Below are 52,331 nucleotides of genomic sequence, written 5' to 3'. Positions count from 1 at the left end.
TGTCCAGCGAACCCCGCCCCCACAGGCTCCGCAGGTGTGGAGAGGTTACCTGCAGAAGTTGCTGGGACCACTTCTACAGGTTTGCCAGATTAGGTTAGACAGATAACCACCACCCTTAACTATAAGACATTGCCCTGTCAAGGTCAACAGCTTTAACACACTTCATTGGTGCTCCTCTCCAAAAGAGCAACGCCATATATTTGGCTGCAATCAGTGATGTTCAAATGCACAAGCTAGTGGTAAGAGCAAGAGAACGGCAGTCAGGACTCCTGGGCAACTGATTCCCTGTATGATCTTGAGAAGTCACTCAACCTCCCTGTGTCACAGTTTATCATAATAATACATGCCCAAACCAAAAGGTTATTATTTAGATTACTGTAAGTATAATATCATTATTACATGTCTACCAAATAGCAGTCAGTAGACAGTGTCAGACATGGTATTTCTCGTGAAAATTTTCAAAGGCAGTTAAAATTTTATTTCAGTTTGTTTCACAGAAATGTTGTGGGTTTTTTTTTAACGAAAACCAGGGTTCTTTTCATTCTTTTCATCAAAAATAGAAAATTTTGAAAGAAACTACAATTTGCCATGAACATTTTAATGTAGAAAAAAGGTCATTTTTTGCTGGGAAGCATTTTTGAATGAAAGTTTTCCTCCAGCTCTAGCGGCTAGACATTAAAGAGCACAGAACCAAATGACTGACCTTAATGTCTTTGAGAGAACTTGAAATGAGTTAACATGAATCACACTGGCAAAAAGGAGTAAAAATAACTCTCAGTGAGTGTCCCAACTGCATGCTCATTACGGTAAAGCTTGTTCGTGGAAATCAGTATTCTCAAAACAGAACCAAAACACGCCCTTTGTGGAAAACAGTGACGCTAGAACCTTGATCTCTCTTCTGTGCAACTTTCATGAATTAAACTTCACAACACCCCATGAAGAAAGACACTAACTATTTTTATCTCCCTTTTACATATGGGGAAATGAAGGCACAGTGGGGTTAAGAGACTTGCCCAAGTTCACGCAGTGAATCAGTGGTACAGCAGGTTATAGACCCCAAATCTTCTGACTCCCACATACCTGTTTCCACAATTTCCACTCATGCAGGGCTGGTTCCTGTTCCTATTGAAGGCTACGTGGTAGGATCAGGCTGTCGCTCCCCAATCACAAAAAGAACAATCCTTTCTAGCCATCACATGGCACAACAAGGATGAAGTTCATCCCTCCCTACACAAAGTCCAAGTGATCGAACATTGTGTGGTTGGAGGGAATTGGAAAGAAAAGCCACCCCCTAGCCACCAAAATACAGGCAGGGTGCAGCACCCTTTCTAGCTGCTATCCCAGCCTATCTACTGAAAACCCATCTCCTCTCTGCTGGGCTTTTTGGACACTGGAGCCATTTAATCATGAATTCCATGTCCCCTGCCCTGGCCCACCAAATTCAGGGCCAGCACAGAGACCCCCTGAACTTCATGACATACAGAGACCCTTCTGCATGGCCATCCCACCCACACTTTCCCCTCTGCAACATTACCACAGTGTGAAGAGACTTACACAGACACCCAATAGGTGAGTGAACCTTACCCATGAGAATAGCACACAGAAAGGTCCCGAGGGACTAGAAACAGAAGAAGAGCCAGCTATCCTATTGAAGGTAGCAGCTATACTAATTTGTCTGCTCTGAGTCCTGTTATCAAGTGGTATCTGTACTTAGACGTTTGGGTGAAATCCCAGCCTGTGGAAGACAGTGGGAGTTTTACCATTAACTTCAGTGGGGCCAGGATTTCACCCCTTTCATTTTCATGATCCCGTGGGGTTAATGACAGGACACAGATATCACATTAGTTTATTCTTCCTAGACAATGGCCACAGAATTGGTTTGTTTGAAACTAACATGTTAGGACATGAAGTAATGGCCTTAATCAGCAGCAAGGGAGATTTAGGCTAGATATTAGGGAAAACGTTAGAACTATGAGGATAGTTACGCACTGGCCTAGGCTTCTAAAGAAGGCTGTGGAACCTCCATCCTTGGAAGTTAAGAACAGGTGAGACAAACACCTGTCAGGGATGGTCTAAATTTATTCGGTTCTGCCTCAGCACTCGGAGCTGGACTAGATGATCTCTCGAGGGCCCTTCCAGACCTACCTTTCCGTGATTCTATGTAACAGTGTAATAACTGCATGCTCCTGAAGATTCCTCTCCATTAAAAACTCTGTTGTGAAATCCTTTACAAGCCCAAGATTAAATGAATTTTCAGGACTTCTGTGGTTTTGTGCAGGACTCCAGGGCCTGGAGCCCTGGAAGAATTTGAATGAAACTGGCACTTTTACAATTGCTCTCTGTAGCTCCAAAAAAATTACTATGGCATGCGATGTGTACTCTGATTTAGAAGATAGCAATGTCTGTGTTTGCTTTCCCTGGTTCCCTAAGTCATCAAATAGCTGGCATTTACCATGGACGAATCATCATATGCCATTTCTGCCAGGCTGAAAAGACATGTTGCAGAGAGCTTTACAGTGAATCTGGTGCTAGTGAGAGATGCTAAACTGACAGCCCTGAAAACTGAATTTCTCCAGGTAGCCTTTCAGAAGTCAGGAATAATAACGATTTTTAAAGAGGTCATCTTTCTGAGAAACAGCATGGCCCAGTGTGTAGGGCACTAGACTGGGAATCAGGAGACCCTGTTTCTGTCCTACTGTGTCACCTTAGGCAAGTCACAGCACTGCTCTGTGCCTCAGTTTTCCCATCTGTAAAGTGAGGATAATGGGCACTTCCTCGCCAAAGCATTTTTTTATCTAGGATGGAAGAGTGTTACGTGCACCTGATCCAAAGTCCACTGAAGTCAATGAGTCTCTCCATTAACTTCAGTAGACTTTTGGACACAGCCTTATAAAAGCCAGGTGTTATGATCTTGAGGATTACCAATACTCAGCCTACTTATTTCTCTCTCTGTCTTTTCCTTTTTCAGCTTCATCATAACTAGACAGACAGATCAATGGATCGATAGATTGCATTTTTCTTCCTCCTAGGTTAAATAAATACAGTAAATATCTCCACTAGGAACACAGAATTTATTCCTCAAAGCAATATGTGTGAGTATAGGAGCATGAGTTGCTCTGGGTAATCTGAACAAATATGAATTCTCCTCTCCTTGAGGAAAAGCAGACTTTTCCCACCAAACAGATGAACAACACAGTCTGTCTCCCACAATCAGCTAAACCTTACATCTGAATCACTTCTCTGGGGTCAGTCAAATGGAAAGCTGAAAAGAGTTTAGGATTCTCAGCTTTCTTGTTGACTAAAAACACAACTAGGAAAACTGGGTATTAGTCCAACCAGCCCTCTTTTGGCTTTCCAGCAGCTGTTGAAGAAATGTCCAGAGTACCCGCAGTCATGGACTAGCTGGAGATTTTTTGATCCCTTACAGCCAAAATCTTCAAACCTAGATGCCTCAGGATAGGCTCCTAAATCTATATTTAAGCATCTAAATAGAAGGGGTTTGATTTTCAGAGAAGCTGAGCACCCACAAATCCCATTAAAGTTAATAATTTTAGAAAGGTTCCAGAGGCCATCCTGGCAATCACAGGCTGGGGAGCCTAACTTCAGCACCAGGCAATTTGGTTGAAACTATAGTAAAGCACAAAAGTGTCAGACACATTGATAAACATGATATGTTAAGGAAGCCTCAACAAGTCTTTTGTAAAGGAAAATGATGCCTCACCAATCTGTTTGAATTATTTGAGGGTGTCAACAAGCATTTACACAAGGGTGATCCAGTGGACAGAGTGTACTTGGACTTTCAGAAATTTTTTGACAAGGTCCCTCACCAAAAGCTCTTAAGCAAAGTCAGCAGTCATGGGATAAGAAGGAAGGTCCTCTCATGGATCAGTAACCGGTTTAAAGATTGGAAACAAAGGGTAAGAATAAATGGTTGGTTTACACATGGAGAGAGTCCCAAATAAATAGCGGGGTCCCACAAGGATCTGTATTAGGACCCGTGCTGTTCCATATGTTCATAAATGATATGGAAAAGAGAGTAAACAATGAGATGGCAAAATTTGCAAAAAATATCGAAGTACTCCAGACTGTAAAGTTCAAAGCAGACTGCGAAGAGTTACAAAGGGATCTCACAAAACTGGGTGACTGGGCAACAAAATGGCAGACCCTTTTAATCACAAGGAGACAACATCATGATGGGTATGGGAATAACTTAACGGTGGAAACTAAAGAGAATTTTTTCTGCCGAGCTAGAAGTCTTGTCTCAGGAATCCTGTTTATGCCCTAAATAGTTTAGTCTTTTCTAGGAAAAATCTAAGCTGGCCAGAACCTCAGAGGAAACAACCTTAGAGTACGTTCTCTAAGACTGTAGAATAATCCCCAAAGTACATGATGGAAACTCCATTGTTTGAGTCAGTTAAAACTAAAGTGGATAAAAGCACTGGCAAATATCTTACAGCGACAGAAGAATGGACAAAATAATCTAATAATCCTTTTCCCTCTCTAATGTCTATGGGCCCAATTCTGATACTGTTGGTCATATTACATGGTTAATTTAATGTGGGCACTCCTGAAGATACTATGTAGTGTAAGGGCATCAGAATGTGGCTCTAAGGTAGTAACATGGGCAATGCAATCCTAAGAAGCCAAGCCCAAGAACTGCTGTGCTAAAACACAAAAGCATTTTCAGAAATATACATGTTTAAAACCTACATATGTCTCCCCATGTAACACAGCAGATACAGCCCTGGGGCCTTCAAAAAAATGTCCACCTGAGCTGCGAGAAAGAGGTGTTGGGTTTTTAGGAACTCAAAGTGAATTCCATTGAATTGCCCTTGCAGGACAGCTGGAATATTAAGGCGCCAGGACTGTATTTGATATGAGTTCAATTAAAATACGTGGCAAAACGCTCCTGGTGCCTCCCAGCTGCACTGTGCTGATGAGCCACGGCAAGTAGACAACACTGAGAGTAAGGAGCCTTTCTTTTTGTTTAACGGCACTTTCAAACTGAAAACATTTTCTGTTGTTGAATGTTTCATGGTGACTTGCTTTAAAAGCTATAAAAAGCAACCAGAGCTGTAAAGGGAGAGCCCCATCAACCAATATAGGTGTTGCCAAGGCAACAGTATCAGGCCAGGCTGCATTTTTGAGGAACTGAAAACAAAACCTGCCCTGCACCTGCAGGTCTCTTAAGTATCAAACACGTCTGCTAACCTCGTACCCTGAATAGTTTCCATCTTAGGAGAGAAAGAGACTGCAGCTTAGCTACTGAGATTCAACTTCCCAGAATTGCTAGTCAAATCAAGATGGGGAGATCAGCACTGGAAACCAGTCCCTGGAATGCAATAAACAGAGGAGGATAAAGCTTAGTCTTTAAAATATTCATAGCAATATTTTATACCCTAGGGAAAAGGGAGGCTGGGGGGAAACAGAGGAAATAGGCCCAGTGGCCACTGAGTAGAAACTCACATGGTGAACTTATGGCCACACTGAAGTGAATGACAAAACTCCGTGAGTGAATGATTTCAATGGGGCCAGGATTTCACCCCAGGTCACTTCCAGAGGGATTGTATACCAGACAGAACTGAGAGGAGAATGAATCAAACAGCAATTGGTAACAGAAAGAGAGGGAAAGAATTTGAGGCACCTACTTAATCAAAGCCACCATTTATATTCAAGTTAAAAAACAAACTTTAGTTGAAAGAACAGGAGTACTTGTGGCACCTAAAAGATGAACAAATTTATTAGAGCATAAGCTTTTGTGGTCTACAGCCCACTTCATTGGATGCATAGAATGGAACATATAGTAAGAAGAGATATATATATACACATGCATACAGAGAAGGTGGAAGTTGCCATACAAACTGTAAGAGGCTAATTAATTGATCTAAACTTCAGTTGGTAAATAACCAACTATCCATCCATGTGAAAAGACCGTCTCCCCAGGATTCATACAGATACTCAGGAAGTATGGCTAAACTAAGGAAAGATTCACCAGCCTTGCCAAATGACATTTAAAACCAGGATAGATTTTTAAAACATCTTTTACACTGACACTATTGCTTGGCTTTCACATAGACTGTCTAACATGAGACAAGTAATATGAGCTAAATTCCACTCTCAGCTGTACTGGAGTCATTCCAGAATAACACTATTATCTGCCTACTCCCTACTAAAGTGATCAGTATCCTGCTCCAAGCATAGGATACAGATACTGAGATTCCTGAAATACCCTAATTCTTGGCAAACAACATGACCAAACTCTGGCTTCTTCTGTCACGTGTCTCAAAGACAGGGGAATAAGATTCTCCTCTCACACTGACAGAGATACATCATTGGCTTCAGTTGAGTTACGCTGGATGTACATGGATGTGAGATCAGAATCTGATCATGTTCTTGTTTCCCCACTGGACCCATTGTGGGGCTAAAGGATAAAATTAGTTAGTCTTTGCTCTGCATTGCAGAGGTAGGCTTCCTAGGCAAGGAATGTTTGGAGCTATGTACATAAATCCACGATTCATTCACAGTCAATCCTAGTAGCTGTTGTGGACATTAACTCATGTTATTTCCAATCAGAGAATCACAGGAGTCACACAAATGAGGGTCATTCTTGTCAGTTGCCAGCTTGTGCAGATCAAGGAGTGACTGGTTCACATTCTTTTCCAGGTGCAAGGCACACTCCATTGCTGTCTACCCATTCTCCCAATCATCACAATCTGGTTTCTTGATGTCCACAGGGTTGGAAGGGACCTCAGGAGGCCATCTAGTCCAAGCCCCTGCTCAAAGCAGGTGATTAAGACTATTCCAAAGACCTGATGTCTACCCGGGATCAATGAGTGTTTGCATTCATGGATTAGACTCTGAAATGCATGCTCCAGCCCCTGCTGGGGAGAAACTTCACCAGGCTCTATCTGGCCATTCTTCACTGTTGCAGAAATGTGTTGCAGTCTCTGACTTTTTTCAGCTGATAAAAAAGGCCTGTTAAAAAAGTGTAGTCGAAAGGCCTCGCAACTCCGTCAACTAGATCCCCATTCGGTCCCCGAGACAACCACAGTTTGACACGTGGTGTCGTGTCTATCCCACAAGAGGAAGATTTAAAACCATGCAGCCACATAGCATCAAGTTGCAGTGGGGGAGGTTTAGATTGGATATTAGGAAAAACTTTTTCACTAAGAGGGTGGTGAAACACTGGAATGCGTTACCTAGGGAGGTGGTAGAATCTCCTTCCTTAGAGGTTTTTAAGGTCAGGCTTGACAAAGCCCTGGCTGGGATGATTTAACTGGGAATTGGTCCTGCTTTGAGCAGGGGGTTGGACTAGATGACCTTCTGGGGTCCCTTCCAACCCTGATATTCTATGATTCTATGATCCTACCATTCCAGCAGCAATCATGCATTCCCTGTCCTCCATTGTTTATACTCTTTCAAGAACCAAACTGGAAAATCTGCCTAGTCACTGCAAAAGTGATCAGCAGCCTGTCCCAGGCATAGGCCACAGAGACTGAAATCCCCACAGTTTCACCATAGCATTTGCAATTGCTGCAGTACAATCTGGCATGGTGTTGAAAAATGGATAACGTTAGATTCCCAGCTCCTATTAGCAGTAGATACAGGTTTTAGACAGAGGTAAAAGGGATTTCCATGCAGGCAGGCAAACAAATGCAGGGAACGGTCCCATTGCACTGTGATGTGAAACCAGCCTTATGAAAATAAATTAGGAACATTTAATCATGGTAATATTTATTGTCTAGCCAACCCCCTCCATCCACCAACAGTACTTTAAGCTCTGGAGTCTAACAGGTGTGTCTCCTGCCTCAAAGAACAAGGTTTTCTCACATAGAACCACACACAGCGTTACACAGAGTTCTCCCCAGGTCATTACATTGGAGAATGGGAGGGGGCAATCCACAAAAGACATAGGGCCATGTGCAATAAGACTTTGCAACACCCAGACTGACTCCGTGGCCCCCTACACCACCTTCCAGCAGGATAGTGGCACAGGTCTTAAGGAAATGCACTGCCAGAGACCCTCCTACCCCAGACATCCCCGTAAAGCACACAGCAGAGAGTGGGAAATTACTGCAGCCTAAGATGCAAGCTGTTGACTCCCACATTCTACACAGGCAGCTCTGTACAAAGAGCTCAGCCTTAGTACATGGGACTATAGAGTCAAACCAGTCCCACCTGTTTATGGTTCACAATGGCCGTTAGCTGATCAAATCCAGTTTGTGAAATAATCAAAAGAACAAGTTTCAGAGTAGCAGCCATGTTAGTCTGTATTCGCAAAAAGAAAAGGAGGACTAGTGGCGCCTCAGAGACTAACCAATTTATTTGAGCATAAGATTTCGTGAGGTACAGCTCACTTCATGGTATTTTCCACTGAATGCATCCGATGAAGTGAGCTGTAGCTCACGGAAGCTTATGCTCAAATAAATTGGTTAGTCTCTAAGATGCCACTAGTCTTCCTTTTCTTTTTTCAAAAGAACAAGAATTTCCTCTTTGATTGTCCCCTTAATTTGAGGATCTCAAAGTGCTGTTCAACCAGTTAATGAAGCCTCACAAGTGTAATTGTATGCATTTTGCTAGCAGGCAGATAGATATAGAGGGCAAGGCTCAAATTTCAAACATGGATGCCTAAAAGTAGGCACATAACTCCTCCTTTTCAAAAGTGCTGAGCCCTCAGCCCTTCTCAGTGGGTCCATCCTCAGCACCCCTGGAAACCAGAGCATTTATTCAGTTGCTTTTAAATGGATTTAGGTGCCTCACTGTCACCACATACATATGAAAAAGTTGGCCCAAATGACTTGTTCAAGATCAAACTGTCAGGCAGCCAGCCTCCATACACAGACTCCGTACTGTAAGCATAATAGCCAGGTTAATGCTTAGATACCAGAGAGATTGAGTGCTTTAGAAGCACATAGACAGAGTTCTGCATACCGATAAACACACAGAAAATGTAGAAAATCTTGGCAAAAACATTCAGCGTAGAGAGCAAAACCCCGACAATAATAAATGTGCCTACTGGGTGCTTTAGAAACACATAGCCAGAGTTCTGCATACCGATAAACACAAAGAAAATGTAGAGTCTTGGCAAAAACATTCAGTGTAGATGGCAAAACCCTGACAATAATAAATGTGTGTATTGCTTGAGCTCCCAAGCAAGGAGAGAGAAGTTTTCAGGAAATCCCATGACCCCACAGTGTAACTGCGATGCACACATGCCACCACAGGATAAGATTGCAAGTGACAATGGTCAAATGTAAGTGGATCTTGCAGCAACGAAAACAAGATCAAGACCTTTGCACAACATGGAGTAAAGAGGAGTTAGCTACAATGTGCTGCCATTGACCTATGGCCTTATCAGATGTGGTTCCCAAGGCACTGCTATGGAAATAGGCAGAATTAAGAGACAGGAAGCTAAACAACCAATGTGGAATACAAATTGTGTGCCATGGAACTTTGAACTTAATTTTAAAAATGAACACGTTGTCTGTTTATTGCAGGGGGTTTACTCTTAGTGCTGCTCGAAGATCTACAGCATGATGCAAGAACAAGATGCATTCTAAACATAGATGAGACCCTGCAGTTTCACAAGGCTTAAAGTTTAATTGCATCACCCCACAAAGGTCATGCATGCAGCTGTCAACCCATTGCTCACTGTACCAGCAAGCTTCACCCCAAAAGAGGCTGTTTAGGTTTAGAAGAAGCAGCTTCCCACCAGCCACAGAGAGAAAGACAATTTATTAGTATATCGTATCAGCTTAATATCTCAGTTGTGCATAGGATAGCACAATTCCATACACGGGTAAATGGGTGGAATTCTATGGCCTGTGATGTACAGAAGGTCAGGCTAGACGATCTAATACAGTGGTTCTCAACCAGGAGTCCAGGGGACCCCTGGGAGACCGCGAGCAGGTTTCAGGGGGTCCTCCAAGCATGGTCAGTGTTAGACTCGCTGGGGCCCAGGGCAGAAAGTCAAAGCCTCACCGCACGGGGCTGAAGCTCGGGGCCCTGAGCCCCATCACTCGGGGCTGAAGCTGAAGCCTGAGCAATGTAGCTTCGCAGGGGGGGACCTGTGGTGTGGGGCCCTAGGCAACTGCCCTGCTTGCTAACCCCTAACGCTGGCCCTCGCTTTTATATGCAGAAAACCAGTTATTGGGGCACAGGTGGCACAATATAGCATGTTGGGGGGGGGGCTCAGAAAGAAAAAGGTAGAGAACCCGTGATCTAATAGATCCTTCTGGACTTAAAATCTATGAATCTGTCAAAGATTTGCCTTCTATTACCTGGATCATTTTTTGTACAGAGCCTACCACAATGGGGTCCTGGTCCATGACTGGGGTTGTTGAGTGCTACAATAATACAGCTGAATAATATGTTGGTACATTGATAGTACATCGTCATAACAAAAGGTACAGCATATCAAAGAATTTAGGGACTGAGCCAAAGCCCATTAAAGTCAATGAGAATCTGACAGTCTCTTAATCCCCGACATTAATTGGGATGTATTTCACAGTCTTAGTAATGAATAATAATATGAAAGGAGAAAAAAAACCAATCAAAAATGAAAGCCAAATAGCTGCTCGGCTCTGAGTGTTAGATTAAAAGCTGATCATACGTTAACAGAATAGCATCAAAAGAAACAATGTGATCGCTGCCATGAATCAGCTAGTTTTAATTGACTGACTTTCAGGTGAGAGGTTTTTCGCAGGAGTGGCTGGGTGAGATTCTGTGGCCTGCGTTGTGCAGGAGGTCAGACTAGATGATCATAATGATCCCTTCTGACCTTAGTATCTATGAATCTATTTCATGAGTGCGAGTCTTTTAAATGAACATAAAAATAAAGACAATTTTGGATAGCCTCTTATCCTGCATAAAGTTAACCTTGAATCTACTCAGATACTGTATGTATAAGAGAGCCCAGACTAGTTTGGCTGTCCTTCAGTCTTTTTTCATTGGCTATGAAATTGATTTTAATTTTATGTTCATTTTGAGATTTGGAACCAACATTCTTGTTCTTTAGATCAATAAACCTGGAATGTTCATCAGTGTATATCCCTCTACATAGATTTCTTCATAAGATTCCATGCCAAGATCAGAGTTTAGCCTACTCTTCTTAGACGTGTTTTATTTGTAATGGGACGTGTCTGTTATTAAAATGAGGCATTTACTGTAATAAGGAAATTCAGCTTTATAGCTCTCAACGCTTTTGCTACCACACAACCAGGAATTAAAGAATGAAGAACAAAGCAGAGTTTCTGAGAAGGGAACTCTGAGAGTTGCAATGGGGTGCTCTGTGCTTCTACAAAAAATAAATTTTAAGTAATATTATTTATCTGCTCTGTGGCTGCCAACACTGAAATGTGGATGATGCAGATCCCCTGTAGATATCAACATCTATTATCGATCTGGAGGGTTGGGAGAGGAATGTTAGTCTGTAGAGTTAAAACAGCCCAACATTATTCAGTGTTGTAAAGAATTTGAATGATTAAAAGTTAACTATTGTGTTTTAGCCTCTTTGTTGAGATGATACAATTCTCATTAAACTACACAGGAAAATACAAAAAGAAAATCAAAATGTTGTGTCCCAAGCATCTGAGAAAAAGGCAGCTTACATAAGAATTAGGGGAAAGAGCACCACAGCCTATCTGCACCAAGGAATTAAGATGGTGAGAAAGGTAACTGGCATCTAATCTGTTTGAAAATTGTGCTGCCTAAATAGACAGAAAGGCTTTGAAAATGAATCTGTCACAGTCAAATGCTTTAAAATGGGATTGAAATGTACAGGTTACAAGTAACTGGTTACAGAGTGATGCTGTCAAAAGTAAATCAGTTACATGCTGCTAGAACTTAGTGTCAGGCTTTGAAAATGAGGAGAATTAAAGTTTCATTCGTGATTTATATTTTCTAAAAAGAAAAGGAGGACTTGTGGCACCTTACGGACTAACAAATTGGTTAGTCTCTAAGGTGCCACAAGTACTCCTTTTCTTTTTGCGAATACAGACTAACACGGCTGTTACTCTGAAACCTATATTTTCTGAGGACTCTCTTATGGTCTTGTTTAGAGATTATTAGAAAATATTTGCAATATATGTTCATAAGCATAAAGATGTTTTGATCTTAGCAAATATTTGATTTGGTTTGATTTTTTTAAAGCATAGTTTAGCACTGGAAGATTTCATCGCAATACGAAGTTTTAAGTTCACAGCTACATTAAAAAGGGCATCTCTGACTAATAAACACAGTTTAGCTATAGTGATATTTTTGCACAATATTGAGCAAATTAATTCATATATATATTAACACTGTTAGCAGTGTTTAAACCCAGAATTATCTGGAATTATGTAAGCTTCATATTAGTGACTAAACAGAATTCCTGGTGCAATACCAAAAACTAGTCCAGATATTAAAGTGCAAGAGTGCTTAGATAATTACTCTTTTAAAGTCAATCAACGCTATTAGCTGCTACTTCATACTATCGTCATTAAAGGCTCATTTCTGTAAGGTGCTGAGTGCCTTCCATGCCCACTGACTTCAATGGGAGTTGAAGGTGCTCAGTACCTGGTAGGATCAGATCCTGATTAAATACTGTACTAGTTAATGTGCTATCACGTTGAGATTGTCAGAAGTGACTTCAGAGTTACCGTGTCTCATTGTGGAGGGCCCAACATGAAACACGTTAAAAGGGCCAGATTTTCACAAAAGTGCTGAGCACCCCCCGTAAATCCAGTCTCTTTACAGTGTCTTGGGTGCATACCCAAAATTACTAATCATTTTGCTTTAGGTCACATACGGAATTCCATAATTTATATGAATCATCATCTTGTAATTTTGTAAGTGAGGAGCTTGGTGTGAAATGAATAGATGGGGATTCAGCTGTATTTCATAAAGCATGCAACATCTCTAGAAAGAAAACATTTTTGTGAAGGGTTGGGTTTTACACATAAAAAATAGTAATTTAACCTGATTTCTTACAACAAAAACGACCCGGTGAGTCACTGATCAGTACGACAGTTTGTTCATTTCATTTACTTTGATGTTCTGAAAATGTTTAAGCGTGGTTATAAGTATAAATTGAGGAAGTTTGAGAGATGCCTGTGCTTGTACTTGCACAGATATGAAGAAAAATGTCGCTTGAATTGCAAGCAAATTAAACATTTCCTAATTAATTCATTATAGAGCTGATATTATTATAAAGGCAGTCTGACAGAAAGATCTCCAGCGTTTTACATTAATTTAATTAAAATGTTGTGTTGGGAGATAATCCATTATAGGAGTCAAGATGTCTGTAAGAAGTTACCAGTGAAGTTTTATAATAAAGCAGTGGTCACTTATTAACTGTTTGATCTTGACACGTTAATGAGATACAGGCCTGATCCAAAGCCCATTGAAGTCAATGGAAAGACTCTCATTAACTTCTGTGGGCTTTGGGTCAGGCCCTATGAGAAGATGTATAATAGATTTGGTAGTTTTATGCACACAATAGTGACAATTAAATACCAGCACAAATTCATTTTTAATCTGATTTGTTTTAAATATAAAAGCATACAAGAGTCCACACTAAGGGTAATATTTGTAAGAGTCCATGGGCTATAACAGATTACCCCATACACTGAGTCTCAGTGAAATACTAGATCACCAGAATTGAGCTATTCTGCTATGCAAGACAAATCACTCTATTCAGCCTGCAAGTGTAGATTCTTCTTTTATTCTACAGTTCAAATGTAGATTCTTTTAGTACAGATAGAGTGGGTAAAACACAAGACTCAAGAAGCCCTAGAAGGATGCTTGCTAAATAACATTTGGGAAAAGTCACCTAGAAAAAGGAGGATTTCTTTGTTTTTCCTCAGAATCACTGACAATTCTACAATGTACGATCCTTCGCAAACTCTTGTAAAGAAAATGCTGGGGTCAAATGCTCAGTTTCAACTGGTGCAAATCTGAAGCAAGTCCCGTGACTTCATCCTTGACTCCCGTTGGAGTCCATTGTATACTCCAGATTTATACAGGTGGTTACTGAGAGCACAATTTGACCGTCCACATTGGCCTGATTCCACTCCCATTAAAGTCCATGGAAAGGCTTTCACTGAGGAGAACAGAAGTTGAATCAGAGCCTGTGTTTTCAAGACATGATTCTCATTCCAGCTGATTTCTCTAGTCAAGATGTTTTTTTCACTATGTAATTAAATTGTGCTGATTTTCTTCTCATTATTTTGATTACTCTAAATTACCTAATATACAGGTTATGGATCAGCTCTGCTGTTTAGTTACTTTCATCCTTTTTTATGCCAAGTTTCTCAGAAGTGCTATCAGATCATAAAATGAGTGCTATAATGAAAAGAATATGAAAGCTATGGTAAAATAGATAGTTATACACACACACACTTTAGAATAGGAGCTCAAGGAATTATTTATTTTACTTTACTTAATTTAATTTAAATTAAATAATTTAATTTATTAATGCGAACATTTGGCTTATTAATGAATTTTTCATTTATTTTATTGAAAGTAATTTCCTGACTTTATTTTATTGGGTTAAGAGAGAGGGATTTTATTTTATTGTTCCTGCTTGTTCATTTCAGTGCAATTATTGACCTTTCTTGAAATGTTTACATTTACGCCAAAATAAAGTCAATCTGCAATTCAGTGTTAATCACCTGAATTACCCACTATGTTATGGGCAAGATTTTTTTTTAAAAAAAAAGCTACCCAGGAGTTTATGTGCAGGTGGCGGATGATCATTGCTCACTGTGGTAAATGTCCGGTAACAGGAACCTAATGGACTAGAAAATTCTGAACGCTGCACTCAGTGCGCCATATTAGAAAACCCTACATACTAACAAAAACAAACAAAAACCCCACAATACTCTACTCCACTATTTAGCTGGGCTTTTCCTTCCAGTTCTTCAGAATACCATCCTTCTAACAGTGTGTCCAGGGACTTACCTCCATGCTGTAATGGGGGACAGTGGAACAGAAACAGAAGCACCATTTCTGAAGGTGTTTTGAAGAGTTCCCTTCTAGAGGAAGACAACGTAACCCAAGCTGGCCAGGCTGTTATGATCAGAAGATGTTACGAAACACCAAGAACCAAGGATAGTAATCCAGAGAAGTGAAATCAAGTCCCAAAGCCACTGAGAGAAGACTATTGGGGTGGATGGCACATGGTAAATTATGGACAAAATCTCCTGAGATAATGGCAAATAGAAATATTTGTAGTATATGCTCCTACTTGAAGTGTAGCTATGGTGTGCTTTGCTGTAGAGAGTAATGCCTCTGAAAGGTATATCCTGTAATCAGAGTGTTCGCCATAGTAAATTGGGACTGACGTTACAAGGGGTTATAAATACTCATATAAAGAGTTGGAGCCTGTTACTCTTTGCTAGATCAATGTAGTTGGATTTGGATCAATGTAGTTAAATCACCTCTCTCTAAAACATGGCAAAATTGTATTCTTTCTGGTGCAATAAAATCTGAGTCACTCTGCATTGGAGTTAACAACTTCGTCACTACTATGGAGAAGGAACTATAAAGAACAGATTCTTTCCAGCTGCTGGTTTTGATTTCACACACACGTTGCTTTTCAGTAACAACATACACGTGTTGGACTCTCAGCTGCTTTTCCCTCCTTCCCCTTAGACACGTATGAAGTTGAGAAGCAGGATGAGGTCAGTAACGGAAGAGAAGCCCTTTCAGGGTGGCCCAGCAACACCACTGCAGTAAGGGGTCTGCCATGAAGAATCAACCCATGAACTCCCAGACTATGAGCTGGTGGGGGCTGCATGGGTGGGGGCTGCATGTGCAGACTCTAGTGACCAAGTTATGCTATTTTGGAGCACCCCCTGCTGGCCTCTGCAAAAACAGGCAGCAGTTAAGAGGGAGCTGCTAATGGATGCATGGAAACAAATTCTGATCATGGTTACAAGGGTTCAAAACCAGAGTAACTCCATTGAAATCTGCCCTGAATTTACGCCAAGGTTAATGAGAGCAGAATTTGGCATACTTAGACTTTTGGGCCCCGGGCCAAAGGTGCTGCTTTCTGGCTCTGTGGGAACAAACCCATCTCTGTTTAATAAAATTAAAATTTAAAAAACACTATAAACATAATATACACCATCTGATCCCTCCTCTTTACCAGAGGTGAAGGTAGACACGGCACCTGCCCCTGAATGCTTGCACAGAAATATCAAAAGGGATAGGAGAGAAGACCATCTAAAAACATTAATGATGGTCAGGACACAGAGCAGTAAAACACTCTGGAACATGGCTCTGTCTCTTCCAGTGGGTATTTATAGCAAGGCTCGCACAGTCTCCTGCTTGGACAGTTTACCCAGATTTCATCCCAGTGTTGATTGGAGCTTTTCTATATAGTCCAACTTTTGAAGCCAGGTTCTGAGCAGCAATAGTAATCCACAATTCTAAGCAAAAGGTCACCTGGAGGAGCCACACCACACATCCCCTTCCCACACCCACTGGAAGAGAGTACGAGCTCCGCCCAGAGCTGCCAGGAGAACTACAAGGGGAGAACGTCTGTGAGTGGGATGGGACAGGGGGCAATGAGCTCAGTTTCCGAGGGAGGGAAGTTCAGTCATGCAACAGTGACTCTTCAAGATGTCATTTAGGAGGGGCACTTGGTTGAAGCATCAAAGGCCCCGGCAGCCTTCGCCTCCCAGTTAAACTAGCGACTGCGTGACAGCCAGCAAAAGGGAAGGGAGTGGGGAGACCCTCTGGTTTCCCCGACAAGTTGTGCGAAGATTCTGAACTGAACTACAAAGATCACTTGATCTGTGGTACGTACATGGCCCCCAGGGTCCTAGCATCTGAGCACCTCCCAATCCTTAACAAATCTATCCTCACCACATGCTTATGAGGTGCTATTGTCCCCATATTAGGGTGGAGAACTGAGGCAGAGAAGTTATGACTTGCCCAAGGTCACACAGGAACATCTGCAGCAGAACTGGGAATTGAACCCAGCCCACCAGAATCCCAAGCTGGCACCCTAACCCTGGACCATCCTTCCTTGCGAACAGCTGAAGCTTCTCACAAACCCAGAACATCAAGGCATGGGCAGCTGGGTTAGGTCTAACTCCTACTAAGGCGACTGTGCTTTATATTTTCTGGATAGTAGTGTCAGCGTGGCCATGCAGAGTGGTTAAATACAAACAGCAGCAGGCATGTGGTGATGCTTTTCTCTGACAACTGTACTGACCAAGCAGGTTAAACCCAGAAGCAGAGCGTATCCATTTTCACCTGTGTGCCGTCTGAGCCAGACCAGATCTCCCATCTGTCTGAGCAGAGCCTGAGCATGCACTGCTCGGGTCCCATTATGAGGGACAGACAAGTTATCCCCCACAAAAAAAAGAAAGATAGGGGGAGGGAGAAAGATATCTGTGCTTAGCCCAAAATTTCCTTTCTTCTGCAGGAAGGTGCCACAGATCCATTGCATTGATCTACAGCCTGTTTGCAGCTCCAATGACAGAACAAAACTAGAAAGGACCCATGAACCTTCCTACACAGAAGAATGTGTTAGACATTTTGGATATTAGGACTCTTCTCAAGGAAGAGCAATATGTTCTGCAGACTCCCCTGGCTCACAAGCTACCTATCATATCAGGCCTTCTTCAAAGGGCTTCTAGAACTTGGCTAGAAAGCCCCCTCTCCAGAAAACTTTCTAGAGACTCAGTATCACAGCTTGAATTTCCTCTGTTACAATGGCCTGATCTATAGACCTTCTAGCCTGATGAGAATGGCAAGGGAGGCAGCTCCCTGTTTTCCTTAGTCTATCCCCTACTCAGCAGTGTATAGTTTAAAGAGTTCTGGAATGCTTTGACTAATGCTGTTGGACTTTTTAAGGAAGAATTCTTCTTAGTTAATTGCACACTTGCTGTTGCCTTGTTTGAACAAGGAATGCTCACTCAAAAGATAACAGCCAGCACATTTATAAGCTAGTACATAAAAAGGAAGTCCTTCAGACCCTGTGGATTCCATTGTTGCAAGAGGTCAGAGTCCAATTTTAAAAAGGGCTGGATAATTTTAACAACAGCTGCATGGTCACTGAGCTCATATCACTATGTGTACACTGATAGGAACAATTGAATCTCAAAATTTTAGGGTGTCAAAGGATTGCTGTGGGAGCCAGGGAGATTTTTCCACCGCCATGGAGAGCATTGTGCAAGTACCCAAGGACTTCAACCCTACAAGCTCTCAACACCCACTCATACCAGCCCCAGTTCAGCAGGACACTTGAGACTGCTCCTGAATTCCAGCACATGACAAGTCCCATGGAAGGCACTGGGAGGAATCATGTAATGAAAGTTAGGTATGTGTTTAAATATCGTGTAGTAATGGGGACTTCAATGAAAGCTGACAGTGCTTAGTGCTTGGGAAGTGAGAGGCCCAGATGCATGGGAAGGAAACAGCTGAGGTCTGAAGTATCACTGATCTGTTTTAAATCTATGAAGTGTCAGGGGTTATTTACTGGACGTGGTGGACCACTGCTCTGCCTTTCTCTGGCAAATCCCTAGTAGTGTCTCATGCATTTACAGTCTGGGAATTGGTGGCTCTGCATTTTGAGCTTCATCCATAGAAAGTGTCCAAGTGTGTAAACTAAAACAAACCCCATTACTACAGCACAGAGACGGTAAACACAAGAAACACTGAATACAGCCAGTTACCTTACCACAGCAAGGGGAGTCAGAGTTATGTCTATAACATTGTCTCCTTAATCCAGTAGGGCCTGCTGGTAATGAGATATGCGGTATCATGGCTTATTCCACACCCAGACAGTAACCGTGGACACAGGGTCAGGCGGAGGACATCCTCAGTTGTAATGTGCTATATAATTATAATAAAGTGTTATTACACTTGCTTCCACCACCTGCTCCCCTCCCCACCCCCACACACAAAAAGAAAATATCCAGGTAATATTATAAATGTGAGGGTGAACAAGCACATGATGCCTGCTACTGCATCCTCCCATTGGACTCATTGATCAAGCTCACGGTGAAATACGAGGGCCCAATGATTTATTTTGGTGACATGGCCATTTGTTTTAGGGAAATCAAAATATGCAGAAAACAGGAATTGTCCCTCCCTGCCCAAAAAAACGCCTCTTTTTGGAAAGCACAGTGTGCAACAAGACAGAATCCTGTGTGGGAATTAAATTAGTTTTGCTTTATTGTTCATTCTACTATGATGTTATAGAAAATAAAGGGATGAAGAGTCTGAAAATTTCACTCGATCAATCTGAAACAATGTCTCTCTGGCTCCATGTTCCTAATCTAGGCTGCTGTGATAGTATCTTACAAACTGTTTCTTACCATAATGTTCCATCATAATCACTCTATTGGAAATGCTCTATCGCAGGCCATCTTGGTATAAAACTATGGGGCAGTTTTAGACCTGACAGGACACGTCTGCAGGGAGGAGGAGGTTTCAGATAATCAAAATAACCTTTTTTGCAAAAAGGGAATAACATCTTACTCACACGTGCCGTTTTTAGACACAGATGCAAATTCTCACTCAGTTTCATAGAATTTGCATGCAAGTGCTGCAGTTTAACAGGTGTTGTTCAGACACTTGGGTGACAGCAAAACAAAATATTTTGATAAGATCAAAGAGGAAATCAAATGTGAACTGGTGCATTCAGTGTGGGTGAAATTCACCCTTGTAGAGAGAGCCAGCACAAAGCCTAAGCCCCATTTAAATCCCACATAAGGCCTTAAGCTACCCAAATCGGGGCAGATCCTTGGCAAGTGGAAAGAGTCATAGCTCTAGCGAAGATGATTTACACCAACTGAGGTTCTGTCTCATCAGGTATTAAATATTTCATCGTAAAAGAGAATCAGAACAGTCAAAAACCTGGCATTACAGTTCTTTATTTCAGTGCCCATAACATACAAAGTGATGACTCATGTTTTTGACACTATAACATGCAAAGCACCTATAGGAGGAATAGGATACATCAGATGATTGCCTTGTTCTCTTGCTACATTTGTATCCAGTCCAGGCAGGAAGACTCAATATTCCTTTGCTTTCCGATCTATCCTCCCATGAATCAACCCAGCTGTGAGGTGTGATAAATTGTCTTCATTCCTAACCGAATGATTTGCCGCTAAGGTACTAGACATTGTTGAAAGCTTCTTCAATACACTTCTGTAAACTTGATCCAGGCCCCAATTCTGCTCTTGTTTACAAGGATGTCAATCTGGAGTAACTTCACTGATTGAAATTAACCTTGATGGGAGTTACTGTGGATTGACACTGGTTTAACAGAGCAGCATTTGGCCCAAAGGATGAAATTCACTCCTATGCAAAGCGCCAGAAAAAGCCCATGCAACACTTCTGTCATGACCCTCTGCACAGTGGGTAAATTTTACCCATGCAGAATAACTAGGCATTCTGTACTATTAAAAACCATGATGTAAAAAAACCAAAGGGGAGAAAATACAGAACCAAAAGGTTCCAATAAGGCATCAGCAGGTCCCAACTGGATATGCCCTGGTTTTACATGCTGCATCTTTAATTTTTCCTCCCAGAAAACTAAATAAAAATAATACATTTTGATCACCTTTCTCCCCGCAACAAGACGCTGTCAGAGCAACCAGAGGGTTCAAGTTCTGTAAGATGTGTCTTTTTTGGTAAATGCTTCTTATAAAACAAAATAAAAATGTTAAAAGCAACTTCTATTCAAGTGACTCTTTTTTTTAAAAAAAAATGACAAGCGTTCCTGAACAATAAAAAATAGAGAATATAGTTTTTAAAAAAGACATTCAGTAGCACGTCAGCGGATCCCGAAAGACCTTCTGCCCCAACCTCTGCGACTGACCAGCTGCTCGTTAAGGCAATGTGTCAGGTTGGCACCATTACGACCGCTGTTTGGAAGGCAGAGAGCATCATGTGGCTGGACTGTGTCAGAGGGCCAGTTTCTCACGGGCGCTGACAGAACCATCTTCCATGCCAAAGTAAACCACGTCGGCCATGTTGATGAAGAGACCTGTCTCCACCACTCCTGGGAAGAGAACATTCACACACAGGTTAGGGCTCGAACCATCTCTTATCTGCCAGGCTTACCCCGGCTGCTCTAATCCTCTAGAATTAGGGACTGTATTACTGATCAGGCATTCAGGCCAGACGCTCAGAAGGTATTTAGGCATCTAACTCCAATTGATTTCAAAGGGACTTAGGCATCTAAATACATTTGAGGACCTGGGCCTCAAAGTCCACTATGGCTTTACAAAATCAGCTTCTGTCCTGACAAGCTTATGACATTTATGCTTCCGGACATAAGCCAACCTAGAATTTGATGGGGGGAAGAAAGGGTTAAGAAAAGTTTCTCTATAGGCAGATTTCCCAGAATTCCCCACTACAGGATTTCTTACACCACCCGCTGGAGCAGCGGTACTGGCCACTGTTAAGGAGGGATGCTGGACTATATAGACCACTGAGCTGATCTGGAATGATTGTTCTTATGGGTATGAACAGAACATAGAGTGAAGTGCTTGCTAACACCCTGACTTTGCAACCAGCTCAGTGCAAGAGGACATCTGCACCCATGGAGAGCCCCACAAAGCCAGTGGGTCTCCGTACTGGTACAGGAATCCAGCTCTGTGGCCTTCAGAAGGTGGCAGAGTAGTGCAGGGCACTGAAGCAAGGACAACAGTCTTAAGCTTAAGGCAGAAGTGGAGAAGCCAATGGAGATATTCTTGGAGGCCGGGAGGTGGAGGAAGGACGTCACACAAAGTCCAAGCAGTAGAGGGAGGCTATTTAAGCTGCAGGGGTTTGGGCAGACTGCAGGGGTGGGTCAGATGTTACAATGTGAAGCTCCTCCACGCAAAGCTGGGCTAGGAACCAGATTAGCAAAAAGCCATTTTGGTACGACAGGCGTAATCACTAGGAGACGAAGGATTAGGCCCTCAGACTGTGATTCCTGCAAACACTAAAAGGGGCCAGGTTTCATCATTGCTTTCTGCTCCAGGCCTCACAGCAGAGGCAGGTTTCTGCACCAGCAGGTGGCCCCTGATGCTTTCATAATCCAGTGCTAGCCTGGGTCTCACACCATCTATGGAGCAGCAAATGGCCAAACTCACCTGGAATACACTGGAATTGGAAAAGGTTCAGAAAAGGGCAACAAAAATGATTAGGGGTATGGAACAGCTTCCATATGCGGCGAGATTAATAAGATTGGCACTTTTCAGCTTGGAAAAAAGACAACTAAAGAGGGGATATGATAGAGATCTACAAAATCATGACTCGTGTGGAGAAAGTAAATAAGGAAGTGTTTACTGCTTCTCAGAAACACAAGAACTAGGGGCCACCAAATGAAATTAATAGGCAGCAGATTTAAAACAAACAAAAGGAAGTATTTCTTCACACAACACATAGTCAACCTGTGGATTGCCAGAGGATGTTGTGAAGGCCAAGACCATAACAAGGTTAAAAAAAGAACTAGATAAATTCATGGAGGATAGGTCCATCAATGGCTATTAGCCAGGATGGGCAGGGATGGTGTCCCTAGCCTCTGTTTGCCAGAAGCTGGGAATGGGAGACAGGGAATTGATCACACTGTTCATTCCCTCTGGGGCACCTGGCATTAGCCACTGTCAGAAGACAGGATACTGGGCTAGATGGACCTTTGGTCTGACCCAGTATTGCCGTTCTTATGCTCCAGAGCCAATTACTTCAGGGGGAAGGGGAGTCTGGGGTTTTCCCCACAAGGCTGCCACAACAAGGTGCGAGACTCTTAGGAGGCGTGAGATCAGATCATTTATAATGGTTCAGAGCACGAAAAATAAACCGGTAAGTGGCCCCTTTACAGAGATCACCCCCTCCCTCAACAGAACCGCTACTGAGTCCACCAGCAGCAACCAAGGATTCTCACCACCACCACCTCTGATGTAGATATGTCCATAGTTCCTGAGTCAGCAAAGTACATAAGCACAAGCCTCACTTTTAGCGTGAGTAAGATCACTGACGGCAACAGGACTGCTCGTACCCTTAAAATTAGAGCCATGCTAAGTACCCTGCTGAATCAGGGCTTTAGGGAGGAAATCACAATAGAGAAAATTGTGCAGAGTGGTACACAGGATTTAAACTATATGACCAAGATTTAATTTCCCCCTCCTTGATTTAAAAGGCAAGTTACTGGGCGCAATACAGGAGGAGCTAGATGAAATTCCCTGGCCTGTGGCATGCAAGAAATCAGACTAGATGATTTAATGGTCTCTTCTGGCGTTAAATATGGAAAAGTATCTGAAACAAAGTCACCTGGCGACCAGTTGCATTATGCAGCGAAATAGCGAAAGCTGTATTTGTTACAACAGGCCTCCAGACTCCTGTTCCTGAACGACACTGCTGTGCTCATCCCGACATGAAACGAAATGAGCGGCATGTATTTAAATGGTCTCCGAACAGAGTCATGTTCACTTGCGGCACTGAAAGTCAGATGCATTCTTTATGGCTGGAGAAGTGTTAACACTGATACCGTGACCAAATGCCAGTAATCTACAATAGAAATTCCCCTGTAGCGCCCTTTTCATCTCCTCCCTTACATTGTTTAACAGCACCCAGCAATGCTATGTACAACAGCTGACACACCTTCCCCTCGAGCGGGCTCCATTCAGTGGCCCGTGGAAGTGATGCCGTAATTTGTACACCACTTTAATTTTGCTTTGGGAAGAAAAAGGGTTACGAAATGCAAGGCACCATGATTTTGTTGCCATTAAGGGTTTCAACAGCAAACATCAATTAGGATCCGAGTAACCTCATACCTCTTCCAGAACACACCATTTCAGGACCACACGCTTCCTGGGTAAGGCCCCAAGGCTACAATACAGGGCCAGCAGGCAGGTTGTTACACTGGCCCATGCACAACACACTGCAAGACTGTGGACACTGTTTAACGTGGAGAAAAACACCCATGTGGTGAAGAATTGCACCCAAGCGTACTTAGTATTTTCTTTTAAATAAAATATAAACTCTGCTGAGAGGTTTTAATCCGTAAGGGCTGGTTTTTTGGCCAACCTGATGCTCAGTTGTCCTTACTCCTGTGCAGAGCTGCCAACTTTGCTCTGAGACTTTTAGGGATGTTTATGGAAAAAATCAGTGATGTTGCTTGGATCATCAGCAAATGCCAAAGGTGTGAAGCCAAATACAGACAGGGGCTTGGGGATAGCACCTTGACCGTTTGGGCTGCACTTTAGATGTCTATGGTCTATGGCCAAGGGGGAGGCCTGGATGCCCTGCACCACCCCTCATTGCACCCTTGATCCCACCCCCGAAGAGGGAGAAGGGGAGGTCTGGACCAAGGAAAGCTGCCCTCCTATGCTGCTTAGGGCTCTTAGTTACCTTGGCCAGTTCTGGGCCTGAACCTTCTTCCCAAGATGATCTTCCTCCTCTTCCCCTCCTCTGTCACGCTCCTGCTCTCTTCCTCTGTTGTGTCCTCCTGCCCCTCTGGATTCTCCTCTCCCCAAGACTGCGCAGTGATGGTGTGACAAGAGACAAGCCGCAGTGATGGCCAGTGGGGCTTGGGACACTGCTGGATTCACCGCCCAAGACACAGGCTATGTGTTAAGCTCTAACTGCCCCGGGCAGACCCTGCTGGAGCATTCTTGTTACTCAGCGCGCATTAGCGTTGTCCAGCAGGGCCCACCTGGGGTAGCAAGAGCAAGGGGGCAGCAAGAGCAAGAGCAGCCTGTGGCTTGGGCAGTGAACCCAGCAGCACCCCAACCCCTTCAACATGGCTCGCCTCCTATCAGAGCCTCACTGCGCAGTTTGCGTGTGTGCCACAAGGTGGTGGTGAAGAGCTCCCCCAGCCGCAGCGGCACTGTTCTCTGTGCTCCTCGGACCTCAGTGGTGGTGAGTGACCTGTATGCACGCGCGCGCACACGAAATTGGGGATGGGTCCTGCTTTGAGCAGGGGGTTGGACTAGATGATCTCTTGAGGTCACTTCCAACCCTGATAGTCTATTCTATGAAATACACGCGCACTTGCAAAATTAGTTGATTTAAGCCTGAATTACGAATTTTGTAATTACATGTAAAACCGGGAAGATTATGGAAAATTAGGGAAGGCTAGCATCTCTGCACAGCACGTTTCCTCACAAGTATGCCACACATAACGAGTAGGGCTGCAGAATCGAGTTTACTTGTGTACCATCTCAGACAAAGTTTGTTTTGAAAAGATGAATGAAACAATGCTGCCACCTGGTGGATGATCTCAGAACTAAAGAGATCACTTTTTTTTTTTTTAAATAAGTGTAATTTAAGTCAGAGGTAAAAGCAGTGGACCTTCTTACTGGGAGTTGAAATATACAAGTTTTCTGTTTTATTTTATTTGACCAACAAAAGCTCATCTGACTAACCCCTTTTTGAGCTATACAAAGGTTAAAAAAAAAAAAAAAAAATTCTCTTCCCAAAATTAAATCACTGCCCGAAGACCTATGGCCATGTCTGCACTGCAGATGGGAAGTGGAATTCCCAGCTCACGCGGATGTGCAGGGGCTAGCTTTGATCGAGCTAGTGCACTAAGGCCTGGCCTACACCGGGGTGGGGAATCAATCTGAGTTACGCAACTCTGGCTATGTGAATAATGTAGCTGAAGTCGACGTACTTAGACCAACTGACCGCAGCAGCTTCACTGCGGTGAGTCGACTGCTGCCGCTCCCCAGTTGACTCCGCCCGGGCCTCTCGTGGCGGTGGAGTACAGGAGTTGACGGGAGAGCGCTTGGGGGTCGATTTATCGTGTCTCGACTAGATGTGATAAATCGACCCCCTGCCTGCCGATCCGGCGGGTAGAATAGACGTACGCTAAGAGAAGGACTGTGGCTCCGGCAGCGGCAACTCAGACGAGACACCGGAGTGTGTACCTATGATCTTAGACGGGATCGTACCCTGGCAGCTAGCCCATACCGCCCCGGCCCCAGGGCCACGTTTCCCAAACTAGCGTGTGTATGTCTACCAGAGCCGGCAATCACACTCCCCAGCTGCTATGCAGACGTACCCTACACATGACAGCCCCACTTGTGACTTCTTGGCCACTGTAAACCTTTATAAAAATAAGGGTGAGATTTTTTTTTAAAAGCACCTAAAAGTGACCGGGTCTACATAGATTTTGTATCTGTATAACTGTGTCGGTTGGGATGAGATTCTTTTACTAATAGTTTTACCAGTGCAGCCCCCAGCATGGATACTATTATACTGGCACAGCTTATTCCCTTCTGCATGGGAATAGCTACGCTGGTAAAAGCACCTTTACACTGGTATGAACTGCTTCTACCCTAGGGGGTTGGACCACTGGAACAACCCTGGTGAAGTTAGAGCCCTACTGCATGCATGCAGAAAAGCCCACTTAGGGGCACAAGTCACCCCATCTCTCAATGGGGCTTCGATGCTTTTGAAAAATCCCACCCCAAGAGTCCATCAACGCTGCGATGAAGAGCTCCTACCTGAAGCAGCACAAAGAGCATTTGAAAAAGACTAGGATCTAGTTCTCCTAATGAAGTGACAGTGGTGTAAAGTCAATGGCATCGATGGACACTAATGTAATTGACATCTGACCACTCAAGATACTCAAGCATTTGCTAACTTTAAGCATGCGAGTAGCACCATGGTATTTCCATGCTTAAAATTTAGGCAAGAGTTTATGTATCTCACTGAATTAGGATCTTAGGACTCATCTGGACTAGAAAGTTTTGCTGTTTTAACTATATTGGGATAGTTAAAGTGACAAAATCCCATCCAGGGTATACACAATTTTACACCAGGATACGTACGCTTATGCCAGGATAACTTATTCCAGTTCAGGAAGCAAAATATACCATCCCTAACCAAAAGAGTTATACCAGTATAACTTCATGGACTCCGATTCTAAGGCTGGAAGGGACCATTGTGGTCATCTCGTCTGACCTCCTGCATTACACTTGCCAAAGAACTTCCCCAAAGTAATTCCTAGAACAGATCTTTAAAAAAACAAATGAATGAACAAACAAAAATAAACACCCAATCTTGATTTCAAAATTGTCAGTGATGGAGAGTCCACTGTGACCCTTGGTAAATTGTTCCAATGGTTCATTACTTTCACTGTTAACCACTGATGTCTTATTTCCAATGTAGACCAGACCTCAGGAACTCAGGGATTTTTTAATCTGAGAGATTACCTGGTATCATTTTTATAGCTGTGTTCACTTCGTTCCACTTGTGGACCTTGTCAAACTTCCAGTCCAATATGAAATTCCCATTGTCTGTCACCACGGGACCCTAGGCAAAAAGATGAGGAGTTAACTACCTTGTAAGGATTTTTTTTTTTTTTAAACTCAGACACAAAATTGGCTGCCCACACAGCTCTCCACTAGAAATAAATGTCTCAAACAGAACATATAAAATAAAGAAAATTGCTGTTATTCAACTGTGTCACTGCCCCACTCATTGTTTTGCACCAGGTGGGGAGGACGACAACAACAAAACACACACACAGAGCTATCCAGTTTATATCAAAGCATGTGGGTCTGTGGACTGTGGAAAGCACCTGGACACCTTGGTGAATGTGGGACTAAAAATGTATGTACTTGTGAGATGAACCTGCTCCCACTGCATTCAATGGCAAAATTCCTACTGGCTTCAGCAGTGCAAGAATAAACTGCTATTACACACATGGCATTTAGTCATATTCTACACAGAGGCTGGAAGACACAGCCCTTAATTAACCAATTTAAGCATGATAAGGGGATGCTTTTCATAGAGTAACCCATTTTGGTACCCTAAAAGAGTCTGTCCTTGGCCGTTAGAAGAGCTTCATTGCAAAACACCCCCACTACTTCTAATACTGATACCAAAAGGTGCGAACGGCGACCATGAGAGGAGTCTTGGAGCCAAGGACAATCCCTTCATTCAGGCCAACGGACATGCCGACTACTTTCTCCGGCCCAACAGAAAGAGCAAATAAGTCCCTTCATGTAGTGAAAACAGCGAGGGGCTGTGGCACTAGACCCCATGACATGTCAGTGCTAACCTTTGTGGAGGGGTTGCCCTGTTTGCAAACATGGGTGCTAACATCTTGGTTTGCAGGAGAAGTGTGATCCTGAGAGGAAGAAGATGGACAGATCTTGGGCACAGAGGTCTTTGGAGCAGCTGACTTGGGCATTCCAAAGGACATCACCTGCTGCTGTGTTCAGGGAAACAGGACTTTATTTACAAGAAATGTCCACAAACAAGATGACTTCAAGAATAGACCTGACTCATCTCACAATTTCTCATCCTAATGGAAACAAGCCTGCAAGGCACCAAATACTGGAGAACAGATCAGGCCAAACAGGAAACAATACATGATATTAAGCACTATATTGCTCTTTTAATCCTCACTCACTACTTCTCACAAAGCACCTGTTAAGTAGGCAAGTATTTTACAGATGAAGAAAGAGAGGACCAAAGAAGATAGGTGATATTCCCAGAGTGGCACAGTTGAGTCAATGGCAGACCCTAGGAGTTTGGCACAGATTAGGGCTTAAATCCAGCTGGAGCCATCCAGAGCAGAGCCAGTAAATTATTTTCAAGCCCACAAGAGCCCTGGGCCACCCACTGAGGGGCTGAAGCCTCAAGCACCCTGCGGTGGGACTGAAGCCGCCGCCGCCGCCCACCCCAACACACAGCCCGACCTGCAGCTGAAGCCCAGAGCCCTGAATGGGGCTGGGGACCCTCCGGGAAGCCCTGGCACAGATTAACCAAAATGCCGTATGAACAAAGTACTTTGGAAATTCATCTCTTAGCAGTCTTATGAAAATAGTACTAGCATTGCCAGGGTGCTCCTGTCCACTGGATTTCTATAGATACATCACAGCTAAGAAAGTCAAAGAAGCTGCATATTAGAGCGGAAAGCTGTGCAATCCCTGATGCAAAGAATCCTATGGAACTGAATATTCAAAGTCATTATTCTGAGTTTCCCCATAAGGTAAGTATTAAAAACTAGAGGGGGATTTTTCAAAGTGCTTTGTAGAGAGACATGTGGAATTAGCACCACAAACATCAAAGGAAAGTCACATGGGGAAACTCTCAGCACGCCACTTGGAAACATTTATTTCTCAATATGTAAAGATTTGTCTGTATGGCAACAGGCAGAGCTGACTGTCATATCCACTGTCAGAAAATCTGGTTTCAACAGAACTCAGCTGGTTGTCTGAAAGAGAGAGATAATAGCTATGTCTCAAGGGTTGATTTTTCAAACAAACAGATGAGGATACAAGTCTTGTGACGTTACTTTACTCTTGGAGAAGATCAGCATGAGGAGTTCTGACCAGCAAAGGAGAGCAAAACATTCCAATACAGTCTTAATTTCTTAGCAATAGACTAACCGTGGAGAGTTACTGCATGCCTAATGGTCCTTTCTAGTTTACTGCTTTGGAGAGTGGCTGTGAGGACATCTGCAGTCTATGAAAGGATACAGACAGAGGACATTAAACCTCTTCATCACCATGTTCCCACCGGGGCTGAGAGACCCTGCTTGGCCTGAAGGTGAAGAGAGACACACCAGCCATACCTGACCTTCCTGAACCCTAACCGCTAAGCGATTCCTCATCAGTGCTCTCTGGGATCTTGTCACTCATATACACCATAAGAAGATGGATACAACTCAAAAGTCACAGAACGATACAAAACCGAGAGCCTAATCCATAGCCTACTCAGCCAGTGGAAGGACTCCTATCGCCTTCATCTGAGACTAGATTAGGCCCTTCAGAGCAATACTACACCCATGAGTAACATTCCTCATGGATGCATTAGCCCCATGATCAAAACTTAGGATTTCCCAGGATTGTGGCCAGGATGATGTTATTAACCTATGGCTGTCAGAGAAAGATTTTTTTACTGTATTTTGGTAACAGCAACCTTCTTCTTAATACACCTAGAATAAAATTTAACTACAACCACATATAATCTCGGTCCTCCCGGCAGAGAGGTAGAGAAGAAGGAGAATACAAGGGTTAGTGCATTAGTCTGGGACTTGGGAGACCTATGTTCAATGCCCTGCTCCATCACAGACTTCTTGTGTGATCCTGGGCCAGGCCTCTCTGTGCCTCAACTCCCCATCTGTACAACGGGGATAAAAGTACTTAAAGAAACAGATTTCTGCAAAGGTAAAAATAGGGACTTACATCTTCAAGATTTTTAAGTACCTCCCTTTCCAGGTGCCCAATTTAGAATGTAAAAATGTAAGGCTGGAATGCACCTCCAAAGATCATCGAGACCTTTGCACGAAGGCAGGACTATGTAACTCTACACTGTTCCGGACAGGTGTTTGCCCAACCTGTTCTTAAAAACCTCCCATGATGGGAGCTCCACAACATCCCTTAGAAGCCTGTTCCAGCTCTTAACAACCCTCATCATTAGGAAGTTTTCATACCATCGAACCTAAATCTCCCTTGCTGCAGATTAAGCCCGTTACTTCTTGATACCTTCAGTGGGCATGGAGAACAACTGACCACCAAGCTCTTGATAACAGCCTTTCATATATGTGAAGACTTATCAGGGTCCCTCTTTAGTCTTCTTTTCTCAAGATTAAACATATCTAGTTTCTTTAACCTTTCCTCAGAGGTGAGGTTTTATAAACCTTCTACCATCTGTACTGCTCTCCTCTTGACTCTCTCCAATTTGTCCACATCTTTTTTAAAGTGTGGTGCCCAGGACTGGACACAGTACTCCAGTTGAGGCCTCACCAGTGTTGAGTAGAGCCAGATAGTTACCTCGTATTACATACAACACGCCTGTTAATACACCCCAGAATATTAGCTTTTTTCACAACTGCATCATGCTGATTCATATTCAGTTTGTGATCCATTAGAACCCCCAGATCCTCTTCAACAGGGAGGGATAGCTCAGTGGTTTGAGCATTGGCCTGCTAAACCCAGGGTTGTGAGTTCAATCCTTGAGGGGGCCATATATGGATCTGGGGCAAAAATTGGGGATTGGTCCTGCTTTGAGAAGGGGTTGGAATAGATGACCTCCTGAGGTCCCTTCCAACCCCGATATTCTATGATTCTATGAACAGTACTACTGCCTAGCCAATTAAACCCCATTTTGTAGTTGTGCTGCCGATTTTTCCTTCCAAAGTGAAGTACTCTGCACTTGGCTTTACTGAATATCATCTTGCTGAATTCAGATCAGTTCTCCACTTTGTCAAGGTCATTTCGAATTCTAATCCTGTCCTCCAAAGTGCTTGCAACTGCTCCTAGCTTGATGTTATCTGCAAATTTTATAACCATATTCTCCACTCCATTAGCCAAGTCATTAATGAAAATATTGAGTAGTACGGGACCCCACTAGATGCGGCCTCCCCATTTGACAGCAAAACATCAATAACTATTTGATTATAGTATTTCAACTAGTTGTGCACCCACCTTACAGAGATTTCATCTAGACCTCATTTCCCTAGTTTGCTTATGAGAATGTCATGTGGGACTGTGTCAAAAGCCTCACTAAAATCAAGATACGTCTAGTCTACTGCTTCCTTCTTAACCACTAGACCAGTAATGCTGTCAAAGGAGGACATTAGGTTGGTTTGGTATGATTTGTTCTTGACAAATTCATGCTGGCTATTCCTTATTACCCTTTTATCCGCTAAGTGCTTACAAAATGATTGATTAATAATTTGTTCCAGTACCTTTCCAGGTATCGAAATAAAGTTGACTGGTCTGTAATTCCCTGGGACCTCACCCGTCCTCCATACGGTCTCGAAGATAATTGCTAACGATTGCAAAATTGTCTCAGAGGGTTCCTTAATTATACTAGGATGAATTTCATCAGGCGCTGCCTATTTGAGTACATCTAACTTTTCTAAATATTCTTTAACCTGTTTTCCCCCCTATTTTGGCTTCCCTATTATTCCTTCTCCCTTTTTTTTTATATTAATTGTGTTAAGTATCTGGTCACCATTAACCTTTTTAGTGAATAATGAAACAAAATGGTTATTAAACACCTCAGTCTTCCTGATGTCATCAGTTATTAGCTCTCCTTCCTCAGTAAACAGAGGATGGACACTTTCCTTCAGCTTTCTCTTGCTCCTAATGTATTTAAAGAACCTCTTCTTATTGCCTTTTAGGTCTCTTGCTAGATGTAACTCATTTTGCACCTTAACCTTTCTGATTTTGTCCCTACATACTTGTGCTATTCTTTTGTACTCCTCTGAGCAATTTGTCCATATTTTCGCTTTTTATAGGATTCTTTGCTGATTTTCAGGTCTTTAAAGAGCTCCTAATGAAGCCATTGGCCTCTTACTAGTCTTCCTACCTTTCCTTCATAGCAGGATAGTTTGCTGTTGTGTCTTTAATACTGTCTCTGAGAAACTGTAAGCCCTCTAGAGCTCCTTTTCCCTCTGAGATTTCCTTCCCATGGGACCTCGCCTACCTGTTCTCTACGTTAGTTCAAGTCTGCTTTTTTGAAGTCCAATGTTCTTATTCTGCTGCTCTCATTCCTTTCTTTCCTTAGAATCCTGAAATCTATCACTTCATGATCACTTTCATCCAAATTGCCTGGAACCTTCAGATTCACAACCCATTCCTCCCTTAGTCAGAATCAAGTCTGAAATGGCTGTGCCCCTTGGCACTTCCGCCACTTTCTGAAACAAAATGTTGTCTCCAGAAATGTATGGAACATTCATTGTGTTTTTCTGTGCTATTTGAAACACTGTAAAGGGGCCTGAGTTTCAGAAGGGAATGCTCAGCAAGTAGATGCACAAAGTCACTAGTCACTTTTGAAAATTTAGGCCAAGAGGTTTTTTGTTCTTTTATATATACTCAAAAGCACAAACCATATATTTGCACAGACATTATCTGTCACATTTCTGTTTTGCCACACGCCACGTACACCCATCTGGGGGAGCGGCCTTCTTCAGAGACCTTTGATCATACTGACCGCTTTACGAACAGCCATCCTCAGCTCAGCAGCGCCACCAAACTTCCTGGTCAGAGCTCTGATGACTGGGACGTAAGCCATTGGGATGACTTCAATGGGGATTCCTTTCTTCCATTGCTCCCCAAGGTTCTTAGAATTTTTTCTACAGGTAATTGGTTTTAAACAGGATTAATATTAACATTACAGCATCTAAAATATTATAATAAATAATAATAATTATAATTATTATTATTAATACACTCACATATAAAGCCCCAAAGGGCACAACATCCAAGTCCTTTAGGGGAAAATTCAGAGGAGCAGCAGAAAGCCTCGTGCTCCATTCAAATCCTCCTTAAGCCTTTTTTGAGACAGATTCATATGTCTTAAAGTCAGATGGGATCATTAGATCATCTAGCTTGACCTCCTGTGTAGCACAGGCCACAGGAGTTCATCCAGTTACCACCCAGCCACTTGTGCAGAAAGACTGCAGGTTAATTTTCTATTATCCTACAGATGTAAGCAGAGGGGGAAGTTAGCCCAAGAACAGATGATGATGCCCAGTCAAGTTGGAAAGCTGGCAAGGCAGCTGGGCATACCCACTCCCAAAGGCACAGGTCCAGATAAATTCTGAAGCGAGCACTTTCTGCAATTTGGGAACTCTGGGATTTTGCAAATTAAAAAACAAAAGTCAAATTCAATTAATGAGGTGTCAGCAGAGCTGGGCTTACTTAGACCTGGTTCTGCTCCCATTGACATCAAGGGCCAAGCGCCCACTGACGGCGTTGGAAGCAAAATAATGCGCTCGCTCATTATGAACTCACATATTTAGCTATGGCTGAATTTGGCCCTCTGTCTCCACCTTGTGGGAATGAAGTGCAGTACATATTTTACCTGTAGTCAGCAACGACGACGAAGCATTTTGCATAGCCTGCTACTATCTTTTCCTGTGTCAAGCACCCTCTGTGAAGAAAATTAAGAAGTAAACATATTAAACTGGCCTTGTCATGCTGGGTGGGCCCACGGGATGACAGCATCCCTCACATTCTCCCCACTCATTCTGGAGATTGTTTCACCCCCTCCCCCTTCCCATAAACCTAATGTAAGTTAGTGCTTGTGAAAGGTACCAGACTGATAGCCATGGCCACTGGGGAGATGGCAATCAGCCAAGCACACTAACAAACAGAGTCTCTGGGGGACTTAGCACAGACACCCATGACATAGAAGACTGCACTCTTTCAACCTCTACAGGTGGTCCAATCAGGCCTAGCGTGAGGCACAGTGGTGGACAGGCCAATATTACTATACCTACTGTGTGGATACCCAGGGTTGTCAGCCTGGCACCCTTCGAAGCACTGAATTCACATGGAATCCCAAAAACACAAATCTGCTCCTGACTGATCTGCGTGAAAGGATTAAGAACCTTAGCAAAGCCACAACCCAAAGCAATCACTGCTTCTATCACTAGATGCCGATGCTGCTCCTACTCCCACCCCCTACTCCATTTTGGATATTGGATTATAAACTCTTCGGGTCAGGGATTGTCTCTCACTAAGTTTTTAGACAGAACTACACACAGTGGGGCCCTGATTTCAGTTGAGCTATACTACCATAAGAGAAACATTTCTAACAACACCAGTAGATTAATCTATTTGTTTAAGCCTGGCTGCAGCACTGCAGCTGTAAGCAGACACAAGGCGGCATTGCTTACCCGCCACCTTTGATAAGACTGAGGTCAGAATCCACTTCGTCAGCTCCGTCAATGGCGACATCAAGCTGTGGGAAAAGAAAACATGGCTTGGAAACCTTGGGAAACAAATGTGTTGGTCATGAAAGGCGGCATGAAGCAGGCACCTGCTGTTTGCACAGCTGCACTCAGCCCCACAACTCATGCATCCGCTAAGAGCTGTCCACGTTTTACTGCACAGAAAAGTATCCTAATGCCAGCAGGAGGTCCGATGCTACATGGAGAGTCTAGTCAACACCAGCCTGAACCCAAAATACTGTTGGAAACAATCACTGATTTCTAGAAGGCTTGATGAGTACATCGAAAACTAGCTCTGGATAGACTCAAGGCCAGATGACTCAATATAATCGTCTCTTGAAAACAATTACACAGAGATACACAGCCACAGATAAACAGCAAGCAGCCAGCAAGTCCAGCTATAACCTACACACCCCGTCAAGCTGCTGATCTGGTCTAGTCTTCTTAGACAAGTAGGGACAGTGTGTGAATGGGAAACTCCCAGGGAAAATACAGGGAAATAGTGTGGGGGTGACTCCAGCAGCTAGCACTGTTCACTCCAGATCAGTGCTGAACTGATACGCAGCGTGGAGCAGGGAGGCTGGGCTGCGAACGGTGCCACTGAACCTTTACCCAGGGAGTGGCTGTTAGCGCCCTGAGTCCTGGCCAAATTCCATCATGCAATGTCTGGCCCTTCTAGTTTACTTCATTTTGTGTTTGTTCAGGATTAGGGAGTGGATTTAGTGCTCATGAAATCGAGGGGTCAAACAAATCGGCCAGAACAAGCTTCTTACAGCTCAGGTACTAGATCTCCACTCTAACCTGCACACCTTCTTTTAGTCCATCCCTGGCTCTCTCCTGAACACAGACCCTCAGCTGGGTTGTGGTTCTGCACTGTGAGCAAACTAGGACTAAAACACAGCAGGCTCATTTCCACCTGTGCCCTAGCTCACAGTCCAAACCCGGGTCCCGAGAGCCAAAAGGTGAGGGCGTTATCTCAACACACCTGCCAGAAGCGATTTCATTTCTACAGTTCCCTTACCTCCGGGTGCCTGTCCAGGTCACTTAGGCTTAGACCATTCTGGAGGATCAACTGACGTGCCTACACAATGAAAACAACACAAACATTTTGTTGATAATTAAAAGATTCTCTAAAAGCTGCACAAACAGCTCAAACTCCTTTTGTCGGTGTCCCAACTCCAAAGTCTGACCAAAGAGATGTCTTGGGCTCTCCAGTCTCAGCTTCCAAAGGCATCTTGTCCTGCAGCAGGAGAACCAAGTAACAAGGAGAAGTCTCCTTTGCTAGTTAGAGACTGGCATTCTGTAACAAAGGGTATTACCGCTGCTTTGAATTGCAGTGGCGGGGCTGTATGTTAGGGTTCCTGGTTCCTCCTCCTGCAGGGCACAATCAGTTCCCATTGACTTCAGTGGGAGTTACTTAAATCCTACAAGATCGGGGAAACACTAGCCTCCTGGGTTCTACATTTGTCTCTTCCACAAACTAACCCACTGTGTTACCTTGGACGAGTTGCTTTCTCTCTCTGTACTTCAGTTCGCCCCCCTCTGTGCAATGGGGGTAGTAATATTCACCATTCACCCCACAGAAGTGCAGGGTTAACGGTTGGAAAATGCTTTTTGTTGCTGCATGAAAAATCATTTTTTCTTTTAAAAGAGAAATTGGGGGGTGGCGGGGAGAGAACCAACTTCCCTGACAAAGACTGAGGAAGTCTCCTGATTCTGTCATGCTTTGCAATGATGAGTCTAACTCCCCCAACGAAGAGTGGATTTCTATCCCCTGTGCTGGCTAAACTGTATAGATGTTTAGGAGTCTGCTGCATCCCTTTAATTCAAGCAGAAGAGGTTCATGCTTATAGATCCAAAGATGCCAGTTTCAACCCTCATCCAGGGAGGTGTTATAGCAAGTTACATTACCTGAGCCAAATTCATCCCTAATATAACTTCGCTCCAGTCAAAAGCTCCTGGCACACTTTTGAGTATTGTATAAAACAATGGCAACACCAGGGATGTATCCGCCCCCCTACTGCTGACACGTCCTACTATTTAATTTTTGTTCTTTTGTACCGAGGCGAAGACACATCTTTAAAGAGCTCCTTGATTTTACTCTGTTTACTAAAATCTCTAATATTACAGTGCGGTTTCCCTTTAAACATTCTAGGCCAGATCCTGGGGAAGTGAAAGAGGCAGTGGAGTTCCACTTCAGTCAGTGGAGCTACACCAGCTGAGGACCCGGATCTCTGCATCTGCCATGCAGGCAGGTCTCAGGACACGACAGCATTTGGGGGTTACTCGCGCCGATGGGACGGGGAGGCTGAGTTCACGGAGTCATAAGCAAGTGCAGAGTTCTCATGACCAAGAGATAAAGCAGCAGTAACGATATGGCTCCTGCACATACATCAAGGATTAGAATGAGACGTTCCCTATAGGTACATGAAGAAGGTTCCCTAAGTGTAGCAAGACACACATGGAACTGCCCAGCACTTGGAATCTCACTGACACACAGCCTGCTTTGGCTCTACAACTGCTTTAATTAGGCGGAACCCAGAGCTCTTCTCAGTATTAGATGGAAACCTACAGTTTGTTGCCAAGAAACAGCCCTGTTGCTAGGTTATAACCCCCCGGGTGGCTACCCAGATGATCAGTACATGCACAACTCAAGAGGAAAGGGACACAGATACACAGGGCCGGTTTCCAATCTCATACACACAGGTTTGGCTCCACTGACTTCAAAGGATTTACACCAGTGGTGGGGTGGGGTGGGTTTGAATAAGGCTCACTGACACGGATTCTCCTCTCCCTTACACCTCATGCAGTTACGTGCACCCAGGGGAAGCGGAAGTAAGATGCTGCCACACTGATCTGGTGGTGTTTAGTGCTAACTTTGCATAAGGTGCCAGGCAGCTAGGGAAAATCTGTCCCCATGTCTCAAGGTCTCAGATCACTGGCCTGAACAGGCTCCTCGGTACAAACCTAGTGTCCAGGAACCTGTCGAACATTTTTTATTGTTAATTCTACTGTGTAAATCAAACTCCATTGGGGTGAATGGTCATAATCATTTCATAACAGATCTGAATTTAACTACACACATAGGGCCAAATTCGCTCCTATAACAACTCTCCTGGAGTCAATGGATACACACCAGGCATGAATCCCATCCTGCAGGACTTTCTCCTGGCATTTACCCTTATAACTCCCCAAAGCAATCTCTTCATCTTGAAGGTACACGGGAGGGGAAACAGAAGTCAGCTTCTCCCTCCCTACTTCTCTATGCTAGATAACTCCTGTACTAACTCCTTAGCTATCCATAGCCAGGAAGTAGAAAGGAGAGTTTTGTATTAAAATATGATGGCACAACATTTAAAGTAGTGCCTAGAGTCCCCCAACTGAATTTGGGGCCCCATTACATTAGGCACTGTACATACACACAGAAAGAGACACACTCTGCCCTGAAGAGCTTGTAGTCGAAAGAGACAAAGTGTGGGAGGGGAAACTGAGGCACAATGGGGTGAAGTGACTTGCTCAAGGTCACACAGTAGGTCAGTATCAGAGCTGAGACTAGAACCCACATCTCCTGGCTCCCAGTCCAGGGCTCTATTGGCTAGACCTCCTTAACATATGCATATTAGCATCCGAGTAACAGTGAAAAAGAAAAGCCTATGATAAAAGACAAGTGAGTTGAACTTAGAATATTGTGCCAAGTGGTAGAACTACATTAGTGTAACTAGTTTTCACCTAAGACTAGGAAAAGTAGTATCTGGTCTCAGTGCAACCCACATGGTAAGGCCAGCTACTGTATGCCTTACTGTCCCCTTCCCATTTCCCCCAGGCAGTCGTGTGACACAGCATGCTTTCTCCCATGAGCAGGGTCTGCATTCGATTCAGCTACAACTGTGCAACACGGTTCACATCGGTAAGCAGAAAGCAGTAAGAAAAGTTCAATCACCAATACTGGAATGAACACAGAGAATTACAGCGTGTCTCTCCTACAATTCAGAAAGATCTTGCTCCTTACCAATGAAAGGCCAATTTTCCCAACTGTAATGTTCCACCTAAAACCACAGCGCAGCCTCTTACAGCCACACTTCACACCGGTGCACTGAAGAAGGCTGAACACATTCATTTTCAATTAATTATCAGCGTGAAGAACTAATATGGTTGAGGTCAAAAGAAATTTACCCATGTTTCTAGTTAGATCATATATAGATGGGACAAGCGTCAGTGTTACCATTTTAGGGAAATTAAAGAGACAATATCAATTAATAAATAAAGTCACTTCCGTCTGAATTTTTTTTCAAATATATGGTTGCATATAACACCCTAGATCACTCCAAACGAAAGAGTACAGAAGATTTTTTTTTAAAAAGAAAAAAGTAATTACTTTGTGTATTTGGCAGCATTTTGTGTATATAGTTTATATTTCACTCTTTCAATTAACATTATTATTAATTATCTATATTACAGTAGCACGATTGTGTCCCCACTCTTGCTAGGCGCTGAATGTGACACTTCTCGGGGCACACATCTTGCAACGATGATGAGTATTGGTAAATTCCACGCTTTCAGTAGAGACCTCACGTGCTACATTTTATGGATAAATACCATGAAAAGAGTGTATTACGTATAATGAGTTTATCAGATCTGAGACAGGAGTTTCTCATAACAAACACTGAACCCTTTGCTAGTTGGCACCAATGGGTCTCTGTGTCACACTGAACACACACATAGCAAGAGAGTGCCCCTGCCTGAAAAAGCTTGCGATACAGACAAGACAGACAGAGGGTGGGAAGGGAAACAGAGGTGCAGTGACTTGCGTAAGGTCTCAGCGCAGGTCAGTGGCAGAACCAGGAATAGAACTTGAGTCTCCTGACTTCCAGTCCAGTGACCTATCCACTGGGCCACACTGCCTCTGCCAATGGTCTGTTGCCCTTCCTGTCTCACGAACTTGCCTGATGACATTGCTCTCGTGTCATGCTCTAAAGGGGAAGGGGAAGCACAGCGTGGAAGAGAATGTGCCTGTGTATTGCCATTTCATTATTAAGGAAAGGGAGGCACAGAGCAACTAACATGATTTGCCTAATGTCACACAGAAACTCCGTGGCAGAGTCAGGAACAGAACCTAGTTCTCCTGACACCCAGTCCCAGTGCTTCCCCAAGACCTTTCTTCCTCTCTCCAAAAACAGCTCACAGCTCTACAGCTCAGCGGGTATAAAGCTAGTTCCTGTAAAAGGTTGCACAGCAAGGGGCAGATTAAGCTGATTTCTTTTCAGGAGTTCCATGTGCAAGCCAGCTACATGTGCTTCCATATCCTCTTGTGCATGTGATCCCACCAGTGCAGCATGCCGCTCAAATTTTACCACTTCCAGAGCCTGATACAAAGCCCAGTAAATTCAGAGGGAGTCTTTCCAATGGGTTTTGGATCAAGCCCCTAATTCAACACAACTGATAGCTTTTCTATACAGCTGGAGCAGAGGTGGGCAAACTATGGCCCGCGGGCCACATCCGGCCCACGGGACCCTGCTGCCCGGCCCCTGAGCTCCTGGCCCAGGAGGCTAGCCGCCCCCCGCAGCCTCAGCTCACTGTGCCGCTGGCACAATGCTCTGGGCAGCGGGGCTGTGAGCTCTTGCCGCGCAGCACAGCTGCAGAGCCCGGCTGGACCCGGTGCTTTGTGCTGCGTGGTGGTGTGGCTGGCTCCAGCCGGGCGGCTCGGCCGTAGCGCTGCCAGCCACCGGTGCTCCAGGCAGTGCAGTAAGATGGAGGAGGGGGTTGGATAGAGGGCAGGGGAGTTCCATGGGGTTGGTCAGGGGGCGGAGGTGTGGATAGGGGGCGGGAAACAGGGGGGTTGAGTGGGGGCAGGGGTCCTGGGGGGGCAGTCAGGAAGGAGGGCGGGTTGGATGGGGCCGCCAGGGGCAGGGGTTCTGGGGGCGGTCAGGGGACAGGGAGAATGGGTGGTTGGATGGGGCAGGGGTCCCATGGGGGCAGTCAGGAATGACAGGAGGAGTTGGATGGGGCGGCAGAAAGCAGTCGGGCGGGAGGTCTGGGGGTGGTCAGGGGACAGGGAGCAGGGGGTGGTGGATGGAGCAGGAGTCCCAGGGGAGCCATCAGGGGGCAAGAAGCAGGGGGGGTTGAATAGCCATGCCTGGCTGTTTGGGGAGGTACAGCCTCCCCTAACCGGCCCTCCATACAATTTTGGAAACCCGATGTGGCCCTCAGGCCAAAAAGTTTGCTCGCCCCTGAGTTGGAGCCATGGACTGAGCCATACGGTAACTCACATATCATGCATGTTGTCTGAAACTCAACACCATAAGCTTCTCAAAAATTGCATGGGTTTGTTGTGAATCTCAGCTCAGTGCAATGACTATCCATCACCCCACATGAAGTCACGGCCATGAATCTGTGCTGAAATCTCGCAACGTTCTCCTTTAACTAACTGGGGTTTTGAGCAGATTTACAGTAATTCAGAAATTGCCCTAGAGTTTCGATAGACTGATAGAATGTAACCCCAAGTGTCTTACCCATAAGAAAGGGCACCGGCGGGGACAATATTTTTTACCTGAAAAGATGTTGGGATGCAGACAATATTCAGATTCTCCCGTTTAACTCTCTCAGCTGTAGGAAGAAGCAGAAACATTAGTTTGCTCAACAAACAATAGAGCTGGAGGAAAGTGCAACAAGCTTCACTTTAAGAAACTTTAGTTCAAATAGCCTCTTTGAAACATTCCAGTTACTTGGGCTTACCTGTATTTGCAAAGAAGAGTCAGGCACAAACTACAAACAAGTGTCATCCTGTGCTGGATAAACTGTAGCTTCTGGTGACAATCATGTTTAAACAACTTCTCTGGGTCAGCCTATGATGAAAAGGCTAATGACCCATCTCATATCGGAGCAGTAGAGCAAGCAAGAATTGTGCCCCGTCAGTAAAGAATAATTCATCACCTAGGGAATTAAATCCTATATTACACACATTTTACTGCACTCCTTGTAAACAAGAGAGCTTTAGGTGAATAATAGCAGCTGTCTGAAAGATTGTGCTGCCTCAGGGCCTCATATCACGTGTAATAAAAAGCATTTAAATATATGGTAGGGGAATGACTAATGGAGCAAAATCCAGCATTTCCATTAAAAGAATTAAATGTTTCCTCCCTCCGTGTAACCTGAAAAGATGAACATCTATTATTAAGATAATAGATGTTATTATGGACGTATTAAGATAATTCCCTAATAAATTTTGTTCACAAAATGCTACGTTTCAAATCTAGGCAAATCCAACAGCCTGACTGCGTAAACATGGGTAAGTGCTACCTAATGGCAACAGGTGATGCAGGCAAACTCCTCACCTGTTCTGATCATTCAGAAAGCCCTGCTTTTGGCACGCCACTGCTCAGACATAAGCCCAAGCTCAGCAGTCTTGAAGGCCAATAGTGCTTTATAAATGTATTCATGGCTCAAAGATTTGGTTACAATAAGAGCAGCTCTGACATTGAGCCACCATACCAGGAAGCAGAGCTTCCAAGTCCTAAAATACCTCATAAGTATTAAAAACTAACATAAACTCCACCCTGGAATCAACAAGTTGCAAACAATGTACACAAGTGCGCATCTCCACAATCTTAACAGTGACTTTTGCTCTCTCCCATCTTCTATTACCAGTTGTGCTGTTAGGTCTCCACTTAGGTCTCGATCCTGCAAACAGCACTTGCTCAGGTGCATAATCCACTGAAGTTATAGTCAATAGATAGCGCCAAGGAGTATTCAGAGTCCTGATGGGCGGAACATCCCAAACTCTCATTTGGAACAGATGGGACCTTATGCTGCTGAGCTAACAAAAAAAAAACCCCACAAACAGAGCTTGTCCACCAGTCCCAGCTCCCCAAAGGGAGCTGTTCTGTTTTATACGGGAGGCCAATAAGAGATAGCTGATTGTCCACTTTTTGTTGCCAAGACTAATTGCATTCTAGAATTAAGCGTGTTGCGAGTCCCTCCCTTCAAAAACAAGGGGCAGACCTGAGCTGACTGACTCAAAAAGATTCTAGGGCGCTTGATGAGCATATCTGACCTAAGGCTGAAAATGAGCCCTGGCCTCCTGCCCTTTGTTAACCCATAAAACACTGCTGGTACCACACACTGCACCTTGGCAAGACACAGGTATATAATTAGTCTTGTGCCCACTTGCTAAAGGGTCACATTACAATAATAGTTCGCCTACACACAGCACTTTATGGGACAAACTCTGCCCTGACTTTCACCCAGTAGAGTTGCAGGACATATGAATTACAGCAGGATTTAATGCCACATCTTCAAAGCACCATTCAAACATTAGCCTTCCCGACATCTGAGAGCTGAGTGAGTAACATTACCCCGATTTTACAAATGAGTCAACTGCTGAAGAATGGGGCAGTCCCTTAACCTAAGCCACACTGTGGGTCAGTGGCAGAGCTGGAATTAGACCTTTAGCTCCAACCTGAGCACAATTCAGGAGACTGGACTGTCTGGCAAGAGCAGAGCAGAGCAGAGCTCAACTCTAATAAAAGCTGCAGACCAACAAACTCATTAATTCTTGGTGACGACCTTTACAATGAAACTGAGGCACGAGTACAGGCTTTACTTTCTGCCTCAGATCGAATGTGCTGACCAATCAACACACCCAAGGTTTTTAACTGCAAGTCAGCTGTTTATCCAGCAGGCAGGCAGGCAGGAATTACATTTCACTTCTCCACACTAGCGTTCCAATTAGCTGGGGCTGCTGGAACAGAGGATTTTCCTTCGGATGGAACCAACGTTATTACCATACCTAGTCGATGGACAGCAGGGACAATTGTAGAGCCGCTTCCAATTCCAAGGACTTGGTTATTCTGCAAACCAGAAAAAGAGAGAAGCATGTTTTCATAGCACACTATGGAGGGCTCCAATACTGGGTGAACATATGTCCCATTTTGGCTCAGACAATCCCCTTTATAAACTCTGTCCCAGATGTCCCGACTTTTTTGCCAAAACTGGGCATTTGTCCCATTTGCTCTTGTGGCAGGGCTCGGGCGACAAACTCACAAGAGCAAACGGGACAAATGTCTAGGAAAAACTAGAAGGACAGATCCATTTGGAGCATACAGGAGCCTGACTAATCCTTCAAAGGAGTAGAGAAAGGTCAGCTCCAAAAACATGGTAGTCCTTTGGATGAAGGGATATAATAATGTAGATTACAGAGGGGTTAAGAATGCCGGGGAAACACTTCCCACAATACCAGCATTGAAAACCTTCCTGAGGCTTGGGTTAAAGGCTCGCTCCTACTGTGTTTCCTTTTAACCCTGGATTTTTGATGCAGCCCCTTCCTTTAAACTAGCCTCTCTGTTTACAAACCCTGGTTCTGGTGTAGAGCAGTTCTTTGCCTCCAGCAGATGTGCCTCTTCTCCCCCACCCACACCAGAGAAACCAACTAACAGTGCACCTTCTCTGCCTGCCTATTACTCTGCACAACAGTTGCAGCCTTCAGAGGTTGCCACAGCAGGGGAGGAAGTTGAAACCATTTGATGTTGTGTTTCAAGGAAACCACACAGTGAAATACTGTTGCTGGGAACAATATCGCTCGTAAACAGTACTGCTGTCCAAAGCAAGAAATGCAAGAGCATATACCCTAAAGCAGAGTACCAGGCCACCCCGTCCCTCACACTCAGAAGTCAGATCCTGTCTGCTCTGTAGACACATGGTGTAACTGAGTCCAAGTCCTGCTCCACAATAGCCCCCTGATGCATTTAAAACAGGATTTTAGTCTTTCAGCATAGAGGAGTTTTAACTGCATAGCCCCAGGTTTTCCAGGATGGTAGCCTGGTTCCGGAGCATGTTTAAGACCATTCAGTCTCATCTACACATTACTGTAGGATACATTTAGACACACGGGGAGGTGGAGTGGATAGGCACTAGCATGTTACAATGGCATTCTCTGCACTGTGGATCCACTATTTACCTATCACCTGGGTATCTAAGTGTTGATGGGATCGAACTGCATCCCATGCATACTTCTGTGCTGTTCATATAGGAGCAACTTCCTCAGCCAGAGTAAAAAGCTTCAGTTCACTTGCGGAACTGTGCTAGTACCGGAAAAAGAATCACAAAACGTTAGCTCAAGATTTTACTATAACAGACGCTAAGAGTTACGAACACCTCGGGAATGGAGGCTGTTCGTAACTCTGAACAAAATGTTATGGTGGTTCTTTCAAAAGCTTACAACTGAACATTGACTTAATACAGCTTTGAAACTTTACTATGCAGAAGAAAAATGCTGCTTTCCCTTTACTTTTTAGTAGTTTACATTTAACACAGTACTGTATTGTACTTGCTTTTTGGGGGGGGGAGAGAGGGGTTTCTGCTGCTGCCTGATTGTGTATTTCCAATTTCAAATGAAGTGTGTGGATGACTGATCACTTCATAACTCTGGTATCTGTAACTCTGAGGTTCTACTGCATTTAGCCACACTCCCCAAATAAGTTCATCCACAAGGTGTCACTACTTGGCCCTTACATATTACCTAATGAGCAGTTTAATGTTTCTTAGGCCTGGTCTACACTAAAAAGTCAGATCAACTCAGCTATGTTGCTCAGAGGTATGAAAAATCCACACCCATAAGTGCCATAGCTAAGCCAACCTAAGACCTAACCCTCAGTGCAGAATTCTTCCGTCGACGTACCTACCGTCTCTCGGGAGGCGGATTAACAAGAAATGGAAGAACCCCTCCCATCACTGTAACGAGTATCTACACTGAATCACTACAGCAGTGCAGCTGCAACTGTGCTGCTGTAGCGTTTCAAGTGTAGACAAGCCTTAGACAAGTGTAGACTTTGTCAAGTGTAGACAAAATCACTGAATTACACATCAAGCAGCCTCCTGTGGCTGATGCTTTGACTGGAGTTGGACAGCTCTGGATGGAGCTAGCTTGCTTTGGCGAGTGGGAGCATTGTTGCAGTGTAAGCTTGATTGAGAAGGAAAAGAGTAAAGCAGATCAATCCCCCAGAAGGGTTAAGGACTTAACTTGCCCCTTAAGTGACATTGACAAAAAGTTTAACTCTTTAAATCTGGCCCAAGTTTGGGAGCTCCCACATTATCCCAGCCTACCCCCACAAACCCACCAGAGATTGTCTGCCATGACTCCTCCTGAAGAGGAATCACATCTCTATGTTCCCAGGGTTGCCAGCGACGCCATAAAAATGGAAGAGACTCATTCTCCTAAGTTCTTCCCGCTGGGGGGTGGGTCGTGTAAGGCCAAGACACAATGAAGCTTCACTGCTCCCAGGGAAGATCAAGGTCAAGAACAGGAGAAGGAGGAGACAGACAGGGAGCTCCAGCCTGCCTACAACAATCTAGGTAAGAAAAAACATACATGCTCTTGTCTAGACTAGGGATACGTCTTCACTGCCCCCCCAGAAGGTGTGCTTTTAAAGCAGGATAACTAATGTGCATTAGCTGCACTGCTGTAAAACCCCAGTGGAGCCAAGGCACTGGTAGTTTTTACTATGACGTAGGCAGATAAGGTAAACAACAAGTAAGGGTAGGGCAGAGTGTTAATAGTGAAGACAGAGCTAGCACCTTCCAAGTCCTAGACTAACATGTTAACTGCTTAGTGTAAACAAGGCAGTGTGCCTTTAACATTAAACTGTCGGATTTGAACATGGTGTTAAGGCACACTGCTCTGTCTACACGAGGTTGTTAGCATGTGCTAACTAACATCTTCCAAATCCTAGGGCTGGTCTACACTAGGAACTTACACTGGTGTAGCTATGTCTCTGAGGGGTGTGAAAAATCCACACCACTGAGAGACGCAGCTATACCAACCTACCACCTGGTGTTCTTCCATCGACCTACCGATTGCCTCTTGGGGACGTGGATTATCTACACTGCTCGGAGAACCCCTTGTGTCGGTGTAGGTAGTGTCTACACTGTAGTGTTTCAAGTGTAGACAAGCCCCTAGTCTAGACAAGACCTAAGAAAGGAAAAACTGGGAAATCACAAAGGATCCCATTCTCCAACAAAGGTCTGAAACAAGGGGGGGAATGTGCGGAAATAAAGCGTACAAATCCCAAAGAGATTTATTAAAGCTTTTTTTGTCTCACTTCCCCAACTGTAAAACAGGGATAATACTTTATCTTCCATCCTTTGTCTGTCTTCTCTGTTTGTTTGCAATGTTGTTGTAGCCCTGTTGGTTCTAGGACATGAGAGAGAGACGAAAGAGAGTAACATCTTTTACTGGACCAACTTAGAATCATAGAATATCAGGGTTGGAAGGGACCCCTGAAGGTCATCTAGTCCAACCCCCTGCTCGAAGCAGGACCAATTCCCAGTTAAATCATCCCAGCCAGGGCTTTGTCAAGCCTGACCTTAAAAACCTCTAAGGAAGGAGATTCTACCACCTCCCTAGGTAACGTATTCCAGTGTTTCACCACCCTCTTAGTGAAAAAGTTTTTCCTAATATCCAATCTAAACCTCCCCCACTGCAACTTGAGACCATTACTCCTCGTTCTGTCATCTGCTACCATTGAGAACAGTCTAGAGCCATCCTCTTTGGAACCCCCTTTCAGGTAGTTGAAAGCAGCTATCAAATCCTCCCTCATTCTTCTCTTCTGCAGGCTAAACAATCCCAGCTCCCTCAGCCTCTCCTCATAAGTCATGTGTTCTAGACCCCTAATCATTTTTGTTGCCCTTCTATTGGTGGAAGGGACAACTTTCAAGCTTTACAGAGCTCTTCTTCAGGTCTGGAGAAGGTAATCAGAATGTCTCCGCTAAATATAAGATAGAGCAGATCATTAAGCATAAGGGTTCACATATGCTGAATTAGACCACTTCAAATGCAACTGGGGGTTAGCAGACAGTAGGGTGTTTTGGCAGGGTCTGGTGCTACTTTGAGTTGCTGTGTCTTGGTCTGTGGGGAACTTGCTTCTGATGATGTGCTTAGTGAAACTGAGGAGTTGTTTGAAGGCCAGAAGAGGGGGTTTGTGAATGATTTCTTTCAGAGTGTGGTCCCCATCAAACACAGTTTGTAAATGTTTGATGAGATCCCCTATGTCACCTACCACTGGATTCCAACTAGAGAGCATGGTCAGCAGGGTTTTTTTTCCTGTACTGAAGCAGGTTCTCCCGGGGTATTTCGGTGGCCACTTCAAAGATGCAATGTACTTCTCTGGTGGAGTTTCCTTGTTTAGTGAAGGCAGCCTTAAGTGTGTTTAAATGTATATCCAGGACTTCCTCTTCGGAGCAAAAACTGCAGTATCTGAGTGCTTGACTGTAGATAACCGTTTTTTCTGATGTGTCTGGGGTGGTTGATGGAACTGTGCAGATAATGTGGTGATTGTAGGGTTTTTGTATATAGTAAATTGCAGGGTTCCACTTTTTAATCGAATCGTGGTGTCCTTGGAGTTGATCTTGGTGTGGGAGTGTTCTAGAGAGAGTTGGATGGATGGGTGGTGGTTGTTGAAGTTGTGGTGAAAATCTATAAAGAAGTTTAGGTCATCCATCCAGAGGATGGAAATGATGAGGGGTATGGAACTATTTCCATATAAGGAGAGGATAAAAAGACTGGAACTACTAAGGGGAGACTGATTAATATAGGTCTATCAAATCGTGAATGGGGTGGAGACAGTGAATGGGGAAGTGTTATTTTACCCTTCACATAACACAAGAATGAGAGGTCACCCAGTGAAATTAGTAGACAGCAGGTTTAAAACGTAAGGATGTACTTCTTCACACAACACACAACCTGTAGAACTTGTTGTCAGAGGATGTTGTGGAAGCCACAAGTATAACTGAGTTCAAAGTGAATTAGGTAAGTTCATGGAGGACAGGTTCAACAGTGGCTATTAGCCAAGATGGTCACACATGCAACTCATGCTCTGCGTGTCCCTAAATCTCTGTCTGCCAGAAGCTGGGACTGGACAACAGGGGATGGATCACTTGATAATTGCCCTGTTCAGTTCATTCCTTCTGAAGCAAATGGCACCCACCACTGTCAAAAGCCATGGGCTAGATGTGTTATACCAATAAAATAAAACCCGGGATCTTATTGAAGGGAAAAAGGCAAAATACCACATTTATTGTGAATACAGAAAGAATCATAGTAAGCAGTTAGTTATAGCTATAACATTCCATTCAATCTCATATTTATTCCCACATTCATTCATGCAAACACACACACACAGGTTCTGCAAGGTTGTTATCATAGTTACCAGCTCATGCCAAGCCACTGGCCAGGTGGCCTGGACATGAGGAGGGAGCAGGGCCATGTCAGACGCTCATCTGATGCTCCTGGAAGTTGGTTTGCAGAATCAGACCCCAAAGTTCTCACTTTTTAGAGTCCATTTTTATAGGAATTTCTTCCTATGCCAGTCTATGGGAATTGCTTCATCATGCTGTTGCTGAATCAATCAGCAGATCGCACATTCCTGACGGCTCCGTGCTGCTAGATGTTATCTTGTTCTTTGGGTCTCCCATTCTTGAGGCTGTTGGGTGGATTCCAGTCTGCCCTCCGGGGGTCCTCTGGTTATTTCCACTTGACGCCTTCTTCAGCCGATGGACACTGGATTCTTAGGCTGGCACCTCCCTGATCATTCAGTTATTATCCACACCAAGCATCCATCCACATACATCCTCTATCTCTATTTTAATCACAATTGTTAATACAACAAAAGGGCGGGGAGTCTCTGGTTGCTGTTTCTGTTGTTACAGAGTATTGCTTTGAGTCTCTCTCTCTGTGAATTGCTTTGAGAACAGACTCTGTCTTAGAATGTACTAACACAATTAGCAGCTTGCAAGTTTCACACATAGAGGGAGAGAAACAGTACCAAAAACCAAGAGACCTCTTCATTAGTAATACCCTGGAATTTAAACTATGGGGAATCAAACTCATTTGTGATTTTAATACAGAACTTCTTTAATATGATCCAACAGATGGACCATTAGCCTGACCCAGTATGGCCCTTCTTTTGTTCTTAAATGTGAAGTTGTGGAGGGTAAGGATGAAATGGATACATTTAGTGTCATGTATAGAGTGTTTTGGGTGGCTTTCCAAGTGCTGCACTTCATCTTGTAGGTATCAAAGCAGGCAGCGATGCCATCACGGTGAGGGATGTTGGTGTACAGGGAGGCGATATCCATGATGTCAAGTGTGGTGTTCTGGAGAGATTGTTAATGTTGTGGAGTTCTGGAGGAAGCTGGTAGTGTCTTGGAGGAAGATGGCCCTTTATGCTGCAGCTACGCCACTATAGAGTAGATACTTCTACATTGGCAGAAAGGGTTTTTCCATCAATGTAGTTAATCTACTTCTCTGAGAGGCAATAGCTAGGTTGATGGAAGAATTCTTCTGTCAGCCTGGCCATGTCTGCACCAGGGACTAGGTCAGCCTAACCATGGCACTCAGGACATGACATTTTTCACAGCCCTGAATGAGGCAGGTATGTTGATCTAATTTTTAAGCATAGACCATGTCCCAGTTACGGATCAGGACTCTGTTGTGCGAGTGCTGTACAAACACTAAACAAAAATAAGATCTCTGCCACAAAGAGCTGACAAATCTAAGGCCCTGATCCTGCAAAATACACATGCTTGATTTTATTAGCATGAGTAGTAATCAAAGCTAAGCATGTGTGTGTCTGTAGGATCAGGGCGTATGATGACTGTAAGTTCTGCAGGGCAAGGATCATCTTTCACTAGGTGTACACTCAGTGCTTAGCACAACTGGGCTCCTGTCTCAGGGGGCCCGGCCTCTAGGCACTACTGTAATATGAATAAATAATAATAGGAATGAGGAAGTGTGTTGCTTAGTGCTGGGAGACTAATTAACAGTGACAACTACACTGGCAGCTGCAATGTCCAAAAATACAACTACCCCTTAAAATGCTGAGCTCTCTGCTGCGGATGTGAAAAGATCAGTGAAAGGAAGAACAGAGGGGATTTTCCCCGATAGCCAAAACCATCTAACACCCATGCAATGAATCCTACCAGTTTATTTACTACTGTTTACAAAAGACTTAAGAAGCAACTACTACAAAATTAAACAAGGCCACAACCTGTCTTACTTTGCGAGCTAAGTCAGACCGTGTATTTTAACCAGCTACAAGGGAAGCCACAAAAGCCTTGAGAGCTTTCCTGGACACAGAACAAATAGTTGTTTTTACATTCTTAACTGTATTCCTTTCTCACTTTAAAAGGACAACAGTTAAGTGTTCTATTTTACCAGAATAAAAAGCATGCTTAGTACACGGAAGTCTCAACTCTATGACAGCATAGACCTTCGCTCCGCAGTTCTGATTAGCTAGAGGATTTTGTTTTCAAACTGATTGAGGCTCAGTGTGTTCCAGACAGGCTTGTACCAAAAACAGATCTAGAGATCCTATGTGATTTTCAATGGGTCACTTAACTGCTCTGCCTCGATTTCCCTATCGGTAGAATGTGGATAATACTTTACTAATTCACAGCACTGTTGGTTATTAAAGTCTGTGTCATGCTCAGATAGTAGCGCAATGACCACCTTAGAAATGCCAATCCAGCTCAGCAAGGGCCATCAGAGTACTGGAAGTTTGTTATCTGGCCCCAACTTGTACGGCAGTTAGTTTAGTTTATTTTGAAATCTGCTATGAAAATGAAAAATATTAGCATGGCTCACTGAAAAAGAGATCAACCAAAATCGTCATTGATAGAGAGCAGTAGGCATATGCTGTGCCCTGTGCAACAGACAACCTGTACCAAGCAAGGAATGGAAAACTGTCCCTCATAAAAGGCACAAAACTGAAAGGGGTTTTTGTTGTATGCAGTGTAGCTGCAGTCATGTGGGTCCCGAGATATTAGATAGGGTTTTGTTAATACCCTTAAAAAGCAAGGGGAAAAAAGACTCCTTCACGGACAGTGAGGCTTGGCGGCAACCCTGCAAGCACAAGTGCAACAGGCACGTGGCCAGAGCTGGGTCAAACTATGCCATCTCCCCCCCCCCCCAAAAAAAAAGCTTGGAAGCTGCAAGGGCAGAACCCCCAGGGCAGCAAAATCCCCAGCCTCTTTGCACCCAGGCACGTGTTAAAGTGCATGATTACTGGCATATTCACTTGGACAGGCACGATGCAAAACATTTTGCTTGGGGGTCGGGGGGGGGGGGGGCAGAGGCCACTTTTACAACTCTCGGGGGGTGGCGGTTAATGCAGCCCGCCCAGACGAATGGAAGCTGCTGCAAACCCCGGGGGCCGCCCTTTGCAGACACTGGGGGCGGGGGTGTCTTTCGAGGGTCCCCCGCTCACCTTCACGTGGTTATCGACAGCTGCCCAGGCGGCCACCCTCTTCGCCTCCTCGGACATGTCGCTGCGGCTGCCGAGCGGCCTGCGCGCGGGCAACGGCACGTGCGGACGGGCCCGGCTCGCCCTCGCTCCGCCTGGGGGCAGCGCAGCCAGCAGCGCCCCGGCCAGCCGCCTCCCGCGCCGCATAGCGACCCCGCCCGCCTCCTCCGCCCCCTGGGCCGCCGGGGCTGCCCCACGCGCGCGCGCGCGCGCGGGAAGCCGGGGAAGGCGGGCGGGGGCCGGCCCGGCCCGGCGGCGGCTGGGAGTTGTAGTGCCTCCGGCTGGGGGGGTGCAAGGGCTGGGGAGCGGGGGGGACTACAGCTCCCACCATGCAGCCCGCCTGCCCCCAGCGGGCCGGCCGGGGAGCGGCTCCGTGCGCGCTGGGTTGGGCTGCTGCGGGGGAGGGC

The 52,331-nt window shown here is 44.3% G+C and overlaps 1 protein-coding gene across 1 annotated transcript; it reads right to left on the bottom strand.

Annotated features, from left to right (window-relative positions):
• Positions 1 to 19,851: 19,851 nt before the first annotated feature.
• On the bottom strand, positions 19,852 to 52,113 carry RPIA (ribose 5-phosphate isomerase A). Its single transcript, XM_073342909.2, has 9 exons — positions 51,889 to 52,113; positions 43,419 to 43,479; positions 41,181 to 41,236; positions 35,655 to 35,714; positions 34,580 to 34,644; positions 33,763 to 33,831; positions 32,890 to 33,031; positions 27,150 to 27,249; positions 19,852 to 21,004 (listed from the first exon to the last, which is right to left on the bottom strand). The coding sequence occupies exons 1-9, from the start codon at positions 52,069 to 52,071 to the stop codon at positions 20,907 to 20,909; spliced, it is 834 nt and encodes a 277-aa protein (XP_073199010.2). The 5' UTR covers positions 52,072 to 52,113; the 3' UTR covers positions 19,852 to 20,906.
• Positions 52,114 to 52,331: the final 218 nt, after the last annotated feature.

The sequence above is a fragment of the Lepidochelys kempii genome, chromosome 4, assembly GCF_965140285.1.
Source record: "Lepidochelys kempii isolate rLepKem1 chromosome 4, rLepKem1.hap1, whole genome shotgun sequence".
Taxonomy (NCBI): domain Eukaryota; kingdom Metazoa; phylum Chordata; order Testudines; family Cheloniidae; genus Lepidochelys; species Lepidochelys kempii.
This window is presented reverse-complemented; position numbering and strand designations above follow the sequence as displayed.

Bases quoted from the DNA above. Each gene is read 5' to 3' on its own strand.
- RPIA (XM_073342909.2), bottom strand. From the start codon at position 52,071: ATGCGGCGCGGGAGGCGGCTGGCCGGGGCGCTGCTGGCTGCGCTGCCC. The intron at 35,715-41,180 runs GTAAAAAATATT...TTCATTGTGTAG, and splicing joins GCATCCCAACATCTTTTCAG to GCACGTCAGTTGATCCTCCA. The intron at 21,005-27,149 runs GTAATCTCTCAG...TTCTCTTCCCAG, and splicing joins AGCTATAAAAATGATACCAG to GAGTGGTGGAGACAGGTCTC.